General features: G+C 38.8%; 3 protein-coding genes and 2 long non-coding RNA genes across 7 annotated transcripts; 2 read left to right on the forward strand and 3 right to left on the reverse strand.

Moving 5' to 3' along the window:
* Nucleotides 1–6,426: 6,426 nt before the first annotated feature.
* LOC141612017 (uncharacterized) lies at nt 6,427–10,083 on the reverse strand. 3 transcript variants are annotated; one of them, XR_012528943.1, is made up of 4 exons: nt 10,042–10,083; nt 9,033–9,085; nt 8,825–8,884; nt 6,427–6,643 (listed from the first exon to the last, which is right to left on the reverse strand). It is a non-coding gene; the product is annotated as an uncharacterized LOC141612017 (long non-coding RNA). The 3 variants fall into 3 exon arrangements; XR_012528940.1 differs by lacking the exon at nt 10,042–10,083 and adding an exon at nt 9,471–9,615; XR_012528942.1 differs by lacking the exon at nt 10,042–10,083 and adding an exon at nt 9,226–9,464.
* Nucleotides 10,084–11,792: 1,709 nt separating this feature from the next.
* LOC141587721 (uncharacterized) lies at nt 11,793–15,339 on the forward strand. The gene is made up of 5 exons (XM_074409195.1): nt 11,793–11,834; nt 12,347–12,432; nt 12,562–12,826; nt 12,941–14,138; nt 14,237–15,339. The coding sequence occupies exons 1-5, from the start codon at nt 11,793–11,795 to the stop codon at nt 15,337–15,339; spliced, it is 2,694 nt and encodes an 897-aa protein (XP_074265296.1).
* Nucleotides 15,340–31,478: 16,139 nt separating this feature from the next.
* LOC141587747 (uncharacterized) lies at nt 31,479–32,330 on the reverse strand. Its single transcript, XM_074409217.1, has one exon. It carries the CDS (start codon nt 32,328–32,330, stop codon nt 31,479–31,481), a length of 852 nt encoding a protein of 283 aa, XP_074265318.1.
* A 5,674-nt stretch (nt 32,331–38,004) lies between these two features.
* LOC141611410 (uncharacterized) lies at nt 38,005–38,502 on the forward strand. Its single transcript, XR_012528617.1, has 2 exons — nt 38,005–38,339; nt 38,441–38,502. It is a non-coding gene; the product is annotated as an uncharacterized LOC141611410 (long non-coding RNA).
* Nucleotides 38,503–42,922: 4,420 nt separating this feature from the next.
* On the reverse strand, nt 42,923–45,006 carry LOC141587770 (glutamate receptor 2.3-like). The gene is made up of 4 exons (XM_074409242.1): nt 44,683–45,006; nt 44,315–44,573; nt 43,662–44,080; nt 42,923–43,168 (listed from the first exon to the last, which is right to left on the reverse strand). The coding sequence occupies exons 1-4, from the start codon at nt 45,004–45,006 to the stop codon at nt 42,923–42,925; spliced, it is 1,248 nt and encodes a 415-aa protein (XP_074265343.1).
* Nucleotides 45,007–72,089: the final 27,083 nt, after the last annotated feature.

The following is a 72,089-nucleotide window of genomic DNA, read 5'->3' on the forward strand; positions in this document are numbered from 1 at the left end:
TACCTCTCCCCTTAGCTTGATAATTTGAATTTCTGTTCATTTGATAATTTTTATTATTGTTTTGGCCATTAAATTTTAATTTGGCCTGAAATGCTTGTTCTAGTGGCTCGTCGGAAAATCTTTTCATTCTTTCTTCATGAGCTTGTAATGAGCTCATTAGTTCAGTTATTGTAAGTTCTTTTAAATCTTTTGACTCTTCTATGGCGGCCACTATGTGTTCAAATTTTTTCGGAAGACTTCTTAATATTTTTGGAGTAATTTTTGTGTCTTCAATCGTATCACCATATGAACGAATTTGATTAACAATGTTAGTGGTACGATTAAAGAATGCTTCTATATTCTCGTCTTCCGACATTAGTAAATTTTCAAAATCTCTCCATAAAGTTTGGAGTTTAATAGTAATTACCTTGCCAGAGCCCTTGTATGTATTTTCCAGGATCGTCCAAGCCTCCTTTGATGATGCACCGGAAATGACTCGTGGGAGTATTGTCTCATCGAGTCCTCGATAAATCAAAGAAAGGGCATAGTGATCCCTCTTTTGATTTTCGATATATAAATTTTTCTTTGTTGCATCCCATGATGCTTCCTCGACGGTATTTTTGGGTTTTTCATACCCAGTTTGGACTAAGTCCCATAGTCCCTGTGATATAAATATTGATTTCATTTGGATACTCCAAAGGTCGTATTTCTCGCCTTTGAATGTTGGTACCCAATTTACTTGTAATGTGTTTGACATGGTTATGAATGTGTGATTTTATTTGGGACTAGTTTTGATTTGTGAATATTTTTTTCTTTTTATTTGGAGTACTTGTGTCGTCGGAGTTTTCCAGTGGCTCTGATACCACTGTTAGTTTTTTATGTGTTGATTATTTGTTAAATGTTAAATGTGAGCAAGGTATTTAGAGTGGGAGAGATGGTTATATAAAATGCTTTATTATTGATCTTGTTTGATGATGTATGTGTATGTTTCTTACATGATACAAATTAGGAAGACATGAGCCTATTTATAGGCCTTTGCATGTCGGTGCATTTCACCACCTATTTCTTCTTTTAACCTCTAGATAATTCTAGGATTATGAAGCATAGATACAAAGATATTAATCTATATAGCTATGCCTAGATTTTTCTAGATTAACCCATATTATTTAACACTACTCTTATGCCTAATAGCCTTAAGGGTATTAACAATAGAGATTTATCAAGAGATTTGTAGGATGATATGTCCATTATTTTAGAGGTTTGTCAACAAACCTTCTATTGTTGGTGATGAGTATTGAGGTTCATGGATGAGAGGAGTTACAAATTAGTAACCAGGTTTATTTGTTGTTGGTAGGAGGTTTGTAGGTAAATGAGTTTTTATATTAGCTTATGTGGCATGAGAACAAACCTCTTAGAGGTTCATCTATTGCTAATGCCCTAATAGTGTTTATTGGTTGGCTTCGCTAAATGATGGTATGAAACTGTTGAAGTATGAGACTTTTAGTAGGTTCTAGAAGTTTCCGGAATATTTTAGATTTATCTGGAATGTTCTAAAATAATGTAGGAGCTACTTGAATAGTCTAGAATACTCTAGAAGGAACATGAATGGTCTACATATGTGTAGAGAAGTCTAGAACATTTTAGAGATATCTTGTATGTATAGAGAACTCTAGAGACTTGCTAAGTCTAGGTCACTCTAGAATATCCTAATCTAGATAATTCTAGTAAGATAGGAGGAGGAGGAGGAGTACTACTATAAATAGAAGTTCTCCCCTCCCATTTCAATGTACCCAAAATATCAATTTCACAAACAAATAATACACAAACTAATTCCTTCAAACTAATCTTCAACTAATTAACTAAACAAACAACAATTAATCTCCACTTTACTTCCTATACCCCCGTACACCCAACAAAAACATTTTTTCCCATACACTTACTACAACAATTATAACGAACGATATCAAACGTCATACAAATGCTTGAATCGATCCATCATAATGACATATTTATTAGATGTATTTCGTTGAATTAAATGTTGGATATATTATCTTTAATAATTACATTACATGTTTACGGAATACACTTTCCTTGAATAAAATCGAAAATGGCTAGATGAGCTTAAGACATGAACTCAGAAAAGAAAAACCGAATAAATAATAAAGAGAAGCCCAACCAACAAACCACCAACAATCAAGATCCATTTATAATCAGTAGATAGAATTGAGGATGCACCATCAAGACTGCCATTAGGGTCAGATGGACATGCTTCCAAATTTCCGATCGTCCTATCTTGAATCTTTCCCAATTCTCCTTTATCTACTAATCTTAATATTCCATTTGATACGTCTTCTACTATTTCCGATCCTTTGCCAAATGCCTGCGTGTAAGAAATAATTTAGCTTAATTTGTCTACAATTATAAGGTATATAACACTTTGTACTAATTAACATAGGTAGACCGTGGGACGATGTTTATTTAGATTCTCAGAATCAGAGTCCAACGACAGATAGAGCTAGCCAACAGCCCGGCCCGGCCAAGGCCTGACCCACCCCAGCCTGCCACCCCACACGGCCTGCCCGGCCCGCCCCCTGACCAGCCCGGCCCGCTCCTTCTCATTGGCCTGGCTCGGGTTCTATTTTCCCAGCCCGGCCCGCCCATCTATTTCAGATATGAATCTATCTGATTCAGAAAGGAAAAACTTGCATCAGTATCTCAATTTCAATTCAAACACCAGCCCGCCCCCCTCTAGCCCGCCTCGGGCCCAGGCCCGGGTCAAACATGTCCCAGCCCGGCCCGGTCTGGCCAAGCCCACCCCTCCCCTTGGTCTGGCCCGGGTCTGACCAGAAGAGGCCGGCCCGACGCTAGCCCAACCCGAGTACAAGTCTAACGACAGAATTAACTCATATGCTAATAAAATGCAATGGCGAGTATATTATAATTTATAACGGTGGCAATATGGTAGCCTAGTTTAAACAAATGTTGGCTTGGATGATTTTACCCTCGTTATAAATAACAACGGTTGTAAACAACAATTTGAGCGCAAATTCGCAAAATAAGGTTGATTGAGGAGAAAGAGAGACATACAAAGCCAAATCCGGTAGCATGAAGATTAATAGTAGGAACCATAGTAAAGTTATCACAATGTTTAGCTAGTAGAAGCTTGAGTTGAGGAGCATCAGCAACAAGGGCATCAACACCGCCATTTGAAGTCCCTTTGGATAACATCTCCACCATTTCTTCTTCGGATTTAAGGCTTATTAATTTCGAGGCCGTAAATCCCTTATAAATCAATAAGTCGTAGATAAAGGATTTTTCTCTATAACCAACATTTGATCCTTTCCTTATTAGTTGGTTTAGGTTTTTAGTAGTGCCACTACGACTTTGGGATAACGTATTTGACGATGTTTGGCTTATTACATAACATGAAACTAAGGTAAACAATATCAAGAAGAATATTGTTATCAATAATCTTGTTTGTATTTGTGATCTCAATGCTTTATCTCCTGCACCATAACAAAAGATTATTGTTCATTAAATTATGCATTTCTTACACTCTTATTGTTAAATAGGATTCCCTCTAATTTTCTGCTTTCTTCCTATTTGATTATATGGTATTCAATGTGTTACTTTGACCATGTTTTTGATGCATTTGTATGTTAATTTCAAGGAAGACATAATGTCACTCCAAAATTACTAATGCCACTCATGTTTGTGTGACGATGAATATATAGTAACATGCCTTTAGATTTAGCTTGTATTGACTATTGATGTAACATTAACAAAAAGTGTAGTGTCATTATCATTTCCCTAATTTTATCGTTTAAAGTATTTGTTTGTGAAAGACTTTCAAACGGTGATGTAAATATATTAGCAACATATAACAATTCATTATAGTAATTCTAAAGAACTTAAGGTCAAAACATCAAAATCTTGACCAAAGAGTCAAATGGGAAGAAAATTAAAAATTAGAGAGAGTAACTGGCTAATGTAATTTTTGACGTAATTTAATTTACCCCAGTGAAAGTATTCGTGAAAACGTCACATGTTATGTCTTTTACAGTGAAGAAATAGGAGATCGAGAATGATCAACTTGATAACCCAAAGAGTTACTCTACCTTTATTGTTAATTGATTTTATGATAAAACCTACTTAAATTTATAAAATGAACACTGAATTTTATATCTGTACTGTAGTTTTTTTTTTTTGTAAAACTTTGACCCTATATGAAAAAGTCATCTAAACTTAAAATTATTTAAGGAGATAATTAAAACTTTGTCATCATAATAGTAATGAAGGTAATTTATGATGACTTAAAATCTATCTACGATCTAAGATAGTTGAGATAGGTTCAAAACCAAAATAAAAATAAGATGAGAACATAGAGGATAAACTTACTCCACACATCGTCCTTTCGTCCGGAACATCTTGCCCATGTACTAATTACTCCAACAATAAAGACTATGAAGCCTAAGACAAATGTTGTGATCAAGAATGCATAAGTAATTGCTATCAAAGAATATCCATCATTATCTTTGGTTGTTGATTGCTGTTTTATGGGAACCAACATTGTTATTGATGTATCCATATATGGCATTGTAAAATCTACCCATCGCGTCCGAGAAAAAAGGATGGATATTTCACCCACTGCACCGTCATACTCCTGGTAAATACGGTTTATAGAAGAAACATAAATTCGTTATACGAAAAATTCACACAAATAAATAATCTTAAATTTATTACTTTATATTCACAATATAATCTCAACTTTAATAAACTTAGCTACAACATTTTTTTTATTTTGTAAAGGTAGTCACGACGGCAAATATATGTTGTTGATGGGATCCAAATTCAGGTCATAATACCACTTCTTATGACTTTACCAGCTAAATTGGCTGACATCTACACAATTTCAACTTATGTAACTGTTGAGTCAGCTAAAGTTTGTCTCAATTTATATATTTGACCTTATTTAGATAAATGAGCTAACCAGAATAATATAGTAGGGACAAACCTATCAAAAAACTCATTTTCAAAAGCATAAACATTTTTTTTAAAATTAGGCCAAACATGCTCTAAGTGATATCGCAATAAACGAAACAAAAAGGAGTACACATAACAATAATATTAGTGTAAACCAACCTTATCAAAGACGGCTTGGAGCATGTCGTCGAAAGAGCCCTTCATAGTACCATCAGGATTTTGAAATGGCACAAATTCATAAGGAATTGGAGAAGGAAGTGATTTCATGACTGCATTAAACACTTCAATAGCAAAACCACTATAATTGTTATCACCGGTCACCAAATTCCGATTAATCGCTACAAAATCACTAAATTCTCGAACCGGAATCGCAATCTTTAACTTTGTACTTGTTTCATTGGCTTGACTCCATGCTAACTTTGATATCAACCCTAATATTAAAATTAATATTTGGATTATAATTAATCTCTTCATTTTTGGACGTTTAAATTTCGTAGAGGTAGTAGAGCGAGAGAAATAATGCTCAGTTTTGTTTGATTTAATTTATTTATTTATAGACAATAAAACAAGCAACTTTTAATTCATCGTTAATTATTGGAATTTTTGGATTATAATATTAACACTACAACATAAAATAGACTTGTTCGTTTTCCAGATGCAATGTCCGTTGAACCAATTGTCTTGACTTCTAACTATATTAGAGCATTGACTTATTTTATGAATTTATTAATTTAATACTTCATTATTGTATGATATGATTTACTATCAATTATTACTAGTGTAACACCCGTGAAAATTCACGGGGTTGTTTTAAAAAATTTAGTAACTAAATTATTTGTTAAAATTGTGAGATGAATACATTACGAATTCACTATTTATCTGCTCATTATAAATAAATATTAATACGTCTATATAAATTAATACATAAATTAAGTGATCTGGTAAACGGTTTGAATCACTTAATGACGCTCTAAACTCCGAGCTATCAATCATTCATCAGTCACTTTATGTTAGATATACCATCTTAATTGTTTGTTCACCTTTTTTTATTCTTGATAAGAATTACTTAATTTAAATGTTAATAAATGAATGATATAGAGGCCACGAAGAATTAGTTAGCTTGTATCAAAGGCAAACATTATCACTGTGTGCGGAGGTATTTAACGAAATTTTCTATATGTATATATGTATTCAATCGGGTTGTATTGATGATAAAAGTGCTGAAGACACATGCTTTTTCAACTTGGTCTTCTTTTAGTTCTTATTTCTACTACCGGTGTCATCCTATGCAACCAAATCCAAGGCACTCTTAAGTCACAACTTTTAAAGCAATGACAGCTCTCACAACTTGTCTCGCCTTAGCAGCTAAAGCTTTCAGAAGCTGATTAAGACGGACATCAAATTCAAAACAATTCGATACATTTTAGATGACTTTGTGTTACTTGTAACTAAATAAGAGGAGAATAAGTAAGTAAACATTGCATTTAGAACCTTATTTCCGAAAAGAATTTACAAAAGTATTGACTCATAACAACTATGAACTTGGCCGTATTATATTAAGCGATCAGCAAGTTGAAACTTGTCTTATTTCCATTTCCGTTGCCACCAATTAGGAGGAGCTTTTAAAGTATAATTCGTATAAGATTGGAGTAATAAAATCCGTAGCTCATACTCTGAAGGCCTGTTAACCACCAAACGAAAGATCAATCCATAACATTCACACCATTAGTTTAACTCTTAAAAATTTTCAAATGCATAACAGACATTCACACAATAACAATGGAGCAACATAAAGCATGAAAAATAATCATAATTAGACATTGCGAATTTCTAGTAATTTTTAGAGAATATTGTTGATTACAGCCTTTTAAAAATCACTTTTTGAAAATTACAGCCTTATATAATTTTTTTTGAAAATTACATCCAAAATATTACTTTTCTTCTAAAATTGCACCAACTTGAGGTTTTCGGTGAATTTTTATGATGTTTTTATGATGTTTGGGGTGATTAATTGGTTTGTGTCAAGGAGAGGTAAGAAATCTGGGTAAGTAGGCTCTCAAATAATAAAGGATACATCATAAAAACATCATCAAAAATCACCAAAAACCTCAAGTTGGTGCAATTTTAGAAGAAAAGTAATATTTTGGATGTAATTTTCAAAAAAAATTATATAAGGCTGTAATTTTCAAAAAGTGATTTTTAAAAGGCTGTAATCAACAATATTCTCTAATTTTTAAGATAAACTAAACTAATAATCACAAAAGTAAATTTTAGGTTATAACAATGGGGAAAAAGGTACTCATGTTTTGAGCATTATAGCAATGAAGTGGCACCCATCAACTCATCAAGTATACCAAATCTTACGTATCCATATGAAATTTTCAAATCTTGTCTTTGAAGAGAAAAAAAGAGAATTTACTTTCACAATACAATTATTTAAGAAATCACTCAACAGTCGATAAACTTTGATATTGCGACGGTGACCAACTTTCTGTATTCCATTCCATGATTTAATAATGAATTAACCCAAAGAAAAAGACCTATACTATCAGTTTTTTTCCAGATAAGGAGCTCAACTTTAAAACTTTACAGTTAAGAAACTCTAGCCTAACACCGTTATCTTTTCCGTTAATAGATTTGTTTGATTTGTAAAATCAAAATATACGGCTCTTTTTCTGATCATCTTTCTCTCCATCGCATTCCCTCCTTTGCTATCAAGTATCTACTATCTAGCAAATTCAGTGACTTATGAAGTGAATCACACAGTGGACTCATCAATGGTAGAAGGGGTGAGTTTGAAGTTGCACAAAATCTTATTATAGACGGCAACTATCCGTCTATAACTAAAGACGGGTCAAGTAACATACCACATTACGCATAAGACAAACAACAACTTGTGTGGTGGGGCCTAAAAATGTCATCACTTTAAGGGTATTTGACCCATCTTTTGCTATAGACGGATATAGCAAGAGTTGATGAGTTGAAGTTGGCTCTTATTTAAATTAGTACATTGAAATATTGGCAGAATTTGCGTAACAACCCGATGACGGAATTCACAGAAGTTTCTGAAATTTGCTAGATTTGCCCCCTCACTATCTAGCACACTCATATTTCCCTCACTTGAAAATTTCCGGCAGCTATACATGGCCGGATGGCCCTCACCTCTAGAATTTCTTTACATTTGATGAGGTTTGGTACTGATCTTTTCAGAGGACATACAACTAATTTTTTTCCTCAATTACTCATGGTAAACTAACTTGCTGTTCATCAGTTTATTATGATCTACAAAAAAAAAAATTGTTGCTTCAAATGAATTTATGCTATTCGTCGAGCACCAGGTATGCGAATACTAAAACCGTACTACATCTATACCAAAATTTTCAGTTTCATATTTCAATCCAAAATCTGAAAATCGTCGTCTACTTACTCCGACATGTAGAAGCTAACTCACAATCATCAGTTGATACTATACTATGCTATGCTTCCTCCATAGTTCTTCAAGTAGAGTGGGAAAGAGAAAAATTAAGCCTATTATTTTACACAATTTTTGCTGCCTTGGTTTTAACGGCAATGTAACAGAAGAAGGATGGGAGTTCCTTAACTGGAAAATTTGGAAATACACTTCCTTAACAGGGAAAAATGCCAAAATTTAAGTCCTTGTCTTGTGGTTAACTCATTTAATAATTGAAGCTAATTGTCCAAACTATTGGATCTGGCATGTGTGACATTTAGCTGAAAATACTGTATTTACAAAGAAAGACCCTAAACACAATAGTACAAAAAAAAAAAAGTTGGATTCTAGTTAAAATCAATGCAGATAACTGTGTGTTAAATTAAAATCAAGAAGGCTAAGCTGGCTAACCATAGGTGAAGTGGAGTAAATATCAAGGCCGTCCCAAATCACAAATGCATCATTTTGATCCTGAAATACAATAGTGCAAATTATACTGCATGATAAAGAAATCGACATATATTGCCAATATAAGAGGTTGGATTCTCATTAGTTTAAGAATGGAACAAATAAGTTTGGTTATATAAACATAAAAAATTATCGAATTTTGATACATTACCTGTTCGGAGTCTTCGGATAATTTATTCAAGAGGAAATACCATGTGTTAAACCCTATGTGAAAAAAATAACATCAAAAATAACATCAAAAATCAATGGAGTTACTATGTGTTATTAAGAATATGTTATATTCCAAAAATAAGTTGAATAAAAGGAGGAAAAAGAAGGTTGTAAAACTCGCGAAAACCACCGACCGCAAAAAACACGCCACTACCGATCTTGTAATAATCGCCGGCGTATGGGAGTGGATTGTTGGGGATCTGACAGTTAGGGAAGATGTGATAGGCTTTTTGGTGAAGCACGCTTCTTTTTTGGTGTAAATTGAAACCCAGAGAGAAGAGTATTATAGATGGTTGTGAATTGAAATTTTGTTTTGAGAAGATTAGATTTGTGTGTTTGATAACAAAACCCTTCAATAAGCACACATTTTGTCAATTACCTGCTTATGACGGGTCACTCTCACTCGAATGTGTTAACCTTGATGGATTATACTCCATAAAATAAAAAATTTTGGGGGTGGATTGTTGGAGATCTGGAAATTGGAGAGTATTAGAGATTCTTGTGAATTGAAATTATTAGTTTTGAATAGATTTAGTGGGATTAATAATGGTGAGAAGTCAGGGAAAGGTTGAGGATGATGATTTGAACTGTGAAAGTGTTTGAAATTTATTTTGAATGAGGCTTGTTTTTTGGAAAATGGATTTACCTGGTAAGTTGTAATTTAGATAGAGATGAATTATAATGGACATTAAAGCACGCCAGCTTAGGAAATTGTATATTGATAGAAAGAGAATTGACAGTTTTTCTTTTTCTATTAAATGTTCATTGTCATTCTCAAGTAGTAGAGAATGACAAAGGAATAGGTTAAAAGTACGCCACATTTAATTGGACTTTGTTTTTTTTTTTTTTTTTTTTTTTTTTTTTTTTTTTGCTGATGTGGCCATATTGCAAAACCGTGATTGGCTCAAATAAAACTGATTTTGTGAGGTTGAATGTGAGGGCTTCATTACCTTAATTCTCAAAGGAGATTGTGCCACCTCAGCGGTTTTACAAGATTCTTTTATATATATAATGATTCTTGTGAACAAATGAGATATTTTGAGATACTCCGCATCGTATAAGCCATAGCCCATAAGGTATATACATATAGAATTGACTAACTCGAATATTTTTTTTTTTTTGTGGTGTAGACCATCCGGTCTAGTAAGGTCGAACTGGGTAGGACCATTAGGACAATAAAGCTCTCCATCATGAGTTTAAATTCTGCATGCCGCATTCCCAGGATTCGAACACGAGACCTCTAGTTAAGTTAGAACAACCTCATCCAATCTGATTCCGCAATTGTCTAATGACATGAACACACACCCTATTCGAGTAAAAAAAATGATTATAAATTAAATCGAATGAAACAATAAAGATTTGCTCATAAGAATTAACCGAAGAAATCTAATACTCCTATTTTTTAACGGAAACTCATTCAACTACGCTACGATGTTAAAAATAATTTAATATTCTTAATCTCGCTATTAATTAAACCACTTACGTGTCACGGTTTACTTAAATAAGAATTATAATAACCTATTCAGCAACTTGACAAAAGGAAGTACCACTGTGCTCGTATAGTCGTATGTGCTTAGGCCGGAAGTAGTGCGTCAACGGTCTATGTAGACCTGTACTCGGGCCGGGCTAGGGCCGGGCCGGGCTAGGGCCGGGCCGGGCTGGCCAGGGGGCGGGCCGGGCTCTCCTGGTCAAACCCGGGCCAAGCCAGGGGGAAGGGATGGGCTTGGCCGGGCCTGGCCGGGCTGGGATATGCTTGACCCGGGCCAGGACCAGAGGCGGGCTAAGGCCGGGCCGGGCTGGCGGGCCTTACCATTTTATCTTTTATTTTTTTTTATTTTTGCTAAAATGGCGGGCCAAGGCGGGCTGGAAATTTCGAGACCGGGCAGGCCGGGGTTAACGGCGGGCTAAGGCGGGCGGTTGAGCAATTGCATAAAATAACGGGTTAGGGCGGGCCGGGTCCGGGCCGGGCCGGGTCAGCCCGTGCTGATGGCCAGCTCTAGGTCTATGCATAGTTACGTACTCCGTACACTTTCTGGTCATCACTTGTTCTCACAATACAAATTACCAGTATTAAAACGATAATGATATGGCGTTACCGGGTGATGCTGAGATTGAATGTCACCCTCTTACATGCATTTTTTTATTGAAGGGGTCCCTACTTATTGTATGTGAGAGGGTGACGTCGAAATTAGGTGTCACCCGGTAACACCAACTCATTTTCCTTAAACTAATCTTCCCACCCTGGAAAAAGAAAAATTAATCAGATTCCTTGTTTATTTTTAAAAATAAAAATAAAAATAAATAACAGACAAGCAATTACTATATCACGTTCAATATTATATATCCCGAAAAATGTAAAAATTAGAATGATATACGCGGCCTTATAATTTTAAACGTCACATTTGTTAATGTATACTGCAATATGTTATATTGGATGTACTTGATTTTTTTTTTCTTAATTTTAAGCCTTTGGTTTTGCTTCTAAAGAAAAGTTGGCCGGAAACTAAAGAAGGGTTAAATGGAAAAGGAAGTAATTAAAGGGAAATTTGATGGAACATGGGGTTAATAATTCAACTACTCCTATATTTTATGTTTGAATTAATTTAAGCTATGTTTGTTAAAAATAGCGGATATTTAAAAAAATAGCAAATTTTTTAGAATTAAAAACTCGAAAGTAATAAGATAACTAATTATCTTCAAAATGTTTGGTAAATTAGCTGAAAATATAGCGGCTAATTGGTTGGTATGAGATATAGAGTTAGTTAGGTTGTTATGAGTTAGTTACAACCAAAGTTAGTTAGAGAAGTTGTTACATATTTCTATATATATACACATCCGGCCTGTAACAAACTAAATTACAAGTTCATAATATACATTTTACATTTCTATATCTCCATTACAATCTCCTCGCTCTTCTCTCTCAATTCTCTCTAATCTTCATCCATATCATTGAAGATTCACATGGTATCAATCGCCATGGTTTTCGATTCTGATTAAATCTTCAAGCTTCCGCGCAGTCATCATCTTCATTATTCTATCTTTCTTTTTTTTCTTCTTCTTCAAACGTTCAATCTTTTACTCATTTTTTGTTCTTTCTCAATCTTCATCAACAACAACATGCCTGAAAATCAAGAAAATCCTCAGAATTCCTTCTACTCTCCCTTAGATGACCCTCTCTTCTTATCGCCTAATGATCAACCAAATCTTCAGCTGACTGCCTATATCTTTGATGGTTCTAACTTCCATTAATGGCAGCGAGATGTTGTTCAGGCTCTGGTTTCCAAGAATAAGGTGGGATTCATTACCGGAGAATGCAGTATTCCTGAGAAGACAGACAAGAAGTTCAATTAGTGGATTCGTTGCGACTTATTGGTTCTGAGATGGATTCTAAATTCTGTTTCTCCCACTTTGAGGGAAACTTTGCAATATTATAATTCCTCTAAGTCTTTGTGGTATGAGATTGTTGAAAGATTTGGTCAGTTGAACATCCTTGAGCTTTATGATTTGAAGAAAACTCTCAGTAACTTGGTTCAGGAGAATCTTTCTCTCATGGAGTACTATAGCAAGATCAGGTCAATCTGGGAAGGTATAGATAATATGGATCCTATGCCCAGTTGCACTTGTGGAGCAATAATGTCTAACTGTTCCTGCAATCTGCTTAAGAGGCTTCTTGATCGAGAGACGCAAGCCAAACTGATTCAGTTGCTGATGGGTCTCAATTCTGGTTATGAGCAAGTGCAGACTACCCTACTTTGTATGAAGCCACTTCCTCCTATAAACTGGGCACTAGGGATATTGTAGAAAATTGAAAAGCAAAAGATCATTAATGATCATGCCTCTTAACATCAGGTGAAAAGTGTTGCTTACAGTTCTAAGAGAAGAATGCCAGATAATCCTGTTGATTCTACTCCTGCTAAGAAGCCTAAAGATGCAGATTTTTGCATTCACTGCAACAAAGGAGGGCATGACATCTCAGACTGTCACAAATTGAAGACTTGTACTTTCTGCAAGATTAAGGTTCATATTCAAGAACGTTGTTACAAATACAAAGCTTTCTTAGCCAGGCAAAATAAGGGTAAAGGGAAGACTCTATCCACAAGTCCAGCTAACAATGCTTATGCTTCTTTTACTGAGCAGAATGATGAGTATGTTGATGTGACTCCCATTGATGATTTTGCTGCTTTGGTACCTGCTGTGAGGCATTCCTCAGATCAGGGTCCTTCTGATATGGTTCAGAATATCATTGATACTGTGATGTCCAAGGTGCTCAAGGTGATTTCTGATCAGTCTCATACTGATATCACCCCTCTGCAGTCTTATGTTCATTTTGCAGGTATGACCAATACTACTAAATATTTTAATTCTATTTCAAACATATTTGATTGGATAGTTGATACAGGGGCTACAGACCACATGACATCCAATCTTGCCTTGTTAAGTAATGTTAGAGTCTTAGCTAAGCCTGTCTATGTTTCATTACCTGATGGGACTGTTAAAGTAGTCCATAAATCAGGAACATCCAAGTTAAATGATAAAATCACCTTGGTTAATGTTTTGTTAGTGCCTGATTTTAATCAGAATTTGTTATCAGTTGGTAAATTAATAACAACCACTGGTTTGACTGCCATATTTCTGCAAAATGAATGTCTTTTTCAGGTCCCTACAAATAAGCAAGTGGTGGCTAAGGCTAAGAGATATAGTGATCTTTACAAGCTTACAATGACTGAGAATAAAGTTTCTTTAGATTTTTCCTTTGCAAACTGTAATTCTTTGGTTAAACAGTCCACTGAGGTGCATTCCAGTGTTAAGGAATTAGCTAATAAGGATATACTTTTGTTTCATCAAAGATTAGGGCATTCTTCTGTAGATAAGCTACAACATGTACATTTGCCTATTATGAATAAAATAAAGAACTTCTTTTGTGAATCGTGTGTCTTGGCAAAGCATCATATTCAGGTTTTTCCTAGAAGTAGATCATATGCCACTAATTGTTTTAATCTTGTGCACATGGATGTATGGGGACTATATAAAGTTCCTACAATGTCAGGTGCTAGATCTTTTTTTACTGTCCTTGATGATCATTCCAGAAATACTTGGTTATTTTTAGTTCATAATAAGACAAAGATATACCTGGTTTGATCAAAGGGTTTGTTAAGTTTGTTTCTACTCAGTTTAATTCAACTATCAAAGTCATAAGGTCTGATAATGGCACTGAATTTTTCCAAGATCAGTGTAAGGATTTCTTCAAAAATGAAGGGATTGTTCATCAGAGAAGTATTGTAGGTAGGCCACAGCATAATGGTAGGGTGGAGAGAAAACATAGACACTTATTGGATATAGCTAGGGCATTAAGATTGCATTCCAATTTGCCTCTTAAATTTTGGGGGGATTGTCTTCTCACTGCCACCTATTTGATAAACAAAATGCCAAGTTCTGTGTTACAATGGCAAACACCATATGAAGTCTTATTTACAGAGAAACCCAGCTATAGTGACCTAAGAGTTTTTGGTTGTTTATACTATGGTACAATGCCTCCTACTGTCAAAGATAAGTTCAGTAAGAGAGCTAGAAAGTCAGTGTTCATTGTTTATCCTTTTAATCAAAAGGGATACAAATTATATGATCTTGAGGATCACATAGTTTATACTTGCAGGGATGTTGTTTTTAAGGAGACTCTTTTTCCTTATTATAGACTTGATTCTTCTATAGATCATCATACCCCTATGTTACCTGTTGTCACATACATGGTTGAGTTTACAGACTGGTTTTTGCCTGCTGACCATGAATCTGTTCCAAGTACATATTCAATAACAAGTTCTAATGCTGCTAATAATGACCTTAGTACTGATCAGGCAGTCAATGAAATTATACCAGAAGCAGATAATACAACTACAGATCCTAATACTGATCTGTTAATACAAGCAGATTCCAATCACAATGTTGTCAGGAAATCTGATAGACCTAAAAGACCCAGTGTCTTACTCAATAATTTTGTTTTGTCTAAAGCCAAGTCAAAATCATTGGCTTTACATACTCAGGTTATTAATGACCTGGTTAATTATGATAAGGAGTATCTCTATTCTTTATGTAATGTAGTAGAGACACTTGAACCAAGTTCATACACTCAGGCAAAGTCTTATGACAAGTGGGTTGAAGCTATGTCTCAGAAACTGCAAGCTCTTGAGCAAAATAATACTTGGGAACTGACTACCTTGCCTCCAGATAAGAATGCCATAAGCTGCAAATGAGTTTACAAAGTTAAACACAGGTCAGATGGGTCCATTGCGAGGTATAAGGCACGTTTAGTTGCTAAGGGTTTTACCCAAGTTCAGGACATAGACTATAAACACACATTTTCTCCTGTTGCAAAGTTTGCAACAGTAAGAATATTACTTGCACTTGCAGCTAAGAAAAATTGGCCCATGCACCAACTTGAAATTAATAATGCTTTTTTACATGGGTATTTCGATGAAGAGGTGTATATGAAACCTCCACCAGGTTATTCTAAAGCTTCCAAAGGACATGTTTGTAGGCTAAGGAGATCTTTGTATGGCTTAAAGCAAGCTAGCAGACAATGGAACTTAGAATTGACCAAATTTTTACTTAGTGTTGGTTTTGTTCAATCAAAACATGATTACTCATTATTTACTAAGTTTGATTCTCTTACTTCCAAGTTTTTGGTTGCTTTGGTTTATGTTGATGACGTTTTACTAACTGGTGATGCTTTAGAAGATATACATCAGTTGAAAGCACAGTTACATGCCAAGTTTACCATTAAGGACTTGGGTCCTATAAGGTATTTCTTGGGTTTGGAAGTTTCTAGGAATGAGAAAGGCATTCTTCTGAACCAAAGGAAGTATATCCTTGACATATTAAAGGACATAGAGTTTGAAGATGCCAAATTAGTTCCTTTCCCAATGCAGAAAGGTCTTAAGCTCTCAACTGATCACGGAGATTTGCTGACAGAACCAGAGCAGTATAGACGTCTGGTTGGGAGGTTATTATATCATAATATGACTAGGCCTGATATCTCTTTTAGTGTCCAACATTTGAGCCAATTTTTGAGCCAACCTAGGGCACCTCATCTACAGGCTGCTTATCATCTCCTAAGGTACTTAAGAGGGACTATTAACACAGGTCTGTTCTACTCAGCTACTAGTTCTTCTCAGCTACAAGCTTATTCAGATGCAGATTGGGCTACTTGTGCCTTTAGCTGCAGATCCTTAAGTGGGTACTCTATTTTTTTGGGGAGTTCCTTAGTTTCTTGGAAGACAAAGAAACAAAAGGACAATGAGTACAAGCTCCACAGAAGCAAAATACAGAAGCATGTCATACACAACAGCAGAAATGGTCTGGGCAGCAGAAATATTCACTACTACAGATACAGGCTATAACAACGGTCAAAAACCGTTGTTATATAAAAAAGCGGACGTTGTTAAAGCGTCCTTTGTTAAAGGTTATAACAACGATTGGTTTATCTAAGAAACCCGTTGTGAAAACAATTAACAACGGTTAAAAACCGTTGTCGTTACGAGACATTCGTTGTGGAAAGTGTGACTAATTTTTGGTGGGAAAGTTATAACAACGGTTACAATAGAAAAAACCGTTGTTATAACTAAAGACAACGGGTTTTTTTTTTGTAATAACCGTTGTTGTTGATTTTAAAATAAAAATAAAAATAAATTATATATTACTAGATACATGCATTATTACTGCCCCTTTATGCTTCCGATGCATAATGCATTATTACTGCCAAATCCCTGCATATGAAAGGACACAATAATATATGGAATGAGAAGGGTTATAAGATTTGGCATAACTTCCTAAACATATTAATTAAAAAACAACTCAAACGACACATTACTAAGTATAAATTCATGCATTATCTCAATAACCAATCTATTATATCACTATCTCCACCCTAAACTCCAAACTCTAAATCTTTAAAACCTAATAAACTCCAAACTTCCTTAAACAATGAATGATACCATTCGTAATACATGCATTATGACCGAGTAAACCAAGAGCTTCATACGCCGGTTGCTGGAAATCGAGAGGAGGTACAAGAGCTACCTTGAGGACGCTCGGATCGTACTCAAGGACGCCAAAAAAATGGCTTGTTAGAGCCGCAGATAATGCAGCTATATGACGATATAGCATCTGCGGAACGAAATCTTTAAATAGAAAAGGAGGAGAGGATGAATATCATAGAAGAGAATGCATCCCTATATGAATATCTAAGAATTGTATTTTTAGCAATGCATTAAGTTTATGTATATATATCAATTAATTAAGTTTATGCATTCCTCTCCATCATCTTCTTTGTTTTATTTTATTTAATTTGTTTTACTAATAAGCGCAGAAAAACTAATTAAGCGAATAATAATTAGAGAAAGAACAATGACGGAGAAAAAACATGCAAATAAAAGAATTAGAGAAAGAACAATAATGACAGAGATGACAAAACCTAAAACCATAAAGCGATAGATATTTACCTGATAATTAGATAAAGAAAGAGACGATGACAACAACAGTGACGGAGATGATAAAGCGACGATGAGAAAGAGACGATGAGAAAGAGTGTGTTTGTGTTTGTGTTTGTGTTTGTGTTTGTGTTTGTGTTTGTGTTTGTGTTTGTGTTTGTGTTTGTGTTTGTGTTTGTGTTTGTGTTTGTGTTTGTGTTTGTGTTTGTATTTGTGTTTGTGTTTGTGTTTGTAGCTGATCTGTGTTTGTGTGGTATATAATGTGGTATAAGTATTGACAACGGTTATTACACATAAACCCGTTGTCATTAGATAATATATTAACAACGGGTCCTTAGAAAACCATTGTTAAAAAGTATTAACAACGGGTTTTAATATAACCGTTGTAATTACTTTTCACTAATTTTGCGCCAAATTATTAACAACGGTTATAATGTATTACAGAGTAACTGTTGTTATTAGTTTTTATATTAACAACGGTTGTGCAAGTTTGACCCGTTGTTAAAACCAATAACAACGGTTAACAACACATAACCGTTGTAATTAAGTTTAGTAAAATTCGCGCCATACATTCTACAACGTCTTATGGCGATTTTTGTGAATAAGCGTTGTTAAAGGGCCGTTGTGGTTGCCTGGATTTGTAGTAGTTATTACAGGATATGAGAACGCCTGTTGAAGGACCAATTGTCTTGCATTATGACAACAAATCTGCAGAACATCTGGCATTGAATCCTGTCTTCCATGAAAGGACGAAGTATCTCAATGTAGATTGTCATTTCGTCCGTGACAAACAGCAAGAAGGGTTTCTAGTGACCAAACATGTTTCAAGCAAGCAACAGATTGCTGATATTACGACCAAGCCATTAGGAGCATTGGATCATTACACTCTATCTGTCAAGCTTGGTCTTACTATACAGCCTCCTAATCAAGCTTGAGGGGGGATATGAGTTATAGAGTTAGTTAGGTTGTTATGAGTTAGTTACAACCAAAGTTAGTTAGAGAAGTTGTTATATATTTCTATATATATACACATCCTGTAACAAACTAAATTACAAGTTCATAATATACATTTTACATTTCTATATCTCCATTACAATCCTCTCTCTATTCTCTCTCAATTATCTCTAATCTTCATCCATATCATTGAAGATTCACATTTGGTAATATATATGAAAGGACCAAGAGATAATAAAAACTCCATATGATACGAAATACGGAAGCGGAATAACAGAAAATTAAAACAAAAGGATATTTACCTTGAATTCATGGGTAGAATTCAAGTCAATGGGATATTTACTCGGTGCTAGACCTATAACACGAGTAATTAATGGGTGATCGAACTCAAGACCTATTGAGTTACGATCGAGTTAGACTCGAAACGCGTCGAAAACTAACGGATTTTTGGTATGTAAACTACATACTCAAAAACAACAAAAACACAAGTGTTTTCTTTTCTTAATTTTTCCTATATTTCTGAATTCTTCTTATTGAAAAACACAAGTGAAGAGTTGTCATCACTCCTTCACTAATTACAATCATAAAAGTGAGTAAAATGAAAAGCCTAAAAGCAATTATAAGCTTATTGAATACATTATTAGCAATAAGTAAATAAAAGATAAACATTTTATTAGCTTGCATTGGACCGTGTCCGTACTCGTATCACCATAATAAATGCAACGTTTAATATTTAACTAAATGGATAAAATTGGAAGCTAAAATGGGATCACTTTTCAGATGTTATCATACAAAGTTTTTTTTTTATAAAGTATTAATTACTCGTACTTACTAAACACTTATACATATTACTAGATCAGAATGTATAATGACTTGTAATCTTGGAGAATGTACAAGAGAGATATAGTGTAAAAGTTTCATTAATCAGAAATGTATGTGAATTGTTTGTACAAGCTTGCTATTTGTATTGTTCTGTTGCAATTATAACAAACTCTACCAATACCCTAACTAACTTCTAACAGACTTTAAACTTTTTCATTACACCCTCGACTTCTTATATATAGTCAAGATATCAAACTCACACAATGAAATGATCCATTTTTGTAAGAAAACTATTCATTTAGTACTAACAAATTAATGACTTAACTTTGTTTACATTAAGACCGAATCACGGTATAAGACTGTCGTACCCAATAACTTGTTAAGAATATAATATTGCCAAATGCTAAGTCAACCTCCAACAATCAAACTACTCAACAAACGCCTCCTTCCTCTCCTTGTTTATCTCATAGTTTATATTAGTTGTTATTAGTCAAATATATATCCTAATGTATCTCCTCTTTTGTAGTTCTGTTAACTAGGTTTGTTAGCTTAATATTAGCATCATCTCTTGTATAAATACCTAACTATGTAACTCTTTCATTAACACATTAATTATAATCATATTTCATTCTTTACATGGTATCACGAGTCTATCGATCCTCACGATCATTAAACGAATCCCCTTCGTGTTCCTCGTATTTGCGTCTCAGTCAATTCGTCTGTTTCACACCCCTCACACGTCCCTATGGCCAACAATCATCTTCAACTCGCCAACACAGCTGAACCGAACTCTCCCCTTACTCTCGTTACCTTCTCCAATTGTATCCAACTTAAGGATACGATGACCTTCCGTCAATGGCGCTTCCAAGTACGTGCCATCATGAACGGTCTTTAACTGTTCTCCTATCTTGATGGTACAAACTTGCCTTCGCCTGAAACCATCATCGTCCAACGAGTTGCACCTGCCACTGAACCTACGGTTCAGCCCAATTACGCTTATTCGACTTGGTACCACCAAGATCAATTGATCCTTGGTGCTCTCACAGGTACTTTGTCCTCTCCCATTTCCGGTCTTATCGTCAAAGACACCACGTCCCATGGGGCGTGGTCAATCCTCCTCCGTACCTTTGCTAATTCTTCTCACGGTCACCGACTCCAAATTAAAGACCGTCTTAACAATATTTCTCATACAGACGATATGAGTATTACTGAATACACGACGACAATCAAGGCTTGTACCGATGATCTCGCTCAACTCGAGCATCCCATGGACAATTATGATAATATGATATCACTACAAAAATCCTCAATGGCCTTAATTCGACTAAATATGGTCCTGTCATTGATGCCGTTCGCGCCCGCGATACTTCGATTACCTTTGAAGCCCTTCATGAAAAATTAATACAACATGAACTCCGCCTTAAAAATTCCCCACCACCTGCCTCCTCTTCCTTCCAACCGTCTGCTCATGCCGTCTCTCATTCCCGTCCTCAATACCAGCCCCGTAATTCCACATCTTATCAAAAATCAACCAACAATAACTCGTCCTCCACAAATCAGCCCACTTCCTATGCAAAGCCCTATCGTAGTCGCTGTCACTTTTGTGATTCTGTCGGTCATGTTGCTTCAAATTGCCGTCTTCTTCAAAGGCTCTACCCGAATGTAGTTTTTCCTACCCGTAAACCTCGCACCAATACTCCTCCTCCCCAAGCTCACACCGTCACATTAACCAACACTCCACCTCCTCGGTCTTGGGTGGTTGATAGTGGCGCCTCGCATCATATTACGGATGATCTCAATACCCTTTCTATCCATCAAGCTTATGAAGGCCCAGGCGATCTCTTAATGGCTGATGGCTCTCCTCTCGAAATCAGCCATACGGGTTCCTTTACTCCTCCTTTGTCCTCTCGTTCCCTCGTTTTTTTCTAATGTTCTTGTAGTTCCAAAAATTTCTCGTCGTTTATTTTCCGTTTCTCAGTTTTGTCATGATAATAATGCTTATGTTAAATTCTCACCCACTTCCTTTTCCATTCATGATATTCAGACGAAAGCGGTCCTTCTTCACGGGCAACTCGTTGATGGAGTGTACGTCTGGACTCCCACTTCGCCTTACGCTCAAATCGCTATCGCTCCTGGTAAATCGTCGTGGCACCACCGCTTAGGACACCCCTCTAATAAAATTATGCAGCTTTTAAGTTCTAAATTTCAGTTCCGTCTTAGTCATTCCGATTCCTGTATTTCATGTCATATCAATAAGAGCCATAAGCTCCCTTTTGCCGAATCGTCACTTAAGTCTTATGCCCCGTTGGATTTAATTTATTCTGATTTATGGACATCACCTATTACTTCTGTTAATTCGTTCAAGTATTATGTGGTGTTTGTTGATCATTTCTCTCATTATATATGGTTTTATCCTCTACAACGAAAATCCGATACTGCTTCAACCTTTATCAAATTTCGTGCCATCATTGAAAAATATTTTAATAAACCTATTCGACAGTTTTATTCCGACAATGGTGGTGAATTTATTAAAATGACGCCAAATCTCCATATTAATGGAATAACTCATCTTACCTCACCTCCTCACACCCCGGAGCACAACGGTTTTGCTGAAAGGAGACACCGTCACATTGTCGAAACGGGTCTCTCTTTGCTTACCCATGCTCGTCTTCCGGTTTCTTTCTGGCCATACGCCTTTTCTACCGCTGTCTATCTAATTAATCGTCTTCCTACCCCTACTCTTCAAAATAATTCACCCTTTTTCACACTTTTCCAAACCGAACCCAATTTCACCAAGCTACACAGTTTCAGTTGTCTTTGCTTTCCTTGGTTACGTCCTTATACGTCTCATAAACTTGAACCCCGCTCTCTTCAATGTATCTTCCTAGGGTATCCCCAAACCCAGAGTGCATATTTATGTCTCGACCCATTCACCTCTCGTATATATACGTCTCGTCTCGTTCGTTTTTTAGATGACCAATTTCCCTATCCTGACCTCATTAAAACTCCTACACCAGCCAACTCCCTTACTACGTCTGATTGGTGCCCTCTTATTATTCCCCTTATTCCCTCCCCCACGACATTCTCCCTGCCCTCCTCGTCTTCAACACCCTCCTCCTCTGCCACACCCACATCTACATCTACACCTTCATCCACCACTGCACCTGTTGCCACGACTTCTTCCCCCGTCACTGACCCCAACCCTACGACCACTACTGCTCCTTCCTCCTCCAATCCTATTCATGTAACCTGCCTTTCAAACAACATTCGAAAACCTAATCCAAAATATGCCAAATTAACAACCGTTCCCTCCACCTATATTACTCCCACAACTGTTAAGCAAGCTCTCGTCGATCCTCAATGGCGAGCTGCGATGCAGGAAGAGTACAATGCTCTAATCCGTAATTCGACGTGGGAACTTTTGCCCCCTGACCAAGCTCGTAATGTTATTGGGTGTAAATGGGTGTTTCATATTAAGTATAATCCCGATTGTTCTCTTAAGCAACATAAGGCCCGTCTTGTTGCCAAGGGTTTCCATCAACGTCCCGTCTTAGACTATTCTGAAACTTTTAGTCCAGTTATTAAACCCACTACCATCCGTCTCATCTTGTCCCTTGACGTTTCCAATGGTTGGTCTATGCGTCAAATTGATGTCAACAACGCCTTCCTTTAGGGAACATTGACGAGTCCGTCTACATGGTTCAACCACCGGATTTCATTAATTCTGAGACTCCTTCCTTTATTTGCAAATTAAGTAAAGCGATTTACGGCTTAAAACAAGCACCTCGTGCTTGGTATACTGAGTTAAAACATTACTTTGTTTCATACGGTTTTCGCAATTCCATCTCGGATTCTTCTCTGTTTATTTATGATCACACTAACGTCAAATTATTTGCTCTTGTATATATCAATGATATTTTAATGATACGGTTGTCGATACAAATGATTCAATGGGAGGAACTGATCTTATGCTTACGGTGGGAATCGACATTACCTTGGGTTCGATGGCTCGCTGCGTTTGTATGGTAACTTGGCTCGAGTCCGTTTAGACTAGTGGGCAGTAGTTACAAGCTATTGCTATTAGTTTTATTCGAGTTAATAAAAGGGATTTATTACCCTGTTAGTTTAATAGCTTTGACAATTTATGTAGTCTTTTAAGTGCTCTATTTAGTGGCCTTAATTAGCTAGTTATTGCCATAATTAGGGGATGGTGAAAGGCCAAAACGGTTGTTTGTGCTAGGCTATTTATAGCCATTATTTGTTTGTAATTGTAATTTAGAAGTTCAATCAAAAATCACAAATTGCTTGTTGGCATTTTTCCGTTAATTGTTCAAACGCTTTTTTGAATATTAACTTGTCCGATCTCAATAGGTCTTGAGTTTGGTCCCTATTGTTATTGTTATAGGTCTAACAATAGCAAATATCCCATTAACTTGAATTCAACATAAGAATTCAAGGCAAATATCCTTTTATTTTATTTTCTATTAAACCGCTTCCGCAAATTCGTATCATGTAATTACAGGTCCGAACTCCAACGAAGTTAATAAGTTTATTGCTGCTATTTCTCAACGCTTCTCGCTAAAAGATTTGGGTCCGTTATCTAATTTTCTTGGTATGGAAGTCACGCCCACCTCCTCTGGTATTCACATCAATCAATCCAAGTATGTTACCCGTGCGGACATAGCCTTCTCGGTGAACAAACTAGCACAATTTCTTACCACCCAACTGCCTCTAATTGGTGTGCCCTCAAGCGGCTCTTACGTTTTCTGAAAGGTACTATACATCATGGTCTCAACTTTCGCAGGAACAATACTTTTAATTTTCATGCTTATTGCGATGCGGATTTGGCCGGCAATCACGCTGATTATTTGTCCACCACTGGTTATATCGTGTTTATTGGTCAACATCCTATCTCATGGTCCTCCAAAAAGCAGCGTGCACTTTCTCGTTCCTCAACCGAGGCGGAATTTCGAGTTGTAGCAGACACGACTGCAGAAATGCTATGGTTGAAATATTTATTCACTGAACTTTGCATTCCTATGACTACGACTCCAGTTATTTTTTGTGATAATCTCGGTGCAACAAATTACTCGGCCAATCCTATTTTTCATTCCCGGATGAAACACCTCGCATTGGCTTTTCATTTTGTCCGAGAGCAAGTTCATTTGGGCACTATACGTATACAACATATTAATGGCGACGATCAACTTGCGAACACGCTTACTAAGCCATTACCTCGTCCTCGATTTACTCAGTTAGCTTCCAAGATTGGACTCACCCTCCGACCGTCCATCTTGCGGGAGCCTGTTAAGAATATAATATTGCCAAATTCTAAGCCAACCTCCAACAATCAAACTACTCAACAGACGCCTCCTTCCTCTCCTTGTTTATCTCAGAGTTTACTGTTGTAATATGACGACATTATGAGGACATTATGACGACATCATGACCATATAATTAAGATATTACAGTATCTTTTATGCAGAAATTATGTAGCTGTATTATGGCTTGATTATGAGTAATTAAGGATACAATGATATCCTATTATTCTGCATATTATTCTCGCCTAAAATAGATGCTGTAATAAGCACTATAAATTGAGATCATTTCTTTGTGAAATGAGACACAGAAATCAGAAACCCTATTACAATATAAACTACACATAAAGGCTTCCATCAGTTCATCTGCTCTTGGATTTGGGGTGTGAATACTACCGGGTTAACGGAGTCGTGGACGGAGAGCAGCAGTACTAGTACGAGTACCGAATAAGGTCAGTACCATAATTCTCCTACAGTGGTATCAGAGCCAAATGTGTCTTGTCTCTGTCCCGATTTGAATTAAAATTTGTTTTTAATTAATCTTGTTAGCCGTTTGCCTCTGATTGATTTATGCTAATATTTTGGTTCACACGTTTTCTCTTATATATAGATTCATATGTTGTTTTTGTATATAATGATTTACATAGTTTGTAATAATTGTTCATATGAATATGATTTATTTACATCCCTTCTTTAGTTTAGTAAGTAATCTGATAAAGTTAAAATCTTACCCATCTCCTGTCGTCAGTCTTCGTAACTGTCGCTCGTAATTCCATGTCACGACCAAGTTTCGTGTATGTCACGGAACATTATTTGATGCCGAACTAAGGTGCGTGTGTGTCACGCGCTGCAATCCATCATGAGCCGTTGAGCGCGTGAGGCGGCTCAATGCTCTCTGGCACCGATCTAAGTGATAGAGCCAGTCATTCATGATGGGTTTATGCCGACTGTGTGACGGCAGTTGGCGTCTAATTCAATCGAATATTGAGAAGTGATACTTGGTTTTGATGTACTGGATATTTGTTCGGAGAACGGCGATGTTTGTTGTTTCAATTTTTTTTCTTTATTGCTGTTTCTTCTTTTAACAGGGAAGATAGGAAAGGTGGTTCTCTTTATGCAGAACCCTTTTTTATCACCTCATACATATAGTACTTGCTTTTGTTTGTGGTGGGTCACTATGTTGACATATTCCATTGTGATATATGTAAGGGATATTGATTATTTATGAAGTTGTACTGTGTGGTCTTCATTATTACAGCATGCATGTCGTCACATTTCTTTATGCATGATTATTGAACCGTAAATTATGTACTTTATTGTTCATGCCCTTTGCTTCCGCTGTTATATTATTTTATAATCATGCATATATTTTTATGTATTACGAATTAGTTTTGTGCATGAATTTTATTATATTGTGAATATGTTTCAATTATAATAACTATGTAAATTTGTTTTACTCTCTTTTATCCTTGTGATTTAATAGACTGCTAATTCATTTGGCTAAAATTTATGAATAATTGAATTAGTTTCATCATAAATTTTGTTGTAATAAAATTAAATAAAGATATATTATCATTTATGTCTTTTTGTGATGATTATGAGCTAAAAAAAATTTTCGAACATGAGATATAAATGTATGATATTTCTGGCAATTTAATTTTAGAATCGTGCTTTATGTCCTTTTTTTATATACTTGTAGATGGCTAAGAATATGATTGGTGATTTGTCCACATCTGAGAAACTAGATGGCACTAATTATGACATCTGGCATAGGAAGATTCAGTATCTTCTTAACGAACGCGAGGTTTTAGATACCTTGACCACTGTTGTTGCAAAACCTGTGGAACCTGCAGATCTCAAAGATGCTCTCAAGTATAAGGAAAACTTGGAAATCTATGAGAATTGGGTCAAAAAGGATCGTTCTGCTCGCTATACTATGTTGTATTGCATGCATAATGACCTTATTGGAGAGTTTGAGATATGTCTCACTGTCAAAGACTTGTGGGATAAGCTAAAGGTCACATTTGGTCAGACATCAGCAACGAGGCTACGTGCTTTGAATCTGAAGTGGATGGATTATGCTATTTATCCCAAACACAATGTCACCGAACATTTGCGTATCATGAGTGCCATGATACAAGACCTTAAGGCTGCAGGCCGTGATGTGCCTAATGAGGAGCAGATAGTGAATGTGCTTCGCTCTCTTCCTTCTGACACTGAGGAGTGGAAGAATTTTAAGCTTCTCATGGCCCACAGTGAAAATGTGACAACTTTTGCTGAGCTTGCTAAACATGTGGAAATGGAAGTAGAGCGCCAAAAGGCGTTACTTCCTTCCTCCTCTGCTGTTGCTATGGTTGTTCATGATAAGGCCAAGAACAAACGCAAGCCGGCCAGGAAGGGTCGTCACCCCAATCAGGCTCCTGGACCACGTGGTGGTGCCCCAAAACAGCAAAAGGCAAAAGACCGCAAAGAGATCAATGTAGCACGTGTGAAGTGCTATAATTGTTGAAAGAAGGGTCACTATGCTAGTGATTGCCCCGAACCTAAGAAGGTATCTTTCGAAACTCCACGTTATGAATTATATGTTTGTTCCCATGCATTAGTTGCTAACTCTCTTCCTAATTGGATTGTAGATTCGGGTGCAAGCAAACACATAGTTCATGATAGAGATGGCTTTGTGGACTTTCATCGCTTTCCGGTGGGTTCACAGATTGTCATGCTTGGGAATGGCAGCGAGGAAAACGTCCTTGGAGTTGGAACTTATCGAGTTAAGCTCCGTGGAGGCAACACATTGCTCCTACATGATGCTCTCTATGCGCCTGGAGTCCAATGTTGTTTAGTTTCAGTTATTAGTTTATTGAACTTGGGTTTTGTTTTCAATTTTACTTCTAGTGGTTTGGACATTTTGTACCATGGTGATGTGTTTGGCCATGGTATTTTGAATAATGGTGTTTTTGTTCTTGACATGGATGTTTTTAATAATAATTCATCTATTGCTTTAGTTTCTCGTTTTGAAAATGATTCTGAATCTGTTAAATGGCATGCTAGACTTGGTCACATAGGTCAAGAAAGAATGAATAGATTAGCTAAAGATGGTCTATTAGGTGAGCTTACTAGGGTTAAGTTGCCCAGGTGTGAGCCTTGCTTAGCTGGAAAAGCCAGCAAGAAACCTTTTGGTAAGGCTTCTCGAGCTTTAACTCCTTTAGAGTTGATCCATTTTGACATTTGTGGACCTTTAAATGTAAAGGCTCGTCATGGTGCTACTTATTTCCTCACATTCATAGATGACTATTCGCGTTCTGGATACGTGTATTTGTTGTCTCATCGTTTATGAAGCGCTTGATAAGTTTAAGCGTTTTGTAGCGGAAGTTGAAACACAATTGGAACGAAAAGTTAAGACACTTCGAACCGATCGTGGATGTGAATATCTTTCAGATATGTTCAAAGAGTTTTGTGTGGAAAATGGTATACGTAGACAACTTACGATTCCTCGTACTCCACAAAAAAATGGTGTTGCGGAAAGAAGGAATCGTACATTACTTGACATGGTTAGGTCTATGATGGCGCAAGCCAACCTTCCAATTAGCTATTGAGTTGATTCATTGCTAACGGCAACATATCTCCTCAATCGTGTGCCAAGTAAGAGTATACCCCTTACTCCATATGAGTTATGGTTCAAGAGAAAGCCCTCTTTTGACAATTTACGACCATGGGGTTCGGCTGGCTATGTGCATAACTCAACCCATAAACATGATAAACTTGGTCCAAGAGCCACCAAGATGGTGTTCATACGATATCTCGAGGACTCCTTAGGATATGTAATGTATGGTGAACATCCAGATGGTGGTATGGCGGAAATTAATTCTCGAAATGTCAATTTTCTTGAAGATGAGTTGATGTGAATCGCAAGCAGAAGTCTTAACTTGTACTAGCAAATAGACGGAGGATCCGAATGCACTAGGTACAACCCGATCAATCCGTATATTCGTAGCGATATTTGAATGAAAAAGAAAGGATATTTGTCGTAGCTAGACCTATAGCTACGCCAATGGGTGAATTGTTTGATACTCGTCAAACAATCCGACTTAAACTTAGGATCACGTCCCTCGTTCAAGCAAGGTGCGAAATCGCGTTTCGACCTCTTAAGCCAAATCACTCGTGTAACAACACAAGAAGACAAGACAAGTTTTAGAGAATACTCTCAAGTTTTTACTTCAAAATTGGATGATGAACAAATGAGGGCTACAAGCCTTTATATAGGCCGAAATTCCTTGGTGCCCAAGGCTAGCCTTTAATGCTTTGTGGTGAGTTCTAGGCTATGTGGAAGAACTAGGTAAGACTAAGCCAAAAACTAGGTAAGACTTTTGTAAAAAAACTAGGCTATGACAAAAACTAGGTGAGCTTTATTCAATGCCCTTGGACTAGCCCATTTTCGAGATTGGACCTTGCTCCACACGGTTCTCCTTGCTCCCATTGGCGGGTGATCATGCACTTTTCTCGACTATTATTCGAACTGATCCATGCTTGATGAACCGGGTTGCCTTGGTCGCTTGTTTCGAGAATTATTTCATCTAGGTGATTCGTATTCACATCAATCCCTCCTCCTTTGAAAGGAATTGTCCTCAATTCTGCAATCCCATTATCCTCGATGTAAGGAGAAAGATCACCCACATTGAAAGTGGCGTGGACACCGTAGTCCCGTGGGAGTTCGACCTTGTAGGCATTGTCTCCATACTTCGAAATCACCTTGTAAGGACCTTTTGCGCGCGGCATGAGTTTGTTCTTTCGTTTGCCTGGGAATCGTTCTTTCCTTAGATGCACCCAAACCAAATATCCTTCCTTGAAAACCCTTGGTGGGCGGGTTTTGTTGGCTCTTTGCTTGTATACCTCATTGACGGACTCAATTCTGGAGCGAACCTGCTCATGTAGTTTAATCATGGATTTTACCTTTTCTTCCGCGATTTTGTGTACTAGCTCGCCCTCGGGTAAGGGAATGAGATCGAGTGGTAGATAGGGATTTACGCCATACACGATCTCAAAAGGAGAGTGCTTCGTTGCGTATGATGGAGACCTGTTATAGGCAAACTCGGCATGAGCGAGTTTTAGATCCCAATCCTTCTGAGTTTTGTTCACGAGGCCACGTAGTAATACCCCAAGAGTGCGGTTTGTCACTTCCGTTTGACCATCGGTTTGAGGATGGTAAGAGGTACTAAATAACAGTTTGGTGCCCACCTTCTTCCATAGAGTGTTCCAAAAATAACTTAAGAACCTTGAGTCACGATCGGAGACTATCGTCCTTGGGACTCCATGAAGGCGGAGTATTTCTCGAAAGTATAAGTCGGCTACGTTGTTAGCGTCATCTGTCTTGTGACATGCGATAAAATGGGCCATCTTGGAAAATCGATCCACTACGACCATGATTGCGTCCTTACCCCTTTGGGTTCGTGGTAGAGCAACAATAAAATCCATGGACACGTCTTCCCATGGCCTGTTAGGAATCGGTAAGGGCGTGTACTCCCCTGGCTTGAAGGTACTCTTTGCAACGTGACAAGTGACACACTTACGAATCACATCTTGCACGTCCTTCAGCATTCGAGGCCAATAGACATGCTCTTTAAGGACCTCGATAGTCTTAGTGACACCAAAATGCCTACCAAGTCCTCCCCCATGAGCTTCTCGTATCAATAACTCCCGGACTTGATGCTTGGGTACACACAGCTGATTTCCTTTGAAAAGAAATCCATCTTGAATTATGAACTCGCCTCGGGGTCCTGTTTGGCTTATCCTAAACATTTCACCAAAGTCGGGATCAGTTTCATAGTAATCTTTCAAGGTCTCGAATCAGCGGCGAACATCAAGCACGTTCAGTAAAGAGTAGCGTCGGGAAAGAGCGTCGGCCACCACATTGCTTTTACCATCCTTATATTTCGATGAGAAATGAAAGGATTGAAGAAATTCAACCCATTTTGCATGTCTTAAGCTCAGCTTCTGCGGCCCATTGATGTATTTTAAGGATTCATGGTCTGAATGTAGAATGAAGTGATTTGGGCGAAGATAGTGGCTCCAATGGTTGAGTGCTCTCACTATGGCGTAGAACTCCTTGTCATATGTGCAATATTTGAGCCGAGCTCCACTTAGCTTTTCGGAAAAATAAGCAATGGGTCGCTTTCCTTGGACCAACACAGCTCCAATTACAACACCGCTCGCATCACACTCTACCTCGAAGGATTGAGTAAAATCGGGAAGTGCTAGTACCGGTGCTTCACAGAGCCGTTGGATAATCGTCTCGAAAGCCCTTTGAGCAGCCTCGGTCCATACAAATGTTCCCTTTTTTAAACACTCGGTGATGGGACTTGTGATGGTGCTGAAATCTTTTATGAATCTTCGGTAGAATGAAGCAAGTCCTTGGAAAGACCGAACCTCTGTGACGGACTTAGGCGTAGGCCATGACTTAATGGCCTCGATCTTTGATTGGTCCACTGAAACTCCATCTTTAGAAACCACATAGCCGAGAAATATGACACTCTCGACCAAGAATGAACATTTCTCCTTCTTTCCATATAGCTCTTGTCCTCGGAGAGTTTCGAACACTTTGCGAAGGTGTTTGAAGTGATCTTCTTTGCTTTGACTGTAAACCAAGATATCATCTAAATAAGCAACCACAAATTTTCCCAAGAATGGTTTGAGTACCTCGTTCATGAGCCGTATGAAAGTACTCGGAGCGTTGGTTAACCCGAACGGCATGACAGTCCATTCGTACAACCCATGTTTGGTCTTGAACGCGGTTTTCCATTCGTCACCTTCCCGCATTCATATCTGATGATAGCCACTCCTCAGGTCGATCTTAGAAAAGATCTCGGAGCCATGCAACTCATCAAGCATGTCATCAAGTCTTGGAATCGGGAAACGGTACTTGATAGTTATGTTGTTCACGGCTCGACTATCGATGCACATCCGCCAACTCCCGTCCTTTTTCGGGACAAGAAAAGTAGGAACGGCACATGGGCTTATGCTTTCACGAACGTAGCCTCGTTCCATTAGCTCCTCGATTTGGCGCTGCAACTCCTTGGTCTCTGTTGGGTTGCATCGATAGGCTGCCTTGTTAGGTAACGCAGCTCCAGGAATGAGATCGATTTGATGTTCGATCCCGCGGATAGGCGGCAATCCTGGTGGTAAGTCTTCAGGGAAAACGTCCTCGAATTCCTTTAAGAGCGCCGCTAGCTGGGCATCCTTGATTTCAACTTTTGGTGCCTCGTTGACCACCATAAGATAGACACAACCACCTTCCTTTAAGACTTCACCAACTTCTTGCTCACTTGCAAACATGGTCATTCTTGCGGTCTTCCTCTGTGGGGTGCCCAAAGAACGGACAGCACTGGGTGCCATCGGTCTTAGGACAAGCTTCTTACCCTTGTCGACCAATTCATATTCGTTGCTTCGGCCGCGGTGTATGACATTGCGATCGAATTGCCATGGACGCCCCAAGAGTACGTGGCATGCATCCATTGGCACTACGTCACACAAGATATTGTCGTCATAGGAGCCCATTGTTAACGCCACTTTGACTTGTTTGGTGACCTTCACCTTGTTCCCGTCATCAAGCCAATGTAACACATATGGTTTGGGATGAGGTATGGTATCCAATCCCAACTTGTCCACCATCTTTGTAGAAGCAACGTTGGTACAACTCCCTCCATCGATGATTAGGCTACACCACTTGTCCTTCACTTGGCATTTTGGTGTGAAAAATCTGGTTCCTTTGTTCTGCCTCAATTGGTGTGGATTGAGTCTGCAAAGCACGAAGGACCAAAGCACAATCATAGTTAGAAGCATCATAAGTTTCGATATCTCTATCGTTCCCCTCCTCTTCTCTTTCTTCGAAGTTGAACACATCACCCAATCGTTCTTCTTCATCATACAACTCGTCTCGAACGACAATAGCTTCCCTTAGTGCAATGTTTCTCTTATTTGGGCATGCGTTCTGAAAATGCCCAAATCCTTGGCATTTGAAACATCGTACTCTAGATAAACTTGTCTCTTTAGGAACGGGTATCTTGGGAGCGGACTCAGGGGTGGAAATCTTCTTAGGTGTAGTCTCAACTGTACGACTACTCGGACTTCCCCTTGAGTATCCTTCGTTCCTCCAGCTTCGACCACCCTCACCATGAGTTGGAGTGAGCTTGGCCTTTCCTTGGGCTTCTACCTTGAGACATAGATTACACAAGGAATCGAAGTCAGCGTAAGATTGTAATTCAACTGAATTGGCTATGTTACGATTTAGTCCACGAAGGAATCGAGCCATCTTCAAGTCTTCACTTTCCTCTATTCCTCCCATCAAAGTAATATTTTCAAACTCATTTATGTAATCTGAGACACTACTCCTCTCTTGAGTCAACTCGGCAATCTTGCGATACGTTGTGAGTCTATACGTGGCTGGGACGTATCTCTTGCGTAGCTTTCTTTTGAGAGATTCCCAAGAGGATATCTTTTCCTTTCCTGCCCGGGCACGTTTTACCTTAAAGCCTTCATACCACAGGGAGGCTCCACGACTTAGTCGTAGAATGGCGTACTTGCAACACTTTTCGTCATCCAGGTCTTTGAACTCGAACATCCGTTCAATCTTCCTCTCCCATTCGAGGTAATCCTCGGGATCCGTGCCTCCCACAAACTCGGGTACTTCACTTACTTTGAATTCTTCTCGACTTTGTTCTCCTCGACGTGGTGTTCCGTTCACGCCAAGTTCCGAAAGATTTTGTAGTGCTTCTATAAGATTTTGAAGCAGATTAGGATTGTTGGGATCCATTTTTTTTTGTTGATGAATAGTACCGTGAACAGTACGTGAACAGTAACATTTTTTTTTCAATTTTTTTTTTTTTTTTTTGCGAAGAAATCAAGACCCTTGGATCGTCTTGATTAGTGGAAATCAAGAGTCGAAGCTCTGATACCACAATTGATGTGAATTGCAAACGGAAGTCTTAACTTGTACTAGCAAATAGACGGAGGATCCGAATGCACTAGGTACAACCCGATCAATCCGTATATTCGTAGCGAGATTTGAATGAAAAAGAAAGGATATTTGTCGTAGCTAGACCTATAGCTACGCCAATGGGTGAATTGTTTGATACTCGTCAAACAATCCGACTTAAACTTAGGATCACGTCCCTCGTTCAAGCAAGGTGCGAAATCGCGTTTTGACCTCTTAAGCCAAATCACTCGTGTAACAACACAAGAAGACAAGACAAGTTTTAGAGAATACTCTCAAGTTTTTACTTCAAAATTGGATGATGAACAAATGAGGGCTACAAGCCTTTATATAGGCCGAAATTCCTTGGTGCCCAAGGCTAGCCTTTAATGCTTTGTGGTGAGTTCTAGGCTATGTGGAAGAACTAGGTAAGACTAAGCCAAAAACTAGGTAAGACTTTTGTAAAAAACTAGGCTATGACAAAAACTAGGTGAGCTTTATTCAATGCCCTTGGACTAGCCCATTTTCGAGGTTGGACCTTGCTCCACACAGTTCTCCTTGCTCCCATTGGCGGGTGATCATGCACTTTTCTCGACTATTATTCGAACCGATCCATGCTTGGTGAACCGGGTTGCCTTGGTCGCTTGTTTCGAGAATTATTTCATCGAAGTGATTCGTATTCACATCATGAGTTCCCAAGCATTGGTGAAATCAAGAACGATCTTGAGTTGTATGAGTTACAACAACTATCTCCCGGTGAAGGTGGGGAATTTGTTACTCCTAATTTCACCTTTGATAGTTTAATCCCAGAAAATGAAGGAAATGATAGGAATAGTCCTATAATTCCAAATGATGGGAACTTACATACTAATGGAAGTCACCCTGAAAATGAGATTAGTCCTCACAATTCAGGTACAGAGCGTGAGGTTAATACTCAAGTTCTAGAGCCCGGTTGTTTAGAAAATAATCTGGGAGATGCTTCAACTAGTAATGTAAGTAATGTTGAATGAAAGAGTGATCGAGGGAGAGTTCCTAAACGATATTTTGATATCGAAAAACGAGCTTACATTTGTACCCTTTTGGAGATCGATAAACCTAATTCTTTTGAAGAAGCCATGAACTCACCAAATAGTCAAGAGTGGATGGATACTATGAGGGAGGAAATGAACTCTATGGCAAGTAATAAGGTTTGGGAACTTATTGATCTTCCGCCTAAGCGTAAGGCTATTGAAAGTAAGTGGATTTTCAAAGTCAAACGTAAAGCGGACGGGTCAATTGATAAGTTCAAGGCCCGACTAGTGGCGAATGGTTTCACTCAAATTGAGGGTGTAGACTACGAGGAGACTTTTTCTTCTGTGGTGAGAATTGTCTCTATTCGCCTCCTGCTAGCCCTAGTTGCCCATTTGGACTTAGAGTTGTTTCAAATGGACGTAAAGACTGCTTTTCTCAATGGTACACTTGGGGAAGAGATATATATGAATCAACCTATTGGGTTTGTATCAAAAGGTCAAGATGATAAAGTATGTCATCTTAAAAGGTCCATATATGGTATAAAGCAATCTTCTAGGCAATGGTACTTTAGATTCCATGAAGCCATTACTGCTTTTGGCTTCTTTATGGCTGATGAAGACCATTGTGTGTATGTTAAGAAAACTAAAGAAGGGATTATGTTTCTCTCTTTATATGTTGATGACATACTCCTAGCTGGAAATAACATGGAGATGATCAACGCCGCTAAGTAGTGGCTATCCTCTGTTTTTGAGATGAAGGATATGGGTGAAGCTAGATTTGTTCTAGGAGTGGAAATTAAAAGAAATCGTGCTAAGAAACTTCTTGGTTTGTGTCAAGAGACATATATTAAGAAAGTATTAGAACGATTCCGAATGGATAAATCCAAACCCGTTGATACTCCTGTTGACAAGGGTCTAACCTTAAGCCTAGACCAATGCCCTAAAACAGATGCAGAAAGAAAACAAATGAGCAATGTTCCTTACGCTAGTGCTATAGGCAGTCTTATGTATGCTATGTTGTGTACACGGCCAGACATTTGTTATGCGGTTGGTTTGGTGAGTCGTTACCAAAGTAACCCTGGTCCTGCGCACTGGCAAGGAGTCAAGAGAATCCTGCGTTATCTATGTGGTACAAGTGACTTAGTCCTCTATTATCAAGGTGGGGATTTGAGTTTGATTGGATACTCGGATGCTGACTGGGGAGGTGATTTGGATGAGTCTAAATCCACCTCGGGATATGCTTTTAGCCTTGGTGGAGGTGTAATATTCTGGTGTAGTAAGAAGCAAGAGTGCATAGCTTTATCAACTATGGAAGCAGAATACGTCGCTGTTAGCCTTGCCGTTCAGGAGGCTATGTGGCTTAGGAGTTTTCTACAGGACCTCAATCTCACTCCTAATGTTAATGAGCCCGTGGTAATGTTTTGTGATAATACTGCTGCTATCCAATTTGCCCAGGATCCGAAATTTCATAGAAAAACCAAGCATATTAAAAGGCGTTATCATTTCGTTCGAGAAGCCATTAATAATAAAGAAATTACTGTCAAGTATATATCGACTAACGAGATGATCGCTGATCCTTTTACTAAGCCTATTGCCAGAGATTTGTTTCGGGCTCATGTTAGAAGCCTAGGCTTACGAAGGTTTTAGTTTAAGCATTGTAATCTTGTTGTTTTTGGACATGTTTTGAGTTATGGACATCTTTAGAATATTATGGAATAAATATGTTTTCTTTTTTCAATATTCTTGTGCATCTGTTGTATTTTTGGCACGTGATTTATGTCACCAAGCTTTTGATTGACCTAGTCACACAGGTAATCGCCTTGATGCTAGTGTAAGCATGCAAGATGAGACTGAGCCTCGCTGACACTTAGTGTGTGCAATCTGAATACTTTATTTGTAGAGTATAGATAATTTTGGCTCATTACCATTCGCCTTATTATGTATAAGATGAGACTCTAAAAGGGTCAGGTATGAAAAACATGTCTTTCATACTAGCTTCAAACCGAATATCGAGTGTTGGTTTTGACATTAAGTATGTCAATCAAGTAGCTCGGGTTAGATAATGAGGTAGTATCTAGACTTAATATTTGCACAACATAGAAGAGTGGCATACCCTCAGTGGGAGCTATGTTGTGACACATATATATCATACTATGTGTGTTTATCGACCGTATAGGAGTGACAGAAAATTTCTCTACTCTGCCATTGTGTGATCTCTATGGACAGTTATGTCCGTTGTGGAACGAAGCCCTTTGACTTTGAACTATGATAAAAAGCCTTGATTGGATGTTGCTACTTTGATATGATTTCAGAAAGTTGATAGGGTTTTGACTCAATGAATCATATCAGGAAAGCAGTCAAGTCAATATGGATTTTCATTAGTGTCTTATGAATGATCAATTCAACTTCACCGATTTAGCCCGGCCGGCGGTTGTATTTAGTATACGACTACATATATGTGACAACATAAAGGGACATAGTATGCTACTGGTGTTGTTCGAATGATTTGGGGAATCGTTATTATTAAAGGTGTTATGTTAGTTTGATGGTAGCTTAATATAACATTACTTGTTACTTTTTAGTCGCACGCCTCATTTCCTGTATGAACTGTGTATGTTTAATTGTAGTAATACTTGGTTGTGTGACTAAGCTGGAGGATCATCTTGGTTATGTGGCCAAGTGGGACATTATGACGACATCATGACCACATAATTAAGATATTACAGTATCTTTTATGCAGAAATTATGTAGCTGTATTATGGCTTGATTATGAGTAATTAAGGATACAATGATATCCTATTATTCTGCATATTATTCTCGCCTAAAATAGATGTTGTAATAAGCACTATAAATTGAGATCATTTCTTTGTGAAATGAGACACAGAAATCAGAAAACCTATTACAATATAAACTACACATAAAGGCTTCCATCAGTTCGTCTGCTCTTGGATTTGGGGTGTGAATACTACCGAGTTAACAGAGTCGTGGACGGAGAGCAGCACTACCAATACGAATACCGAATAAGGTCAGTACCATAATTCTCCTACATTTACATTAGTTGTTATTAGTCAAATATATATCCTAATGTATCTCCTCTTTTGTAGTTCTATTGGTTTGTTGGCTTAATATTAGCATCATCTCTTGTATAAATACCTAACTATGTAACCCTTTCATTAACACATTAATCTATACTAAATTATAAAACACAAACTAGTGACGTCATCCAACACATATTTTCCCGCCTAACTCTGATAGTGTGAGTCTAACCCTAAAATTGACTAAACCGGTAAAATTTTTAAGCTAACCTCCAGAATTTTATCTCCCTTCACCTACCCCCGCCAGCCTTTATTCCTGTGCATTTTTTTCCATTCCATTCGTAACATTTTCGTTTTTCGTTTTTGTTTTTCATCTTCCCTTTTTTTATTCGCATTTTGAGGTGTGCGTTCACCCATGGACGGTTCGAAAGGATGATTCATGTCAGCCAACCCCAAATCATTTTGGGATTAAGGCTCTGATGTTGTTGTTGTTGTTATTATTCGTAACATCATCCATCACTTTCTATCCGAGAATCACAATCAAGGTAGACGATCTTCTATCATTCCTCCCATAATCACATCAAAGAAGATGGATTACTTGATGTCTACTTTTAAATTGACGAAGTATATTATGATTTGTTGTTTTGCTTCAAATTTTTGAAAGGTAAATTTGATATCCTTTGATTTCAATATTTACCCTTTAAATTTGTTAACTCATGATCTATACAAAATTGAGTATCGCGAATCTAATCTTTTTTGATGTAGGTTACCCTTAAGATTTATTAACTCATGAACTGGGCTATGAATTGATTGAGATTACATAAAGGTTAGCCTCTAATTTCTCTCATTTTTATCACAATTTTAATGTAAATTCTATAATTGAGTTTGAATATATATACAATTTCTCCAAGATTCATAATTTTATGATATCCTATGCTTTTTGGGAATTGAACTCAATAGAATATGACGAATGATAGCCTGCCTTCCCAATTCTCCCTTATGACGAACAAACTAGACAATGGAATTAATCTAAATTTTTGTAACGGGGACATGATGTTATTCTAAGCCGAGAAATTTAGGACCTATTCGAGAATTTTAGTCGCTTAGAAAGCCAATTGTGTATTTTTTAATTCGGTTCATGGTCCTGGCTATTTCAACTTTCACTTGGTACTTCAGTTGATATTAGCATTGAAGTAATCTTAATCTCAATTAATTTTTGTGTCCATTCTAATTTTTATAAACCAAAAATCTCAAGCCTTCACCAGTATCAAAGTACGGTATCGAAGTAATACTACTTATCTAGATATGATACCATGAAAGTATCATGGTACGCCTTATGCTCTCACTAATTATATAAATTGCAAGTCTTTCTCGGAAAAACACCGCCTCTTTCTTGCAGCTATCACCAGTGGCGGAGCCAGGATTTGAATTTAGGGGGGGCGAAAAATTTTAGGGGGGGCGAACGACTAATTTTATAAGGTACACTCGAAAAATTTTCGAAAAATTTAACTAAAAATTTCAAAATTTTCATCCGCTAGGGGGGGCGACCGCCTCTGCTAGCCCCCCTAGCTCCACCACTGGCTATCACAGCTGGTCAAGAACCGCCGACCTTCAAAGCAGCCATTCGAGACAAAGGATGGTGTGAGGCCATGCAAATGGAAATTGATGCTTTGGAGCGTAACTAAACATGGGCACTTACAACTTTACCCGCAAATAAAAAAGCCCTCGGATGTCGATGGATTTATCGAATCAAATACAAATCCAACGGTGACAGTGAACGATTAAAAGCTCGACTTGTTGTTTTTGGGAATCATCAAGTCGAGGGCTTAGCCTATGGTGAAACTTTTGCGCCGGTTGTTAAAATGGTTACTGTCCGAACATTTCTTGCCGTTGCAGCTATAAAAAAGTGGGAGCTTCACCAAATGGACGTTCACAATGCCTTCTTACATGGTGACCTAAGTGAGGAGGTTTACAAAGATACCTCCGGGTTTCGTCCGTGGGAAAGAAGGGCATGTCTGTCGTCTTAAAAAGTCTTTGTATGGCCTGCGGCAAGCCCCTCGATGTTGGTTCGCTAAACTAACGTCTGCCTTGAAAGACTATGGCTTCAAACAATCTTATTCGGACTACTCCTTGTTCACCTACTCGAAAGGAAAGGTACAACTATACATACTTATTTATGTCGACGATCTTGTCATTGCTGGTAATGATTCTTTCGCCGTTGCTGAATTCAAGATATATTTGGGAAAATGCTTTCATACGAAGGATCTTGGTCCTCTAAAATATTTTCTTGGCCTTGAAATTGCCCGTAATGCCGAAGGGATTTATGTCAATCAACGAAAGTATGTTCTTGATATTGTGTCGGAGGTCGGATTATTGGGCTGCAAACCCGCAACAACACCAATCGAACAGCATCACGCACTTGGGACCGCGACTGGTCCCTTCCTCCACGACAATGAGTCCTATAGGCGCCTCGTTGGGCGTCTTGTCTATCTCTCTGTCACCCGCCCCGATGTGACTTATGCGGTTCATATCCTATCTCGTTTCCTCCATCAACCTCGACAAGAGCATATGGAAGCAGCCCTACGAGTTGTTCGCTATCTTAAGGGCAGCCCGGGACAAGGTATTCTTTTGCGCGCCGATAGTACCATTTCTCTTACAAGCTAGTGCGATTCTGATTGGAGTGGTTGTCCATCCACTCGCAGGTCCGTGACAGGTTGGCTAATTTTTCTGGGTGATTCACCTGTCTCGTGGAAAACGAAACAACAAACTACTGTTTCCCTTTCATCCGCCGAAGCCGAATATCGCTCTATGGCAAATACTCTCTGCGAATTGAAATGGTTGCAGGGTCTTTTGCTTGATTTGGGTGTCTCGGTCCCTTTGCCTATTACAATGTTCAGTGATAGTAAATCTGCTATCGACCTCGCTCACAATCCCGTGTTTCATGAGCGGACAAAGCATATAGAAATTGACTGTCACTTTGTCCGCGATGCTATTCTCAGTGGTTTAATCGCTGTGTCTCATGTATCGACAACGGCTCAATTGGCCGATATCTTCACTAAAGCGTTGGGAGCTCCTCATTTTCAGCCTCTTCTTCGCAAGCTGGGCATTCTTGATCTCCATGCTCCAGCTTGAGGGGGGTATTAGGAATATCGTATATCGAATATTATACGATATTCCATAAGTCAAAGATTTTATATTCGGTTGTTATTTCCTGCGATATTTTAGCGATTACGTTCACATGTCTATTGTAACTATATGGAGTATGTAAATTGAGATTGTTATCAAAGTTCAACATAGCAATTAACAAAATAAATCCTAACTAGTTTGTCGAAGGTTTGGCATTGCGAAAGAGTCCAAGGCTTTTTTTAGCAGTTCCTCTGTCTCATTATCGTGTCTCATCTTGTGTCTTATTGTGTTAATATTCTGACACCTCATCTTCAGATAATATTTACATACTTAGTTTTAATATTTATTGCTTATATGTCAAATAAAGAGATAGTGGAATACAAGATGAGACACGAAAATGGAACAGAGGATCCGGACTGTTGGTATAATGTCATACTCTTTTAAGTTGTTTGCAACTTCTATATCGAATATATTGTCATGGTTTCCCCAAATTAGATGTATAGGCTGCAACGACAAAAAAATAATGTGATATTAATCCACGAAAAAAAAGGGTGTAAAGTAATAAAGGATAGCGGAAAGATTAGAAGAAAAAAAAAGTGTGATATTTAAGGGGAAAGGTGTTAAATCATACTCTGTTTACTCTGTATAAGTAAATGGGTAGGAGCAATAATATATTCAACTTCGCAGTTAGCTTTGTAAGAAATTACAAATAGAAAAGAGTTCAGCATAGCAATTAACAAAACATATAATTTGATTTTTTTTTCATAAAACGAAGGATACACATCCGTCCATATTTTTTTTAATGAAAAACTAGTATATTGATTAAGATTTTGTTTAAAATATTTATGATAAAATTCGATAATTGGATTCCAGTAAGGTGTAATTTTTAAATCAGGACTTATAATTATTCTATAAATTTACCATGTGCTCATCCAATTTTATGCTAAGTTGCATTCGTGAATAAGAAATGATGGTTTGTGTGTTTATATATGGTTTATATGACAGGTTAGTGAGGGTTGACAGTGCTCGTGTAGAAGGAACGAAGGATAAATGAGGGTTGATGGCGTTCATATAGTAGGATAGATGATGTTGGGGTTGAGTTGGTTAGGCAACTTTTGCTTCAAACCAGCTGAAGAAAACAAGATTGAGTAAAAGATACTTTTACAAAATGGAAGTTTTGATTAGACACTAAAATTTGGGAGAGATGGTCTCTCACTAAGTTATTGAGAGACCAATCTTTCGTACCCTTTTATTTGTATTTCGTACCTCTTTTATTGTTGATCGTAACATAGTAAATTCGTATCTATTTACATAATAAATGTACCCATTTTATCATTAATCATGATTTGTACCTATTTTATTACCTTTAGTACCACTTTTTCTTAAAATTGTACAATGGTCTCTCAATAAAGCTTATTAAGAGACCGTCTCTCAGGAGACCTACTCTTGAATTCAATAAAGAAAGCCTATTTTTTTTACATCTACATGGGTGAAGAGTAGTTGTGTTAACACAGTGACAGAGTTAGTTCGTGGTTGGCCTTGCATTCCATAGATATCCATCTCAAATATCAATTCTCAGAACCACCATATCATAGTTTTTAACATGGCGTTAACATATAACCTAACGTTAACCTGAAAAATTGTTGGAAAATTGTGATGGGTTGTCGTTGCTGTTTATGATCTTTATATGTAAAAGAGCACAATTAAATAATACAGAGTAGTTTATATGAACCAAATAAATGGATTTTATTGCTCCACCCTTTGATAATCTTTTTTTAGACCATTAAAAAGAAAGCTCTAATAATAATAATATTGACTTCTTTTCAAACTTTATCAATGTAATATAAGACACCTTAAAATTTAATGCGAAATGTATTACTCCGTATAAAAGATCTCCCCAAGGAAAATTTTTGCTACAGTAAAATTGAAAACTGTTTTACTATCTTTGCTACAATAATGTTGTAAGAATAAAATTTTAAATGCTTTTATATGTGCCCGTGCAACTTTGCACGGGTTTTGTGTTAATCTAGTTATAATCATATTTCATTCTTTACATAACTATGTTTAAATCAAAGGTATGCATATAAGATGAATAGATGGTGGTGTAATAAAGACATGATCTCAGAATAGAAAAATTAAGGAGAGGATTATGAGAAGGCCAATTAGTAAACCACCAACAATTAAGATCCACTCATAACCCGGAGATACAAATGAGGAAGCAGCATCAACATTATTGTTACGATCATCTTGACATGCTTCCAAATTTCCGATCGTTCTATCTTGAATCTTTCCTAAACGTCCTCCGTCTACTAACTTTAATATTCCCGTTGAGACATCTTCTAGTACATCAGATCCTTTTGCAAAAGCCTGCATTTTGCAAAATTAGATTTAAAACCGATAAGGTTCATTCTTTCCATTTTAGAGAGTCTCTCAATAAGATTCACATTTTAATTTTTGTGCATTATAAGGGGGTGAACCTTATTAAAAGACCGGGGCCAAGAGTACTTTGTACTCCGTATCAATTAAAAAGTACTTTCTCTGTCCCAATTACCCGTGCACCTTTAATAATCTTCATGAGATTTCATAAAAATATGCCTAAATCGTCTAAGACTTTGCAAAGTTATACTAATACTTAAGCTAAGACGTTATATTGTTTTGTGAAAAGGGAGCGACAAGAGCAAATGTGAATATGTGATGCTGACGGGGTTTAAACCCAGGTTATAAGCTAAGTACCGGCACTCATGACTGTACCAACTAAGGAATCTAATTAGCTAACATCTACATGAACTGCGAACTAGTACAATTTAACTAAGAGGAAATAAGTTAAGGTTAACTGAGAAAGAGAGAGAGAGACACATACGAAGCCGAATCCGGTAGCATGAAGATTTGTAGTAGGAACCATGGTAAAATTATCACAATATTTAGCTTGTAGAAGCTTGAGATGAGGAGCATTTGCAACAATGGCATCGACACCGCCTTTCAAAGTTCCTTTGGATAACATCTCCACCATTTCTCCTTCGGATTTAAGGCTTATTAATTTCGACTTGGAAAAACCCTTTAGAAGCAATAAGTTGTAGATGAAGGACCCTTCTCTATAACCAACATTTGAGCCTTTCCTAATTAGTTGAGTTAGGTTCTCAATTGTGCCATTATTCCTACGTTGGTATGTATTTGATGATGTTTGGCTTATTACATAACATGATATTAGGGCAAGCAATATCAAGAAGAATGTTGTTATCAATAGCCTTATTTGTAGTAAAGATCTCAATGTTTTATCTCCTGCAAAATAACATTATGATTGATCAGTAGCGTAACCAGGATTTGCTGTTAATTAGGGGGCAAAAAATTTTAGCGGGGACAAACAATGTCATATACAGAATGAAAAAAGTTCGAAAATTCAACTAAAAATTCTGAAATTTTATTTTTCCAGCGAATGCAAGCACCCCTGCTATAAGAGTATTCAAAATTAAAACGAATTCAAGATGGCGGTAAATATATAGAGGATTTACTTACCCGGCATGGCATCATTTCGTCCAAAACATCTTGTACATGTACTAATTGCTCCAACAACAACGACAATGAAGCCTAAGACAAATGTTGTGATTAAGAATGCAGAAGTAATTCCTCTCAAAGAATATCCAACATCTTTGGTGATTGGTTGGTTTATGGGAACCAACATTGTTATCGATGAATCCATAAATGGCATTGTAAAATCTACCCACCGTGTCCGATAATACAGGATGGATATGTCGCCTACTGCACCATCGTACTCCTAGCCAAAAAAATAGCATACGAAACATGAATTATAAATGAATCAAGAGAAAATCGCGATAAAATGAAATGAAAGTGAGTACACAAGAACAATATTAGTGTAAACCGACCTTAGCCAAGACGGCTTGGAGCATGTCATCGAAAGAGCCCTTCATAGTTCCATCGACCTTTTGAAAGGGCACAAATTCAAAAGGAATTGGAGAAGTAAGGGAAGTATTCATGACTTCTTTAAATACTTCAATAGCAAAACCACTATAATCGTTTTCCCCGGTCACTAAATTCCGATTAATGTCTACAAAATCACTAAACTCTCGAACCGGGATTGCAATCTTTAACTTTGATCTTGTACTTGTTACATTGCCTTGACTCCATGCAGACTTTGATATCAACCCTAATATTGAAATTAATATTTGGACTATAATTTCTCTCTTCATTTTTGAAGGTTTAAATTTTGTTGAGGGAATGAAGAGAAATAATGGTTGGTTATTTGGTTTGATTTATACAGACATAAAACATAAAAACAAGCAACTCAATTAATAGTTAGTGATTGGATTCTTTGGAGTATTAATGGTAACACAACATGAAATAAAATAAACTTGTTCGTTTAATGGATCCAATGTCCGTTGAATTTCTTATTTTGGATTGACTTCCCAAGTTGTCACTACTTTGTGTATGTATTAGAGTCGCCTTTGTTGGACTTCAAAGTAAAAAAATAAAAATAAACAAAAAATAAGGCTTGTTCTTTCTGGTTCATTTCAGTTTAGCTTAGCTCAACTCTTTTCAGTTTATTTCAGTTCAGTTCAATTTAGCTCAACTCTTACTTAAACGATATTCAGTTTAGCTCAACTTCATTCGGCTTAGTTCAGTTCAGTGTAGTTCGGTTTATTTTAGTCGAAAAGAATAGGGCAAGTCCCTTAGCTTTATTTGCACCTGGCAAAACTATAAGGATATTTGCGATACCCCGGAGGCCCGGATCTGTCGCACACTGCCAAATATTCGTCGTTTAAGAAACATAGGTAAATTATGTCACCATTTGTATTACAACTAATCGTATAGATTTGAGCTTCATAATAAAATATTTGCGCTTAAGTATAAAGTTTATCACTTTGATAGTAAAGTTTATAGTTCATTACATAAATACTGAGCTAAAAAAATTATACCAAAACTTAAAAACAAAACAAATAAGTTCAATTAAATTTTAGTTTTAATGTCAAAAAATTAAGATATAATCAAATCTTTTTAGAAAATTCAAAAAACAATACACCTAAACTCAATCAATACTATATATTAAATCCAGAAACCAAGGGACTTTAATGTAATTAAAGAAAGTTATACAAATTAATTATACTATATAGTTTTAAATCAATAGCACCGTGTGATGGACACGATTGAGGGATCTCAATGCAAATATTATATAGTTTGGTTTAAATTAAATTATATAGAAGCTTGATAAGTTTCCTAAACATTTGTAAGAGACTAAAACATGGTCAATTTCCTTAAAATAAAATAATTAATTAAGATGGACAATTTCCTTAAAATAAAATAATTAATTAAGATGGTTAATTTCAAGGAGACTAAAAAGAAGAAGATGCTTGGTAATTTTCCTAAATATTTATAAAATACTAAAAGATGGTCAATTTCCTTAAAATAAAATAATTAATTAGTATAAATATGCACACTTATGGTATTAATTATTATTATCACAAAATTATATATTAAGCTTAAAATTTATGTAATTTTATTAAACTTTATAATTTATTAGATGTATAGATATGTTAATTATTTAACATAAAAAAATATAATAAGTAGGTTATAATCCTCTTAAAATTGAATGCCTAAGTAGTAAAAGTAATTTCGTCAGTAAAGTAAAGAATTGTAGTAACATTGGAGATAGTTATATGATAGTAATCACTCATTTGAATAGTAAAAGTAACAATATTATCAACGAGATTAGTGAAAGTGGTAGAAGCAACAACCGGAGTAGTGAAATAATCAATATTAACGCGGCAATTGTGACAATAACAATAACTACGGCGGGAGTAGTGAAAGTAAAAATGATTACGGGCAAGTAATGAAATGTTATTACCATAGAAAAATTTATCATAGAAAAATTTATTTAATGATAATTTAATCGTAATTAAAAACAATGATTACGGGAGTAGTGAATTTGTCTCAAATTTTATTTAATCGTAATTTTAGGATATATCATAGAAAAATATATTAATGATAAATAAATTTACGGATTATGCAATTTTAAGTAATTTTATTTAATGAATAAAAAAAATTAATGGTAAGTATAGGTAGCCCGGGCGAAGCGGGCACCAATACTAGTTATATTTTATATGAACGTACATGCTCTTATACAACATGTAGTTTAATCCAGGGGCGGAACCAGGAATGGATTCCATCTAGAGCTAGATTTATAGACAATTGAAAGTTTGAAACGTATTGTTTAAGGAAAAATTCAAATCGTTGGCAGATCCTCACGTATGAGTTTCTGTGCCCTAGGACATTCGAAAAGTGAATTTTTTTTGTGTATTTTGTCTAACTTATAGACTAAATAAAATAAATTATACATTTTACGCAAAAATTGCTTAATGTTTGATTGCAACTACATAGATAGAACATTAGGGATTCGCTACTGAGCATATGTTATACCACGATAATAACAATGAGCAGTAATACTTGTGTGAGACGGTCTCACACGGTAAGAAGGACACATTATATAAAAAGATAACTCATTTATTAGCACTAAATGAACATTTTTTTTTATAAAAATGGAGTCTTATTCTAAAATTTGTAATTCATGTGTAAAATTGTCCCATAAAATTAGAGTTTTGTAAGACAAATAAATAATTTTGGTGAAGAATGGATATTGAAAATAAGGGAGTGAGGCTTTCATCAATTGGAATATGAGTATATGAGAATGACTGGTATTTAAAAAAGAAAAAAACAACCAAAACTTTGTCGAACCCGCGCACCCTTGAATGGTAACTTACCCAACTACCAACTGTGCTACACTTTGTTTATGAATTGAATGTTGTAGACACCTCGTTTCTGCACCCCTCGCAAACCACCCGGTGATGATTGGGCCGCATGTTTGATTCGCGGAACGATTAGTGACAGTTCGTAAGATTATCGTCAAGTGATTGCTCAAATATTAAATGTCAACCTCTTAGTTGTCATCTACGTGCCGATACGGTCGTTTTGGCAGTAATTAGAGTACATTCGGAGTCCGGGTCAAAAACCGTCTCCATTTCACGATAGTTGTTAAATCCGAGTCGAGAATGTTCGGAATGTTCCGGATATTTCTATTCCATATTTATCAAATTTTATCTTTTGGCAAACAATATCCCGTAATATTCAAAAGATAATCGAATTAAATCCGTCCTACCATAACTTAAACACGGAAATCTTTCTTAAGCAGGAGGAAACCTCATGGGAATAGACGCACGGCCAGTCTTTGCGCCTCTTCCAAGAGACGATGGCTCGCTGCGCCTCTTCCCAGGCCCTTCTTTGCATGATTTACGTATCTTTTTTTATATCTTTCCGAGATTCACTTCCAAAGAGTCTCCGAAACCCTATTCCTTCACGTGATTAGTATAAATAGGAGCTTTCGTTCCTCATATTTCTCACGCGAGTGTCCGCCCTTCTCTTCTCCCTTTGCATTCTAGACTTCGTTCTTACTAATTGGCGCCTACGTGCTTGGACTTCCGACCACGTAAGCTCGGATCTTTCCGGGTACCAGCCTCTCCGTTGCATGACCGACCAATTTGACCACTACACTCAATCAATCTAATTAATCAACTTGTTAAATCGTTTTCCTCTTAAGAGGGCACTCTTTCCTTGCATTCGCGTCGAGCATCACTAATCGATCTTCTTAGTTCTTCTCGTTCCGTCAACATGTAAGTCTGAGGGTGTAATCTCTCCTTTTATTTATTGCACTTTTATTTATTGTATTTTAATTATTGTATAACAATTGTAAGGTTTATGTCGAAAGTACCTCATTAAAACCGATTTCTAAAACCATCTTTAAAACCTTTTTGCGGATTTCCGGTGAGACGGACGTCGAGAAAAGACGCAGCAATCGCGCGCCTCTTCGAAGGAGCGCAGCACTGCTGCGCCTCTTCGTGAGGCTGCCGCATTCTCGCTTCTTTTCTTCTTCCTCCGTCTCTCGTAATTCGTACCAAAATTGTTTCTTTTGTTTTGTTCTTTAATTCTTCATCACGGAAATTTATAATTCATATGTATGTTGTATATAATTCATCATTCATTAGCATGTTTTAATCGTCAAGTCCGACTTAAATCCCTTATAATTCATATTCGAGGGTTTTCGTCATTAAATTCAAGTTCCGGATTTTAGAGATTCAATTCGTTCATATTGAGTTTCTGGGATTCGTTGTTGATAAATTTGCATCTGTTTATTTGTTGTTTAGTCACTAATTCGTCATGAATTCATCATGTTTAGTCTAGTTCGTTTAGTTAGTTAGTTTAATTATTCATTCATTAACATCGACCCTTCACATGATTAATTCATTTAAATCCGTCTCATCCATGTTTTACTGTTTTATGACCTCAGTCATATGTTAAATAATCTGCTAATCACTTTCATCCGAGTCAATTATCGTAGTCAATCCACTAATTTACCAATTAACCTTAACGATTTGCAGTTCCGGCTTCACAGCCAGAACTCACCCTTGGAACAGACGCAGCAACTGCTGCGCCTCTTCCAAAGGGCGCAGTGCCTGCTGCGCCTGTTCCAGGGTGAATTCTGTCCCTGAACCCCTTTTCTGCCTTGACCTAGTTTAATTAGCTACGTATCAATCAACTAATAATCGTATTATCACGCTAATTCCTGTTCGTATTTATTTGTTTTATTCTTTTGTTTCTTTTTCTCAAATCATCCGTTTTAGCGGTATTTTCGACATAAATCGCCTGTTCCATTGTAATTATTGTAATTTTCTTTATTGTAATTTATATTTATTATTGTATTTTGTATCATTTGTATGTTTCTCACATGTAAATCAACATTAAATCCCAACTTTGACCCAATTGTTTGCTAATTATGTGTCAACCGACTTAGTCTAATTTTCACATGCTAGGATTAATCTATGGATGTTGCATTGCATGCATATAGCCGACGATATATCGAGTACGAATAACTTCCCTAATCATTAGTAGAGGCCGCTATCGAGGCGGGCGGGATTAGGTGTTCGATCAAAAGAGCTTCCTAATACGTACCCTCACCCCTTACTCCAGATCTCCGTGAGCACCCGTGTTCATTGGCATCCACGAGAGTCATTCTAGACATAGAATGCTAAGGGTAACGATTGCTTAGTGTTCATGTCACTACTTCGTGTCTTGACATGGCACGAGGTATTCGAACGGTTCCAATTTCCCATAAAAATTGGTGGCGACTCCATACAAAATGCAAACGCTTGTTCCCCGTTTCTCACCAGCGCCCCGTGGGCGGCCCGCTGTCCACGGTTTGGCGACTCATTTTGGGATTATACACTTACGTGTAGCTAGGGTGAAACTTGAACAAGGTTAGGGAATAAGTTTGTACAAGACAATTGTCGGTTTTCATAACTCGGTCTTCCTAGACCGTTTAATTCGGCCTTCCTAGGCCCAACCCAACCCATTCGACCAATCGTCCCGTCTAAACGGTCCTAATTCTTATTCGGGCCTAAGGATGGATAGCGATTGACGTCATCCATACCATGGTGCTTACTCTTGTTTGTATCAAGGGCCTTCACTACTTGAGGAAATGGACTAGGAATCGGCCTTACTCTTGTTTGGCACGAGCCTCTCCACAGACTTCGGGTTTGATGGTTCGGTATGGCAACCCACCCTTTAAACCAAAACCCTTCTAAAAGCACTCAGCATCCCGTTATAATGCTTGTATAAATATGTAAACCTTACGTGATCACCATTTCTAAACAAAACCATGACGAATTTTCAAAAAATCAAAACCCGTTTTCAATCAAGAATTTCGAAATAGGGCCTTTAATTAGTACAAATCCGGTCAAAACTCTGTCCGTTTGTCGTGTCAAAATTCGGGCCACAAGCCCATTTCAAACCTCACTTCGAGTCCACTCCTACAACTACACTACAGTTGACTAGGACACACATTTTCAAAGACCTTGTCTTTCTCCAAAACTCACTCAACACAAGTGGCACACACCCACTTCACGAGTCAAATTTTTCCTCTTTTAGCAAGTGTGATAGAAAGGTCGGTCGTGTTTTGATTCGTCGCCGATCTCTTATCCAGTTTTCAAGATGCCTGGGTCAAGTGATGATACGAACCTCCAGCAAATTCAAGAAAGTAATGATCGAATCCTAGCCGCGCTAGCCCAAATGCAAGTCACCCAAAACCAAACCTATGACCGCCTCGAGCTCATCGAAGGCCGTATCTTTGACGTAGAGGGAAGGTTGCCTCCCATTAAAGGTGAAGTACTACAATTTTCCGATGACGAGTCTAAGGATGAAAATCCTCTCATGGGGATGACCGCTTGGAGAAAAGACTCCAATACCTAGAGGAGCAATTGATGTACCTTAAGGGGGATGACATTTACAGGGAGAACAATCGTAAGTATGAAGCCGTCAATTCCAAATTGCCCACTAACTTTAGCATGACGGATATCCCTAAGTTTAAAGGACACGAGAACCCTTTGAACCACATCCGTGCCTTCAAGGATTACATGTCTATCAAAGGCATCAAACCCGAGATGTTCTTAAGGATCTTTCCTTCATCTCTCGACACCATCCCAAAGCAATGGTTCTACACTTTAGATCACAAAAAGGTCACTACTTGGGAGGACGCCGCGATCGAATTCTCAAAACAATACGCGGATAATGCCGAAATCCAAGTCAATATGCGTACTCTAGAGGTTCTTACCCAGAATGACAAAGAAGGATTCACCGACTTCCTAAGTAGGTGGAGGAAGACTAGTACTCAACTAGTAGAACGCCCGGATGAGGCCACTCTGGTGGAAAAATTCGTGGACAATCTCAAGCCCATATATGCCAACCATTTGAGATATCAAAACATCAAGACTTTCAAGGACTTAACCGTATTAGGGACACGAATTGAAGATGACATCCGCAAAGGACTCTTGTCCAAAACGGTAGGTCGAGGATACCAAGGGTCCACAAGTCGTTCATACGGCTCTACTAGCAAGACCGACGAAGTCAACCTTCTCGAGCCATCCAAGAAAACTAGCCCACCAAGGAAGTTCACAAACCTTGGGGATACATACTCCAATGCTCTAAAAAGACTAGTGAAGCAAGGCAAACTCCAACCCATTGGACCTACTCCCGAACCCGAAAGGAAGTCCAAATTCTGGGACAAAAACTCCCCTCTGTGAATACCATAGGGGCAAGGGGCACGACACCGAAAAATGCTACAAGTTGAAACACGTGCTTCAGGATATGATTGAAGACGGTCGACTTCCAATTCCACCAGGAGGTAAGCCCAATAACACTCAGAATCCTCTTGGAGTTCTAATGATTACAAGTGATGAATCTACCTTAGATTGCTCACATCTCATTTCTCCCACCGAGGATGAAATTCATGCAATTGAGAAAGAAAGACTCTACTCTACCATCTCCCCTACCATTTCCGACTTCATCGCTTGGGCAAGGAGTGTAGATAGACAAGTGTGGGAACTAGAAAACATGGTAACAATCTTGCGCAATCCCAATGCAACACCTAAAGAGCGCGTACCATTGACCTTCTCTCAAAATGCCACTATGCAAGAAGTAGTCGCCGTGGTCGATAAACTAGTCGATCAAATCATACAACTAGAGAGTGACATCATGAGGATGAGGGAACTAGCCGCAATCAATGGGGTTTGGGCCGATGACGATGAAGATGAATATCTCATTGAAAACTCCTTAGTCAAGGAAATAGTCCAAAATGGCGAAGACCAAGATGTAGATCACCTAACTCGCTCGGGTCGTCCATACCAAAGCGCTACTCAAAACGGTCCAACCAATGTCATCACACCAAATGACAACGAAGATGACCCCACTGATCATTTGCTCAAGCAATTACAAAGAACCAAGGCTGATCTTTCAGTCCGCAGCGGTGGCAAGCTCATTTCCACACCGCCAAGCTTTACTGCAAGCTCTGGCCAAATTGAATGTGGCGCATAACTCTACTCCCGAAGATGTAGTCAACTTGGTCTTCCAAGAATCACCGAAGCTAAGTAATCCTATTACTTTTTCAGACGAAGACTTGCCACCTTTTGGCGCCAGTCACAACCTTGCTCTATACATCACCGTTATCTGTCTAAAGAAGAATGTGCCAATGACCTTGGTAGATGATGGCTCCGCGGTCAACGTCATACCCCTCAAAACGGCATACAAACTAGGCATGAAAGAGTCGGACTGGACTCCTACAAATCAAGGTGTACGTGCATATGACGGTACACGACGAAAAGTGGTAGGACTTGCTAACCTAACCATAGCAACGGGACCAATCGAACGAAAGGTTAACTTCCAAATAGTGGACATCGAAGCTTCATTCAACATACTTCTGGGAAGGCCTTGGATTCATGCTTCCAAAGCAGTAACATCCACCCTTCATCAAAAGATCAAGATCCCACTAAATGGCAAAGTTGTGACAATCACTTCGTCACCCATCAAGGCCATAATCGAGAAGCAATCAAATAATCAAGTCCTTGCATATCCCATATACGAACTTGGGGGCTTCCAAAGTGTAAATGTCATAGAAAGTGAGTTGGCACCCTTATACTATAATCCCTACTCTAACTTGGTGGTCAACCACATACTCAAAAACCAGGGATACTTCCCTGGAATGCCTTTGAACCCAGTTCGGAGGAACACTGTAACACCCCGGTTTATAAAAGAAGTCCTCGTCAAGACATTCCTTAATAAAACGGACTGTTACCATCTCGGTTTCCCGAGGTAGTGAATAACAAATTAAACTCCAAGGCAATTTATATAATATTTTAACTGAATTATTACAAATACTCTTTTCAACTCGAATTACAAGAACTGACAAAATAAAAGTGAAAGTCTTCTAAATGATGATCTAGCCACTAAGTAAATCGATCCAATGTCTCACGCCCATCAAGCTCCCGTCCTATCTCTTAAACCTGTCAAGTCTGCTCCCCATAAAACGGATCATCACAGGTGTTCACGAATACACAGGGTCAACCACGAGGTTGAGTAGGGAAAACAAAATAAGTACGGCAACAAAATACATAGCTCCATTTTCAATTTGTCACATACTCCACCTCTCCGTATCACAGACCCTGAATAACTCCCACATCATAACAATACTTCCACACCATATCAATAACTTCCACACCATATCAATAACTTCCACACCATGTCACAGACCCTGAATATCACAGACCCTGAATATCACATTCCCTGAATATCACAGTCCCTGAATATCACAGTCCCTGAATATCACAGTCCCGAATATCACGGACTTGAATAATCTCATTTCCATATCACAGAACATCCTCCAACTCCAATGCATATGAATGCTCACAAGAAATTGATGCAACACGTTATACAAATCAATTAAATGATGAATCATAAGATCATGCCAGTTATCCGATATTGTAATATCATACTCAATATGATCAATTCAGTCAGTCACCTTTCCGAATATAAATGATAACGTAAATCAACCACGAATCCAACCAACACAATTCAACAACAACGATATTAGGACAAGTGTATTTCCCCTACCTCAAGTGCCAGCAATTCCAATTAGCAGTCCAGAATAAAGCAATGAATTGATTATCGATCCTTCACGAATCCGTCACCTAGCACAATTATAATATTTATAATTACTAACTACTAAATATGGAGATCTCTCAATTAGAAGTCTTCCCGAAATACAATCCCGACACCAACATATGCCCGGCTGATAATTAAAGTAACCCAATTAGTATTTGACCCAACTTCCCAAAATAGAAGTTATTAAAGTATAATTTCTTAAAATGGAAACCTCCCCGATATAGTAACTTTTCTCTTTTAACAACCCGACTCAAAAACCCGACTTGAATTATTTAACCGGCTCGGAAATTAAATTAAATAACCGATATGATAATTAAAAGATTAAACGGATTATTCGACTAAGAGAAACCCGAATTACTTATTGAACAACTCACAACCGTCTTAACCCGCCTTTAATTATTTTAAATGACTCGGAAACAATTAATTAATTTTCCGTGTAACAATTACGTAATCCGTCCTATTAATTTATTGACACAAACCAACTCTACGTACTCCATTGCCATAACAATCCCGCATAACTAATTGAAAGGTAACACAGGGATCACGACATGCCCACGATACCGAGTCCCAAACCCCTCACAATGACCAGCCGATTGCGACATTCCCAGCCACCGACACTACCACCCAAACCTACCACGCTCTAGCCTGCACCACGGCCAACCCCGACAACCCTTAACCACCACCTGAAACCTCCTATACAGGCCATGAAATCACGCCCCAAACAACCCCCCGAAAACCCGACACGATAACAAAGTAACTTAACCACTCACCATCCTACCGCCACCATGACCACCCGTGGCCACCACCGTGGTCTCCCTTGACCCACGGTGGTTCCACTACCTACTACACCCACGCCCGACCCATTAAACGATTCAAAACCCACCTAAACAGCTCAATCCGCGTGAACCACCACAAACAGCTCACCGCACCAACCACCACCTCAAGCCACCCTGACTCCACCATTAAGACCGCCCATAGCCGAGCTATCCAGACACCCAAGTCCCGTGTTTAATCGTCCAACCAATAAGTCACAAACCCGTCTGAACCGTATAAAAACTTGCTTGACCAACCCTGTCGACGCCGCCCATTACTGTTACAATCACCACCCAAAACCACCGTGACCACCACCACTACACTCACCACTAACCACCCTACCCTTATACCTTGCCAACAACTACCATAAACAAACCTATCAGATACAAAACAATCAACCAAATACCCGACCTTAATGCGAAAAACGGAGGAGTTAAATGAATGCTTACCTTTACCGCCACCAAGACAACCACCAGGGTCACCCTAGGTCGTCGACAACCTCCCTTACCCGACCTTGCTGCACCGTCAACCACCTATGCTCTCTCTCTCTCTCTCGTTTGCACAGTTGGGTGAGTAAACAAGGTAGGAAAATGGTAGTGTAGTCGGTCTTAAAGAGGAAGAAGAAGAACAATGAAGTATGGTTTGCATTGTTGTTGGTGTAGGCGTGGAGTATGGGTAGCATAGGTTCTCTAAAAATAATCAAGCATGCTTTATGCTTGTCTCATAATACGGTTCCCATAATCATTTTGGGACCGATATTTAATTATTTAGTTTACCTTTCGAATCCTTATAAACCCGTCTTAATTAACTTAGCTCGATAACTTAACATAATTCTCGACTAACAATTAACCCGACATAACTAGCAATATAAATGTATAATAATTAATATAAAATAATATCCGTTTAATTATTTTTATTATATAAAAAATACGGGGTATTACAGTCTTCCCCCCTTAAAATGAACTTCGTCCCGAAGTTCGCTCCCATACCCAAACCTCAAAATGGTATTGTATATCGTACTTACAAACGTCACGCATTTCTAACACTGTTAACACACACTTTTGACACATCAATTAAACATTACAAAAACGAAGTGTTACATTCTGCCCTCCTAAAAAATAAACTTCGTCCCGAAGTTTTAGCTCTTCTTTACTTAACCCAATTAACTACGACTAATAACTACCGGAGAACACGACTGTATAACAATTAAATACTCATCTGAGGACACCATCATCTTTTCATCTCAATTCTGATCTCAAACTCAACATAAACTCATTAACCATGGTCGCACTGGACCGCTAACATATCTCCCGTAGTCATCACTCGGCTCATAGGCCACTCATAACTCATTACCAGCAGTTTAATCACACTCTCCTTTTACACATCAACCAACTACAGAAGTAGTAACACAACATATAGAACTCATTTGCATACGTACCCCACAACTCAACGTCAACTTGGTCAACTATAGCCTACAAACAAGTGCAGATTAAGCATCAAGATTTTACAATCCTCCCCAACTAGAAACGTGGTTACGTCCTCGTAACCTTCATTATTATAACAACGATCTCAAACTACTGCTAACAACTTAAAGAGGATAAAGGGTTCTCAACTCGCGTTCCAGATACTAGTTCTTACCAAAGACAATCGACATACAACTCTTTCAAGGATGCTACCGTTACCAGTAAAATCATTAGTAATTATTCATCTCACCAATCGTTGTAATTTTCATACCTTAGAATCATAGGGGATCAATCACATACGAAAAGAATTAGGGTCATCACTTGATAAATCGTTTATGAAAAATTATAACCTAGTAGGTTCAATCTGACTTTCCTTTACTTAGTTTATGATTTAGGTCAAGTCACCGAATCGCCAATAAAACGAAGACAACCGATTCGCAAGTATTTTTCACCCTAGAAATATTTTTAATTCTCACAACAAAAGGGTTTGGTATTTATTCATAAATGACGAAAGCACCTTGATTGGCAAATTTTTACAACTTATTGGTCGAGCCAAACAAGCGAGAAAACAACGATATCGGAAAGTTAACATACAAGACTATCATGCATAAAATTTTCGTTCTTGGTTTTAAATATATTTGACTGTACCCAACACCATGACATAACAGATTAAATGTATTTAACTACACCAACTTTACAATTATTAAATTTACCTGTCATGCTAATATCAACTTACCATTTTAACACCTACTCCTTTAAATCACCACATTCATTTCCTGTTCGGACATTCGTACTAACCACATCCCACCAATTCACTATACGAACGAACACGACTATATTAACCCACATCTTGCGACTCCGTTCTAGTTTCATTCCTCCAGACTAGCAATTATCATGGACACTCACAAACAGACACTGGCTGGAAATCTCATTCCGAATTTATACTCCCACGGCAAAATCTAACTTCATTTTTCTAACTTTTACATTCATACAGGATGGTGACTAATTTTCTTAACATATTCTTATAACAGGGCCATCATAGAACTCATTTATAGCTTACTACGAAACTCAAAATCAGATAAACTTAATTTGATACAATTCCTTTAAACAACCAGTTGAGGTGTCGACTCCTATATCGTAAATTACAGGCTCATCTTATTCATTTTAATCCTATCTTTATTAATGAACGACCATTACCTCAATCATCAGGATTTTTGTTGCACTTCTTTACTCAGTTATGTTCACGGCTCAATTAAACGTAACTATAACAATTATCATTTAAACCAACGCATATCATATGAATCATTAAAGGGTTATCCCATTATAATATTGCCCACATAGTTTTCATAAACAATCCTTTTTAAAATATACTTGATAGTGATGACTCGAGAATCTAGATATACCAATCGTCGTATTATATCAAACAATTTCCTTTATATTATACTCCTACAATTGCAAGAATCTCTTTAGCATTTTATGACGATCTAATGACGATCATTTCCAATAAGAAATAACACACTGTTTATTATCGTGTCACAGGTTTAGGTTCAATTGAAATCATTTATTGCGATGAAGATAATAATTATAACTATGGGCACTCAACTCATATGAAAGACCTTAGAACTCAAATGACATCCTACATGTGTGAACATTTAGACACAATCACTACTATTATCCATGTGTAAACTTTTAAACATAACTATTATAGTTTTCATGCGAGTGTATTAGAATAATCAAATTACTTTCAATACCATCAACTTTACTAAGATGTGACAATATAGTTTTATTATTCATATATGTCCGACCACTATGCAAATATGATATATAAAATATTACTAACATGCCAAACATATATAAAACATGTAACAACTGGACTCGTTTAAAATATTTCACCCCCGATTACAAATCAAATTAATTTATTCAATTTTACTCATACCATCACGCCAACAATGTTATCAACTAAACTTCAATTTTTATCCTTTGGTTGAGATACGTAACTACCGAACATGCCTGCTACTATCATCATATAAGGACATTATAAATTCATATTATTAAAGCTCGTGAATTAATCAACCACTGTATGTAGACTCAACCTAGAACACACATTTTCCAGGTCATGATTCACGTTGTAACTTTCAAAGATCACGAATAAATAATCGTTCGATTAAAACTTGATTCATATTACTTTTACAAAACTCGGAGAGTTAGAATCACAGGGAAGAGAATTAGGTTCAAAGCACAAGAAGACCATTTTTAAAGAATTTTACAATTCAGTTGGTCCAACCAAACATGTGACAGCTATTGGTCCAAAACTTGGGTCAGTTTGTAAAACTTATTATTTATTATTGAGACATCAAGATTTTTTTTTTTTTTTTTTTCGTGGCTTATCAATTTGAACACATGTGCGAATTTTATGATCGGTGGAGTTGGAATTATGTGAGAATTATTAATGCAATTTAAATGTGGATTTTTACAACATCATTGGTCAGGCGTCACTGCACAGAACTTCCTAACCACATCTTACTAAATTATTTATTTCTCCTAATCCGTATATCATATGAGTATGAACCCAACGTCAAATGAACACTAACTCACGAGACCACCTCTCATAAAATTTTCATCGTTAGGCAATAAACAGAAAAGAAATGGTAGTAAGGTCAATTAAAGAGTAACACCAACCAAAACAAGTTTCATCACTAAGTCAATTCATTTTATATGTTCCAACTCTTACAACCATACTGTCGATACTAACCCATCCTAACTTAAATCTCACATTGTGCTTACGTAAACATATACCCCATAGAACCCCCCTTCGCATCTCGATCTACTCATTACATCTACATTACGATTGCTATGACTAAAAACAGGCAATTCAACAGCGTTTCTTATTACTATCAAATTATTATATTAGCATGGCTTGGGATCACATAACCGCATATCACTAGACATAATGGTACTATCAGCACATCATTCAACATCCACCTAGGTAATTATCATCGACTTGCAATTATTTTCATGCTCACGACTAGCACAACACTCCATTGATTATTAACCTGAACCCAAAAATTTATTTCTCATTTCCCCAACATTATATGATCACGCCATCATTCATACAAAATACTTACCGTAGCGTTGTCCTGCGGAATGGTTAGAATATATGGGTTTCAAAGTATATATCAACTCGATTATGCAACAATCAATGCATCAATCAACGCTTAGGCAACGGTATAGGAATCTCAGGTTCAACCTTATGCAGCTTTTCTACCCTTTTCTCTCATATACCCTCAGGGTTTTCCGAGTCAAACTGAGAGGGCCACTGGTTCGGTGTGAGGGGGCCCCTAACTCAAACCTTACCTCAGTGTGCTCCTAACAGTTCTATCCCGGTGTTCATTTTATTTAGACTCTTCCTATGTTCATTGGGCTCATTGGTTTAGGCCTGAGGATCGTTCGCTCTGATACCACTTTGTAACACCCCGGTTTATAAAAGAAGTCCTCGTCAAGACATTCCTTAATAAAACGGACTGTTACCATCTCGGTTTCCCGAGGTAGTGAATAACAAATTAAACTCCAAGGCAATTTATATAATATTTTAACTGAATTATTACAAATACTCTTTTCAACTCGAATTACAAGAACTGACAAAATAAAAGTGAAAGTCTTCTAAATGATGATCTAGCCACTAAGTCGTCTGATCCAATGTCTCACGCCCATCAAGCTCCCGTCCTATCTCTTAAACCTGTCAAGTCTGCTCCCCATAAAACGGATCATCACAGGTGTTCACGAATACACAGGGTCAACCACGAGGTTGAGTAGGGAAAACAAAATAAGTACGGCAACAAAATACATAGCTCCATTTTCAATTTGTCACATACTCCACCTCTCCGTATCACAGACCCTGAATAACTCCCACATCATAACAATACTTCCACACCATATCAATAACTTCCACACCATATCAATAACTTCCACACCATGTCACAGGACCACGAATATCACAGACACGAATATCACATTCCACGAATATCACAAGTCCCCGAATATCACGGTCCTGAATATCACGGTCCTGAATATCACAGACCCGAATAATCTCATTTCCATATCACAGTAACATCCTCCAACTCCAATGCATATGAATGCTCACAAGAAATTGATGCAACACGTTATACAAATCAATTAAATGATGAATCATAAGATCATGCCGCTTATCCGATATTGTAATATCATACTCAATATGATCAATTCAGTCAGTCACCTTTCCGAATATAAATGATAACGTAAATCAACCACGAATCCAACCAACACAATTCAACAACAACGATATTAGGACAAGTGTATTTCCCCTACCTCAAGTGCCAGCAATTCCAATTAGCAGTCCAGAATAAAGCAATGAATTGATTATCGATCCTTCACGAATCCGTCACCTAGCACAATTATAATATTTATAATTACTAACTACTAAATATGGAGATCTCTCAATTAGAAGTCTTCCCGAAATACAATCCCGACACCAACATATGCCCGGCTGATAATTAAAGTAACCCAATTAGTATTTGACCCAACTTCCCAAAATAGAAGTTATTAAAGTATAATTTCTTAAAATGGAAACCTCCCCGATATAGTAACTTTTCTCTTTTAACAACCCGACTCAAAAACCCGACTTGAATTATTTAACCAGAAGCTCGGAAATTAAATTAAATAACCGATATGATAATTAAAAGATTAAACGGATTATTCGACTAAGAGAAACCCGAATTACTTATTGAACAACTCACAACCGTCTTAACCCGCCTTTAATTATTTTAAATGACTCGGAAACAATTAATTAATTTTCCGTGTAACAATTACGTAATCCGTCCTATTAATTTATTGACACAAACCAACTCTACGTACTCCATTGCCATAACAATCCCGCATAACTAATTGAAAGGTAACACAGGGATCACGACATGCCCACGATACCGAGTCCCAAACCCCTCACAATGACCAGCCGATTGCGACATTCCCAGCCACCGACACTACCACCCAAACCTACCACGCTCTAGCCTGCACCACGGCCAACCCCGACAACCCTTAACCACCACCTGAAACCTCCTATACAAAGCCATGAAATCACGCCCCAAACAACCCCCCGAAAACCCGACACGATAACAAAGTAACTTAACCACTCACCATCCTACCGCCACCATGACCACCCGTGGCCACCACCGTGGTCTCCCTTGACCCACGGTGGTTCCACTACCTGCTACACCCACGCCCGACCCATTAAACGATTCAAAACCCACCTAAACAGCTCAATCCGCGTGAACCACCACAAACAGCTCACCGCACCAACCACCACCTCAAGCCACCCTGACTCCACCATTAAGACCGCCCATAGCCGAGCTATCCAGACACCCAAGTCCCGTGTTTAATCGTCCAACCAATAAGTCACAAACCCGTCTGAACCGTATAAAAACTTGCTTGACCAACCCTGTCGACGCCGCCCATTACTGTTACAATCACCACCCAAAACCACCGTGACCACCACCACTACACTCACCACTAACCACCCTACCCTTATACCTTGCCAACAACTACCATAAACAAACCTATCAGATACAAAACAATCAACCAAATACCCGACCTTAATGCGAAAACAGAGGAGTTAAATGAATGCTTACCTTTACCGCCACCAAGACAACCACCAGGGTCACCCTAGGTCGTCGACAACCTCCCTTACCCGACCTTGCTGCACCGTCAACCACCTATGCTCTCTCTCTCTCTCTCGTTTGCACAGTTGGGTGAGTAAACAAGGTAGGAAAATGGTAGTGTAGTCGGTCTTAAAGAGGAAGAAGAAGAACAATGAAGTATGGTTTGCATTGTTGTTGGTGTAGGCGTGGAGTATGGGTAGCATAGGTTCTCTAAAAATAATCAAGCATGCTTTATGCTTGTCTCATAATACGGTTCCCATAATCATTTTGGGACCGATATTTAATTATTTAGTTTACCTTTCGAATCCTTATAAACCCGTCTTAATTAACTTAGCTCGATAACTTAACATAATTCTCGACTAACAATTAACCCGACATAACTAGCAATATAAATGTATAATAATTAATATAAAATAATATCCGTTTAATTATTTTTATTATATAAAAAATACGGGGTATTACAAACACCTTCGCGCCATACAAGAAAGGCAACTCATCAAGAATACCACTTGGACTAGGGTACAAACCCACAACAGAAGAAGTTCTCGAAATGCTCGCTCAAGTCCAAAATCGCAAGCATGTAGGAGTCCAAATGAGGCCATATCTCCCTACCTTGAATGGATACTTCGTTCAAGAAGGAAGTTCGGAACTCTTTCATGGATTTCCCGAACCTTGGCATTACCTCGAGAAGAAGTTAGCCGGAATCGAGATCTTTCACGATTGCTACTTCATCCCTCGTAAACGGTTCCTACCGTCAAAACCCGTCAAGCACCTTGCTTAGACGAGCAAGCTGTTAGCCTCCTGTTTGGAGAGGACCGATTTGTTAGGGCCGCGCAGGATGAGATCATTACTACGATACTTCAAGACGATCGCTTCAACCCCACCGCATTGATCACAGAAATCGACACAAAAAGCAGAGAAAGGGTGGAGAAAATCAATCAAATGGACCAACAAACAAGGAAGACTCTTCAAGCTCACCACTGGAGAAGGAGAGATGTTCAAAGAAGAACGGGAAGACGACGAGTTCGAATCGAGTCGGAGTCGGAGTCGAGTCAAAGTCTAGAGAAGTCATTAGAGAGTCTACTCCTGTCGTCATCCCCACTCCCCTCGTTTCTCCTAGCTTATTTTCGAGTAGTCACGGTAGTTCGGGAAATGCCCCACCATCGTCCTTTGCCGCCACTATCCATCGATCGGTTGGCTCATTTGTTTCAACTTTACTCAAATCTTAATATGAATAAATCAGGTCCTGCTTACTCTTTGCGTTATCTTGAGTGCAATTCATTTATGATGATACCGAGGATGACCAAAACCCGGACTTGATCGAAATACCTCCTACGTAGCCAAAGAAATACTACGGGAAGGGGAAGGGGACTGTAATTGAGGACACCGAACCCATCAACGTGGGAACCGAACTAGAACCCCAAGAACTTAGGATAGGGACTACCTTGAGCTCTCCCGAAAGGGCCGATTTCATAGACCTTCTAAATGAATTCAAAGACGTTTTCGCTTGGTCCTACAAAGACATGCCAGGGATCGACAGGGATATCGCCGAACATAGGATTGCGATTAAGCCGGGTTTCAAACCCGTGAAAGCGAAGCTTCGACGAATGAGAACAGAGTGGGCTCTAAAGATTAAGGAAGAAGTTGACAAGCAATTCAAGGCCGGGTTCATCAAAGTTTCCGAGTATTCTGACTGGGTAGCTAACATAGTACCCGTACCCAAAAAGGATGGGAGAATCCGAGTTTGTGTTGACTTTAGGGATTTGAACAAAGCAAGCCCAAAGGACGACTTCCCTCTACCTCACATTGACATATTGGTAGACAATACTGCGGACCACGCATTACTATCCTTCATGGATGGATATGCGGGTTATAACCAAATCAAAATGGCCATAGAAGACATGCATAAGACCGCGTTCGTCACCCAATGGGGAACCTATTGCTATACAAAGAATGCCGTTCGGATTGATCAACGCCAGAGCTACATACCAACGCACCGCGACTACACTCCTACACGACATGATGCATAAAGAAGTCGAGGTATATGTGGATGACATGATCGTCAAATCCAAGGAAAGAGAGGGACATATTGCGAACCTTCGCAAGTTCTTCGCAAGGCTACGGAAGTACAACATGAGACTCAACCCTCAAAAATGCACATTTGGGGTAACATCTGGCAAACTCCTAGGATACGTCGTTAGCCAACGAGGCATAGAAATAGATCCGTCCAAAATCAAAGCTCTGATCGAAATGCCACAACCTCAAACAGAAAAAGAAGTCAGAGGATTCCTGGGAAAAGTGCAATACATAAGTCGATTCATATCGAAACTTACGATGATTTGCGAGCCTATCTTCAAGAAGCTCAAGAAAACAGACCACACCATGTGGGACGACGACTGCCAAAAGGCGTTCGACAGAATCAAGGAGATATTGGCTAAACCACCAGTGCTCATGCCACCACAACGAGATCAACCTCTTGGTTTATATCTCACGAAGAATCGAAAGCGCCATGGGTGCTATGCTAGCTCAAACCGTAGGAAGTGAAGAAAGAGCTATTTACTATCTAAGTAAGAAGTTCTTGGAATACGAGTGCAAATACTCACAACTCGAAAAGACATGCCTCGCTCTTGTGTGGGCAACAAAGAAGCTACGTCACTACATGCTTAGCTACTCTGTCAAGATATTCTCCAAAATGGATCCAGTCAAATACCTCTTCGAGAAACCCGTTCTCAACGGACGTCTGGCAAGATGGACCATGATGCTCTCAGAATTTGACCTCAAATATGTGCCATTGAAAGTTATAAAGGGTCGCGCCGTCGCCGAATTCTTCGCAGAAAATCCCATCAACGACGCACAAACCATAGATACTTGGTCATTTCCCGATGAGGATATACTTCAAACTGATGTAGACTCTTGGGATCTATACTTTGATGGAGCATCAAACCTAAGAGGATTTGGGATAGGAGTGTTGCTCATTTCTCCTGAAGGTGAGCATACACCGATTGCTGTCAAACTCGACTTTGAGGTGACAAACAACGCCGCAGAATATGAGGCTTGTCTAATTGGACTACAAGCGGCAGTAAGCTTAGGCATCAAAAACCTCCGAGTGCACGGGGATTCGTCACTGATCATCAACCAAGTTACGGGATCCTGGAAAATCCGAAGTGAAAGTCTAGCACCCTATCAGGCTAGAATAGACCAAGTCGCTCAATTCTTTGATCACGTAACCTACTTACACCTACCTCGAGAAGAAAATCAATTTGCAGACGCTCTTGCGAAACTTGCATCTTTGATAAACATGCCAGATTACATGATGGAAATGCCTTTGTGTATCGAACGACGGTCGGAGCGGGCTTACGTCCATCAAATTACCAATGAAGAAGAAATCGCGCAGGAGCCCTGGTTCCAAGCAATCCTGAATTTCAAGCTCAATGGTACCTATCCGCCGGATATGGACAAAAGGGGGCAACGCGCTATACGCCTACTAGCTTCCCAATACATCCTGATGCAAGGAGAATTGTACAAAAGAACACCTCTTGGTGTAGTCCTACGTTGCCTTGATCATTCACAGGCACGAAAAGTAATGGAAGAAGTCCACGACGGAGAATGCGGTCCTCACATGAGCGGGCCTATGATGGCAAAGAAAATCACACGTCTAGGGTACTATTGGACCACAATGGAATCCGATTGCATCAAATATGTGAGGCATTGCCACAACTGTCAAATCTTCGGGAACGTACAACATGTCCCTCCTTCGTTGCTCTATACGATGACATCTCCTTGGCCATTCTCCGCATGGGGAATTGACATAATCGGGAAAATAACCCGGTAACAGGAGGTCACTGTTTCATCCTAGTAGCGATTGACTACTTCACCAAGTGGGTAGAAGCGGCTTCCTACACCGCTCTTACGGCTAAAAATGTGGCAAAATTCATACAAAACAACATCATCTGTCGATATGGTTGCCCGCATGAGATCATCAGCGATAATGGGTCACACTTCCAAGCCGAAACCGAACAATTGCTAGCCAAATACAAGATCAAGCATCACCACTCCTCGCCCTATAGACCACAGACTAACGGCGCGGTAGAGGCTGCTAACAAAAATGTCGTCACAATTCTCAAGAAAATGACTGACAATTACAGAGATTGGCCAAGCAAAATACCCTTCGCTTTGTGGGGGTATCGTACATCAGTTAGGACGCCCACTGGGGCTACTCCTTTCTATTTAACCTACGGCATGGAAGCCGTACAACCGGTTGAGCTAGAAATACCATCTCTGCGCATTCTGCTAGAAAGTCAAATCCCGGAAGCCGATTGGAAGAAAGATAGATACGAAGAACTCATCCTCCTGGATGAGCGTAGGCTACGTGCCTTACATAATGTCCAAACATATCAAGCACGTATCAAACGAGCTTTCAACAAAAGAGTTAGGCCAAGAAACATCAAAGAAGGAGATTTAGTCCTCAAATCGGTTAGAGCTCTTTTACCCGTCGACCCAAGGGGAAAATTCAAACCTAACTGGGCCGGACCATATCTAGTCAAATCAATACTCCCAGGGGGTGCGGTTAGAATCACAGACCTAGATGGGAATGAGTTTTCAAACCCCACAAATCTCGACCAACTGAAACGATACTATGCCTAGGATAGAACAGAAACGCGCCTCGCGTAAACCCACGTGTCGCTCTTGTGGCACTAAATAGACGGCCCCTGGCCTATTTGAATGTCACTATGCTCTTGCATCTTGGCAAACTTGTCATCCTCATATCATCAAACGAACTAAATTCGCACCTCCAGAGTAAGCAAAAGCTCATGCTTATTTTCTATGTTCATTACAAGCTCTTGCTTCGAACAATTATTCTTTTACATTTACTCGAACTACGCGCAAGGGTTTGATTTCGCTTTTTAAGTGAATACGTAGGCAATCCTTCACGGATTCAACCCACCGATATATTTAAAATGTAAATAGAAGGACATTTGCATTGCATTTGAAATTCGACAAGGATAATTAAAGAAAATACCAACGGTTTCATAACCATTTAACCTTTTTTATTTCATTCATCCACTTTTCTAATAAAAAATAGTACGACAAATAATAAAAATAGATAGGCTAGGATTCTAAAAATCCCTCCTTTTCGTTACAACAATAATAATAATAATCAAATAATAAATAAGACTTGGACTATTCCTCCATCTTTCCCTTGCCTTTGTCGTTCTTGTCATATTTCTTGTCACGACCTCGAGCCGGGCGCTCTTGCACCACTTCAGACCTAATCACCAACGGTCTTTCTCGAGGCCTGACTCTTCCGTTCTTGCCAACCACCATCTCCGCGACAAGAGTAGTCTTCGATTTCTTTGAAGGATGAATGACTTGAAAGTCGGCTTCTTCTTCTCCTTCAGTCAGATGCTTCTCTTTCTCTTTCTCTCCCTCGCGCACTTTGTAGTCAACGGGCTCGCGCTTCCTCAGTCTTTCGCGCTCTTCCGAAGTTGCAGCCTTTCTCCACCTCAGATAGGAATCCGACACCCACAAAGCATTGGCGGAGAAACTCAGGAACCACATGTTTCTTTGGGCCCATTTCATAGCCCACTCTCTTCGGCTCTCGGTAGTCAACGCCATAGCAGTCTGCGGGATAGTGTCAAGCCTAGGGATCATCTGCTTCAACCCGATTTGCCTCATCAACCTCTCAGGAAAGATGCATACCATAAACTCCAATCCAGGAATGCGCAAGGACCTAGTGGGATCCAAAGAAGACACTCCAAAGTGATGACTTGAGGTGCCACCACGGTACAACCCACACGATCAAAGGGCCATCATCGAGTCTTGACTTGTTCTTCCAATAGTCACGGACAGAGTGAAATCCACCATGTACAACCTCGTCCTCATCGAAATCATACGGGCATGATAGGAAAGTGCATGAACAGGGGGCTCGAGCAATCGGAGCCGTTCCATAAGCCAAACCTACCAAAACAGGTATTAGACACCCCGAAAAAAAAAAAAAAAAAAAAAAAAAACGAAAGGTGTCTTTTACTCGTAGGATGACGGGACTCCCCAAAAATGGAAGATCGCGGTTGGATTTCCTATTATCCAAGCCCAAGATAATCTCCCCTAAGCATAGGCAAAGTGGGCTCTGCGCGACTCCATTTGCTCAATAAGACCCAATAGACGGGGATCACCTCGCAATTCTTCGTCAACATGTCCCTGAAAGACATATACATGAAGCAAACAGAAGCCAAATGCTCTCCTTCTAGCAACATAAGAGACAGTAGGGTCGGCCCTGTTGATGAATCGATCTATAAAATCCAACATCCGCACGCCTTTCGCAGTAACAAGACGATCCACCTCGAGTCTGGTAAGTCCAAGCAAATCTCTAAACTTGCTCTTATACCCTTGAGCAGTAGAAGGGATGGCAGGTAAATGTTCAGGGTCCCACCCGCCAATAGCAGCAATTTCCTCCGGAAAAGGACAAATATCACCTCCTGGGAACGCAAAAACATGATAATTTGGATCCCAATAATCAAGGCAAGCATCCAAGAACGGTTTTACAACCTTAATGAGTTTCAAACTCAACAAAGACCCAAGGTTATAAGCACCCATATCGTGCTCGAAAATTCATTGGTCCATTCCTTCAAGCGGACCTCCAAAGTATTCATGACGATAATTTTCTCTTGAGAATTTGTTTTGAGAATTTTATGTGAGGCGACGAAGAAGAGACGGAAGAATTATATAATTTAAAGCTTCGTCGACGCTTCTATTTATACCAATTCTTTGTTTCCAAAAATCCGTCGGGAATCGACTGCTTGGGAACAGCGCGGCACTGCTGCGCCTCTTCAAAGGGACGCGGCTCATGCTGCGCCTCTTCCCAGACTCATCGTGATTTCCGTGTTTGGATCTTTCCTAATCCTATAACGAATAATTTCCTATTCCTACGGGATTTTATTTTGGTAAATCCGAGAAATTTACCATGCTTCAGGTTTCCTAAATTCGCGGGCACGCATTTCGAGGCGACATCGACACTTCCGCCATTTCAGCACACTTTAAATCATTTCTTTTTGACATATTTTTATTTTCATTTTAATAAAATTCAATATTTATATTTCTCCATTTTCTAACTTATAGATTTCTCTTTTTTCTTTTTTTAAGGGGGTAGCCCTCCCTACCGTCCGGTCATTTTGCAAATTTTTTGCATTTTGGTCCTTTTGAGTCTCGTTTTGCACTAATTAAAGGCCTTATGTGTATATAAAATGTATGTGTTGCGTGATTTTTTTCTATGTAAATTCCTAAAGCATGACGGCGTAAACGTTGTCTACCAAACCTGTTCAAGAACTAACCTGCGGTACAAACAACACAACCAAAGAAAGAAAGGCACTCAGCCGTCGTATATACAACAAAAAGCAAATGTACGAGCAAACTGGGGGCTTGCGCCCCGAACAAGGTACAAATGTACAAACAAACTGGGGGCTTCGCCCCAAACAAATCCAGATCCAAGTAAACCGGGGGCTTGCGCCCCAAAACCGAGTCCAAAAATGTTTCAAAGTCAGATGTACAAAACTACACAAGCTACTGCTGGCGCCCTCGGCTCGGCAACCCTCGCCATAAGAGCGGCGATCTCGGCATCCCGAAACTCGAGCTCCCTCGACAAGCGAGCCGTCTCCTCCCGAGCCTGGGCCAACTCTCGTCCTGACTCGCGGTCACCCTGCAAACAGCAACGAATTGGCTCATGTCAATCAACTCAATTGGAAAACCAAAAATCAAAAAAAAAAAGAAGATCGAAAAATGGGTATAAAGGTTCATACCTGACGACCTCGACCGCCGACGAGTGCCTCAATGGCCGTAGCTCGTAGCCGGTTGGCCACCCTCCATAGTGCCACGAACCGAGATGGCGCGACCTGCATTTCAAAAGGAAATTCTCAGCAAATTAAACAAATTCAGTCAAATGTGTTCTTACACGAAAACTATGCAAAATGGGAATTCACCCTCCGAATCGATGCTTGCCAGTCATCTAGGCCAGCATCCGTCACAGCTACGTCAAAGTCACGTAACTCGGAGATCGTCGTCCTCCCAAAGGCGTCGGTGTACTCGAGAGTCTCGGGGTACTACTGGGGGCTCGATGCCCGCCGCCTCAACCTCCGCAAAGACAAAACGACTCTCATTAATCGATGATCCTTCGTCGTAATTTTCAAAATCAAATCAACAAGGAAACAAAGGATACTCACCACTACCGGCCAATAGGCCAACCTCCCGTAAAGGAACGCCGAGTAATCCTCCTCAGGGAGAAGAAGGTCGTCGCCACCGACACCGGCCAAGTCCGCCTCCTCTCGGCCTCGGAAGGCTCCTCGAACATCGTCCTAGGAGGATCGACGGGAACCGTCAACGCACCCCGAAAGCACTGACGAGCTAACCGCTCGCCCAGATACCATACAGGACCCATCGACGTCCACAACAGCAGCCGACTCGAGCTCCTAGGACGAAGGGTCTCAGCAACGAAAGGAGGCGCTCTAGCGTACTCCGCCCAAGGTCGGGGCACCCACTGCGACAATATGAAGGCAAAGGTCATTCCTATGATCAAATTAAAGCAAAGGACAAAAATATGAATGAATACAAATGGGATACTCACGCTCGGTGAAGGGCGTTCACATCCCGCCGGTAGACGTTGTGAGAAGAACGCTTGCTCTTCGTCCGGCACATGACCCAATCCCTCACCACGGGATAGGCCCTCTCCAACGGCTCCGTCCTCTTGGGCGCGAGGCCCGGAAAGTAGGAGTACACCCACGCCTATAAAACAAAATAGTCAATGACGATCTTTGATAAAAGAAAGGAATTTACGTTGATCTAAAGGAAGGTTCATACCTCCAACAGTAGTCCAGGTCCGACAGCGCCAGGAGAAGTCCCCTTCTCCATCAACTCCGGACGAACCATGGCCCTCATAAAGCGGATGAGGACCGCAAAACCAGCAGTGACCCAGTCCCAGCGCCCTAGGGAACTCAAGTCGAAAGAAAGGGAAGAAGCGTTCACGACCTCTCACCCTTGTCTCCGAGGTAGATCGAAGACAAGAACCACCAAAGCCACGCAGGCAGAGCCCTCTCGCTCTACTGCAAGGAGGAGGAGCCGTCTCCCTCCCATCGATCACCACCGATGTCGGGGTCTTCCCCGCAAAGTAATCTCGAACATAGGTACTGGTACCAAACCCAAGACCGCAACAGCCTTCGGCGACGGGTTCACCGATCAACCTCCTCGCCTCGGCCGAATCCGCCTCATGCCGACCTCCGGCCACACCATCTCCTCATCCCCGCACGGCGGACGAGAAATCATGCCGTAGTCCTCCAAGGTGACTCCCACCTCACCAAAAGGCAGGTGAAATGTGGAAGTCGTATCCCAAAATCGATCCAAGAAAGCGCGGACCAAGCTAAGGTTGGCCCGCAACTTCCTCTTCACGATATCCCTCCAAACCTGAACCAGAGGACCAAACGCTCCGCGCTCGATCATGGCCCTCTCCTCCTCCGACAGCCGCTCGTAATGCTCCATCGCCGTCGTATACCCCGAGAACGACCGGATGTTCCCGGCCTCCTATTATGATTTGAAACAAAGCTATCTTTAGTTTTAGAATAAATTTAGAAGAGATTTGAACAAAAATGGAAAAGGATAGGTAATGAGTTAGGGAATTCCTATTTACCAAGCTCTTCACCGTCCTGTAGGACAAGTGACCCTCTGCAGCCCACACAAGGTGCCTACTCTCCCAGGTCTCAGCCCACGCGGGAGCACCTCTCAGCTGGC

This window comes from Silene latifolia, chromosome 1 (genome assembly GCF_048544455.1).
Source record: "Silene latifolia isolate original U9 population chromosome 1, ASM4854445v1, whole genome shotgun sequence".
NCBI lineage: Eukaryota > Viridiplantae > Streptophyta > Magnoliopsida > Caryophyllales > Caryophyllaceae > Silene > Silene latifolia.

Excerpts from the sequence above, each read along its gene's own strand:
- LOC141587770 (XM_074409242.1), bottom strand. The coding sequence starts at position 45,006 with ATGAAGAGAGAAATTATAGTCCAAATATTAATTTCAATATTAGGGTTG. Across the intron at positions 44,574-44,682 it reads TCCAAGCCGTCTTGGCTAAG|GAGTACGATGGTGCAGTAGG; the intron begins GTCGGTTTACAC and ends TTTTTTGGCTAG. Across the intron at positions 44,081-44,314 it reads ACGAAATGATGCCATGCCGG|GAGATAAAACATTGAGATCT; the intron begins GTAAGTAAATCC and ends GTTATTTTGCAG.
- LOC141587747 (XM_074409217.1), bottom strand. The coding sequence starts at position 32,330 with ATGGTGGACAAGTTGGGATTGGATACCATACCTCATCCCAAACCATAT.
- LOC141587721 (XM_074409195.1), top strand. The coding sequence starts at position 11,793 with ATGTTTGGTAAATTAGCTGAAAATATAGCGGCTAATTGGTTG. Across the intron at positions 12,433-12,561 it reads CCTGAGAAGACAGACAAGAA|ATTTGGTCAGTTGAACATCC; the intron begins GTTCAATTAGTG and ends GATTGTTGAAAG. Across the intron at positions 12,827-12,940 it reads TCAATTCTGGTTATGAGCAA|GTGAAAAGTGTTGCTTACAG; the intron begins GTGCAGACTACC and ends TCTTAACATCAG.